The sequence below is a fragment of the Zea mays genome, chromosome 5 (genome assembly GCF_902167145.1).
Source record: "Zea mays cultivar B73 chromosome 5, Zm-B73-REFERENCE-NAM-5.0, whole genome shotgun sequence".
Lineage (NCBI taxonomy): Eukaryota > Viridiplantae > Streptophyta > Magnoliopsida > Poales > Poaceae > Zea > Zea mays.
The window spans coordinates 59,992,114-60,062,496 of NC_050100.1; the positions used below are offsets into that span (position 1 = coordinate 59,992,114).

The following is a 70,383-nucleotide window of genomic DNA, read 5'->3' on the forward strand; positions in this document are numbered from 1 at the left end:
TCACGGATGGTCCGCTGAAAGGGCCAGGATGGTCCGCGCATAGGTGAATTTTCTAAAAAGCTTCTCCTGACCGGAATAATCTATAGTATTCCAGACAGTCAACTTAGAATTGAGATAGCTGTTATGCACCTGATAATTATTCAAATAGGCAAACTAGTTAGTCCATAAGATTTGTGATGGTCGTTAAGGCCATTTCCCTTTTAGCTCTCAAGTCTCTTTTTGGGGTGGAAGTGGAGCTTTAGAAGCTACAAGGTAGACTCCTAGCTAAGTCTTGGCTCGATGACAGGGCTCTAGCTTCTTCGTGCTCGTCGACGCTCCTCCTCCTATTTGTTCTTGTGGGTGCATCATCAGAAGGTGCCTAGGGTCGTCTGGTTGTCCTTTGAAGTGTCTTAAAGAACTCCCTCCAACCCCTCTACCTAGAGGCCAACCCCTCTTTTTTATAGGCCTAGAGAGGGGTCGTCTAGCTGCGACTTCCTTGGGAAGGAGTCGTAAGGTAAGGGTAATTCAAGGGTTCTACCTAGGGTAAAGCCATGTGTACTCATCGGGTCCGAGGTTGTCTGTTTCGTATTTACCATGGAGGATGACGTGGGGCTGCGATGGTCCCAAGCACCATCATTTTGGTTATGCTGACCCCTGGCCTTCGTAGCCCATTGTGTGGTGCCCTTTCAGAGGTCCACGCACTCAGGCCTAGGTCGATAGGCCATGAGTGCGCCGCAGGCCAAGGGGTGCACAGGCCTTTAATGCGCCACAGTCCAGGAGGCTCGTAGATCATGAGTGTTATGCGACCTGAGGGGTCGTTGAAGCGTCCCGAACCTTTGGGACTCAAATGTGATACAATTACTAGTCCGAAGAGGCTAGTAAACACATTCATTTCTTCAAGTAGTACAGAGTCTCGAGATAATAGTTATTACAATACCAAAATGCAAGCTCTAGCTAGCCTGGAAACATAGCACAGTGGAAGATCATCTAGCCTAAGCCACATGCAGACTGGGTGCAGACACAACCCCCTTCTAGTCGAACATAGCAGAAAAGAAGTCTTCAGTAGCTGAAAAACATAGATAAATCTAGGTGAATACTAAAAGGGAAATGGCCTTAAACCATTTCTTATATTTTGGTGCTTGATGACCATCATAACCATTCAGACTAACTAGTTTACCTAGTCTTTGATTCATAGGTTCATGAGATTCAACAGTTCAGTTTCTAAGTCAGAATCAGCTCAGATTCAACCAAATAGGGGTAAAACATGAGATAGATGAACTACCAATAGTTCTACTCTTTAGATAAGTTCAAAATACATCGAGGAACATATTCAACACTTCTAGAAAGGTTGGAAAGCTCAAAATCAACATATCACTATTTTGGAGCTAGTTTGAGCAAAATAAGAAATATGAATGAAAGAATCAAAATGTTCATGATCCATGATTTAGACTAGATGGAAAGCCACTTGAGATATTTTTCAAAGTCATAGGATCTCTCTCAAGTTTAGCCAAAGCAAGTTGGAGAAGATTGTTCAAAGATCAACGAGAAGTCAGAAACTCAAGTTCTGAAATTGCCTAGCACGGACCGTCCGGCCCCTTCTGGCGGACCGTCCGTGACACCGTTTCGACTTCAGCTAGGGACTGAAAATCGTGGATAGTCCGACTAAACTGTGGACTGTCCGGCTATACAGTGTAGACCGTCCGGCTATAATTCATGGATTGTCCGCATGTGAAGACCTGGTTCAGCCCAAAGGTGACAAGTTGAGCAAAAGGAATTATAGAGCTAGCGTGGACCGTCCAGGACCAAGGGCGGGACCATCCGCGTGGTGTGACCGTGGAAGATAGTTGTTGATCTGTTAGGCATATCTGTTGGAGATGTCAGAATAGACCGTTGGAGGGTCACGGACCGTCCGAGCCCTAGCCGCGGACCGTTCGCTAGTGCATTTTCTGGCAGATGCGCCCCAACGGCTACATGGGTGGTTGAGGGCTATAAAAGCCACCCCAACCTGCCCATTCAAAGAATTGATTGATCCATTTTATACACAAGAGTTGGGTATTCACTCCTATCTACTAGAGCAATACTTCTATACATCAAAGCCTCACAAGTGCCACAAAAGAGAGATCAAGCAAGAAAGAGCTACTCGTGTGCGTTTAGTGATAGTGCCTTGTGAGAATCATTGAGAGAAAGTGTGTGCTACCTCTTGTGATCATTTGAGCGTGGAGTTTTGACTCCCATTCATTGTAAAGCTAGCAAGAGCCCCTTATCTTTGTGGTTGGCCTTGCGGAGACTTCGGTCTTTTGTTGACAAAGAAGAAGGAAAACTCACCGGTCTTGGTGACCGTTGGAGAAGGGAAAGGGTTGAAAAAGACCCGTCCTTAGTGGACTCCTCAATGGGGATTAGGTTCTTGGTGAACCGAACCTTGGTAAAACAAATCACCCGTGTCACTTGTGTTTATTGCTTGTGATTTATTTGTCTTCTTCCTCTCTAAAGTTCTCTTGCACTATTCTTTGTTGATATTACTTTGTGTTGCTTCAAGTAAAATTCTCATATTTAGAAGCAACGCCTTGCAAGAAAGAACTTGCGTTATTCCTCTTCTTATCTAAAGCTCTCTTGCATTATTCTCCATAAACATTTCAATTGTGTTGCTTTGTATTAATTCCACATTCTTTGAAAGCAATACTCTTTGCAAGCAAAGGATTTAGTTTTATACTCCGATAATTGTTCATCTTGTTCTAACCGCTAATCGAGGGATCAAGTCCGGGTTTAAAGTTATAATTTTTAGGTTTCGCCTATTCACCCCCCTCTAGGTGACTTTCAAATACACTAGGTATTCCGCAAGCCCATCCCACCCATAAAAATAGAGAGACCTATAAGGTACATGCTTGGTATGGTGTAGTTAACGTCACTCATTTCTTTTTTCCAGAGAAGGGCGATACTTGATGTTTTACCCAAAAGAGAGGAGTAGCACATTTTCACACTCAACCACCACTGAGCTTCCCGCTCCCGTGGCATTGCTTTTATTTCCAAAAACACCCACACACTTACCCTTTTTACGAAGATCAAAAACACTAATTGCCATACCACACCAGACTCATCCATACCAGTGGACACAGACTATTCGAATAGGTTTCAAACTCTGCGCAGAGGTGTACACTTTACCCACTAATCCGGCTCTGCGGTCCCATGGCCAATGAGACCCGAATCCGAAACTCTATCCTCCCTTGCATGTCCTTACCTTAACGATTATACCGGAAGGAACAAGGCCACCACCATGCCCAAACCGAACAAAACATTCCCCTTCCTTATCCTCCTGGTGCTCCCCAGTCGTCATAACCCTGGGGTTCGAACCGTGCAAGTTCAGATTGAGTGACTGCCCATACAGTCTCGAGTGGTTGTACTTATCATGAGTACAGGTAGTGAAGGATGACAAACCAGTCCTTATATGAGGGGACAATCCTTCCTGCTCATACCTAACCCGGCTGAGCCAACACCTTAGGCCCTTCTCTAAACCAGGGAGTCCCTGATCATCCCTCTTGGTTGGTGATAAGGGTGAATACCCTCCATCATACGCCTTTTGAAAACATTTCTCTTTTTAGAAAAACCATTGCCTCAACCCACATTTTGTACCCAAAGGTTATTCTTTAATGCAGGCTATCACTCGACTCACATGCATAGAACTCAACCCATATCCCGGCTTAGGCAGTGGTAGAAAGAGTAGGTAATTTATGCATCAAGGGAAGAATGGACTTGCCTTCGTCGAAGCTCTCTTGGCATGAAAGTTCTATTTCCGGGAGGTCGGGCTCCTGCCCTTCTTCTGAAGCTACAATTTTCGGAGGATCGGACCCCTCTTCGCCTAGCAAAAACATGCAATAAACACTACATCAAACATTGTGGCTTAGTAAAGTGTGTCAAGTTCTAAATATTATTATTTTGTGACATAGAGAATATTTGGACTAGTTTTGGTGCATAAAATATCAACATGAGTATTTATTTATATATGAAAATGGGAAAAAGGGAGAAAAGAAAAAGGAAAAGCAATTCCTGGCTAAGCGAACAGGGGGGAGGGGGATTTTCGGCCCAGCCGAGCGTGCTCGCGCGCGCGGCCGCGCGGGCAGCCGGCCCAACTCGACCTGCCAACGGACGCAACACGGGGATGGCACCATGGGCGCGGGCCCACGTGCCAGTGAGGGGGAGGGGAAACGACGTTAGGGGGGAGAGAGACGGGGGTCCACCCGGGAGGGAGAACCGGTCACCGGAGCTCGACGGCGATTCTCCGCCAGTGATCCGGTTCTAGGTGGTCGGGGAGGTGGCCTAGCACGGGCAGGGCTAGGGGTCATGGTGGTGGGGTCAATTTGGCCGGTGGGGGCTTGGGTCGGCCGGTCCACGGTGAGGTGGCGGGCTCTCGCGGCGGTGTGGTCGCTGGGCGTGCCTAGAAAGGTGAAAGTGGTGCCTTGTGCTCGTGGAGAGGCGGTGAAGCTTGTGAACTATATTAATTTGACTCTAGGCCACCAGAGAGGGGAGGGAGAAGCTCACCAGAGTGACAGGAGGCAGCAGCGTCGAGCTTGATTGGGTCCAGAGAAGGGGAGAGGGAGTGGCCAAGGCCGGTGTGAGGAGAGGTGGAGCTCAGGCGGTTCCTTTTATAAGCGCCCGGGGAGGGAAGCGACCGAAAACCAGTTGGCGCCGGTGAGGAGCACAACGGCGGTGATGATGGCGCACAGCGCCGGGGACGGGACAGCTGAAAGGGAAATATGCCCTTGGGCCATTTCCAAAGTGTTTTGGTGATTAAGTGCCCAACACAAATTGAGTGAGTAATTATGTGCCAAATGATGGATGAAGTGCAAATCAACACTAGGGTATGGTTCTAGACTTAGTACATTAGTTTTTGTGTACTAATATATTTGTCTAAGTGCTGGAATCAAAGAAAAGAGAAGAAGAAAAGAACTTGGCTCGAAGCAGCCAAGACTTAGCTCAGTCTGGCACACCGGATTGTCCGGTTGTGCACCGGACAGTGTCCGGTGCGCCAGGCTGACTTCTAGCGAACTGACCACTCTCGGGAATTTGTCGGCGGCGTACGGCTAAAATTCAACGGACTGTCCAGTGGTGCACCGGACTGTCCGGTGAGCCAACGGTCGCCAGCGCAACGGTCGGCCGCCAAATCTGCGAGCGACGCGTGGCCCGCTCCAACGGTTGGGAAGTGGCACCGGACTGTCCGGTGTGCACCGAACAGTGTCCGGTGCGCCAACGGCTACAATCCTGCAACGGTCGGCTATGCCATTTTAGGAAGGAGATCTGCACCGGACCATGAACAGTGCCTGTCCGGTGGTGCACCGGACTGTCCGGTGCGCCACCCGACAGAAGGCAAGAATTGCCTTCCCAGATTGCTTCCAATGGCTCCTAGCTGCCTTGGGGCTATAAAAGGGACCCCTAGGCGCATGGAGGAGTAGACCAATCATTCTTTGATCATCTTTAAGCACCAAGACTCCATTCTTGCACATTCGATTCTTTGTGATAAGTGACTTGAGCTCTAGTTGAGTAGAGAACTCCCCGCATTGTGTTGTGAGCTCAAGTTGTGGCTTGTGTGCGTGTTTGTGTTCGTGCTTTGAGTCTTGCATGTGTTGCTCTCCCCTCCCTTACTTCCGTACTTCTTTGTGATCATCAATTGTAAGGGCGAGAAGCTCCAAGTTGTGGAGATTCCTCGCGAACGGGAGATAGTAAAAGAAAGAAAAACACTGTGGTATTCAAGTTGATCATTGGATCACTTGAGAGGGGTTGAGTGCAACCCTCGTCCATTGGGACGCCACAACGTGGAGTAGGCAAGTGCCACTTTGCCGAACCACGGGATAAATCATCGTGTCTCTTGTGCTTGTTTTCTTCGTGACCATTGTGTTTCACAAGAGCTTGGTCCTTAGCCACTTGATTCTATTGAGCTAACACTTAATCAAGTTTTGTGGCTACAAGTGTTTGATTTTTACAGGATCACCTATTCACCCCCCTCTAGGTGCTCTCAATTGGTATCAGAGCCATTCTCTTCACACAAGGGACTAATCGCCCGAAGAGATGGATCCTAAGGGAAAGGAGATGGTGGTCAACGACAAGACAAAGGGGTCCATCGTTAACGAGCCAAGAGATGATAAGCCCTCGGACTCTGGTTCGAGTCATAAGAAGAAGGATGAGAAGAAGAAGAGACGCATCAAGAAGATCGTCTACTACGACAGCGACGAGTCTTCTTCTTCCCCAAGAGATGACGAATACAAAGAGAAAAAGAAACCGGTTAATTCGAATTTTTCTTTTGATTATTCTCGTATTCTGTTTAATACCAATGCTCATTTACTTTCAATTCCACTCGGGAAACCTCCGCACTTTGATGGAGAAGACTACCCATTTTGGAGTCACAAAATGCGTAGTCACCTATTCTCTCTCCATCCAAGTATTTGGGAGATTGTTGAAAACAGAATGCTTTTTGATAGTACTGACAACCCCGTTTTCATTAATGAGCAAATCCATAAAAATGCACAAGCTACCACTGTTTTGCTAGCATCCTTGTGCAGGGACGAGTACAATAAGGTGAGCGGCTTGGACAACGCCAAGCAAATCTGGGACACCCTCAAGATCTCTCATGAGGGGAACGACACCACCATAATCACCAAGATGGAGTTGGTGGAAGGCGAACTAGGGAGGTTCGCATTGATCAGGGGAGAGGAGCCAACGCAAACGTACAACCGGCTCAAGACCTTGGTCAACAAAATCAGGAGCTATGGAAGCACGAGATGGACCGATCACGACGTCGTCCGGCTCATGCTTAGGTCCTTCACTGTTCTTGATCCTCATCTTGTGAATTCAATCCGTGAGAATCCTAGGTACACAAAGATGACGCTCGAGGAAATACTCGGAAAGTTTGTAAGCGGGCGTATGATGATCAAGGAGGCAAGATATGTTGATGAGGCATTGAATGGACCAATGCCTATCTACGAGCCTCAAACCGTTGCTCTCAAAGCAACAAGCAGCAGGGAGGTGCTACCTAGCAAGGTGGCGCAAGTTGAGGCGGACGGGCTAAACGAGGATGAGATGGCCCTCATTATCAAGCGCTTCAAGACGGCGCTAAAAGGACGCAAGGAGCATCCCAACAAAAGCAAGACAAAGGGAAAGCGCTCCTGCTTCAAGTGTGGTAAGACTGGTCACTTTATTGCTAACTGTCCCAATAATGATAGTGACCAGGGACAAGAAAAGAGCGGGAAGAGGGAGAAAAAGAAGTCCTACAAGAAGGCGAAGGGCGAGGCGCACCTTGGCAAGGAGTGGGATTCGGATTGCTCTTCGTCCGACTCCGACGACGAAGGACTCGCCGCCTCGGCCTTCAACAAGTCGTCTCTCTTCCCCAACGAGCGCCACACCTGCCTCATGGCAAGGGAGAAAAAGGTAAATGCTCGAGATACCTCTACGTATGCTTCTTCAAGTGATGATGAATCTAGTGATGATGAAGTAGACTAAACAAGTTTATTCAAAGGTTTAGATAGAACTAAAATTGATAAGATCAATGAATTGATTGATGCTTTAAATGAGAAGAATAGATTGTTAGAGAAACAAGAAGATATTTTATATGAAGAGCATGACAAATTCATTAGTGTGCAAAAATCTCTTGCTTTAGAAGTAAAAAGGAATGAGATGCTTTCCTCCGAATTATCTACTTGTCATGAAACTGTGTCTAGCTTAAGAAGTATTAATGATGATTTAAATGCTAAGCTTGAAGTTGTTAATAAATCTAGTTCTTGTGTAGAGCATGTCGTTATCTGTAATAGATGTAAGGATTTTGATGTTGATGCATGTGTTGAGCACCTTACTTCTATTACAAAATTAAATGGTGAAGTGGCTAGTCTTAATGCCCAACTTAAGACTAGCAAAAATGACTTTGATAAACTAAAATTTGCAAGGGATGCCTACACTATTGGTAGACACCCCTCTATTAAGGATGGGCTTGGCTTTCGAAAGGAAGCCAAGAACTTAACAAGTCAAAGGGCTCCCATTTCCGCCAAGGAGAAAGGGAAGGCCCCTATGGCAAATAGTGCTCAAAGAAATCATGCTTTCATCTATAGTGATAGAAAGTTTTCTAGAAATGCTCATAGGAGTTATGCTTATGATTCACATGCTATGATTGCATCAAGTTCTTCTTTTGTGCATGGTAGAAATATGCCTAGGAAAAATGTTGCTCATGTGCCTAGGAAAGTTTGTAATGAACCTTCTACAATTTACCATGCTTGCAATACTTCTTTTGCAATTTGTCGTAAGAATAAGAAAGTGATTGCTAGGAAGTTGGGGGCCAAATGCAAAGGAGACAAGACTTGCATTTGGGTCCCAAAGACTATTATAACTAACCTTGTAGGACCCAACAAGAGTTGGGTACCTAAAACCCAAGCCTAATTTGCCTTGCAGGTTTATGCATCCGGGGGTTCAAGCTGGATTATCGACAGCGGATGCATAAACCACATGACGGGGGAGAAGAAGATGTTCACCTCCTATGTCAAGAACAAGGATTCCCAAGATACAATCATATTTGGAGATGGGAATCAAGGCAAGGTCAAAGGCTTAGGCAATATAGCCATCACTAATGAGCACTCTATCTCTAATGTATTTCTAGTAGAGTCGCTAGGCTATAATCTGCTGTCTGTAAGTCAATTGTGCCACATGGGTTATAATTGTCTATTTACAAATGTAGATGTGTCTGTCTTTAGAAGGAGTGATGGTTCACTAGCTTTTAAGGGTGTACTAGATGGCAAACTCTATTTAGTGGATTTTTCGAAAGAGGAGGCCGATCTAGATGCATGCTTAATTGCTAAGACTAGCATGGGCTGGCTGTGGCATCGCCGTCTAGCACATGTTGGGATGAAGAACCTTCACAAACTTCTAAAGGGAGAACATGTGTTAGGTCTAACAAATGTGTTTTTCGAAAAAGATAGACCTTGTGCAGCTTGTCAAGCAGGCAAACAGGTGGGAAGCGCTCATCACAGCAAGAATGTGATGACCACATCAAGACCTTTGGAGCTACTTCACATGGACCTCTTCGGACCCGTCGCCTACCTCAGCATAGGAGGAAGTAAGTATGGTCTTGTTGTTGATGATGATTTTTCCCGCTTCACTTGGGTATTCTTTTTGCAGGATAAATCAGAAACCCAAGGGACTCTCAAGCGCTTTCTAAGGCGAGCTCAAAACGAGTTTGAACTCAAAGTGAAAAAGATTAGAAGAGACAACGGGTCTGAGTTCAAGAACCTTCAAGTGGAGGAGTTTCTTGAGGAGGAAGGAATCAAGCACGAGTTCTCTGCTCCCTACACACCACAACAAAATGGTGTGGTAGAGAGGAAGAACAGGACGCTCATAGACATGGCGAGGACGATGCTTGGAGAACTCAAGACGCCCGAGCGGTTTTGGTCGAAAGTTGTGAACACAGCTTGCCACGCCATAAACCGAGTCTACCTTCATCGCCTCCTCAAGAAGACGTCGTACGAACTTCTAACCGGTAACAAACCCAATGTGTCTTATTTTCGTGTATTTGGGAGTAAATGCTACATTCTAGTGAAGAAGGTAGGAATTCCAAATTTGCTCCCAAAGCTGTAGAAGGGTTTTTGCTAGGTTATGACTCAAATACAAAGGCGTATAGAGTCTTCAACAAATCATCGGGTTTGGTTGAAGTCTCTAGCGATGTTGTATTTGATGAAACTAATGGCTCTCCAAGAGAGCAAGTTGATCTTGATGATATAGATGAAGATGATGTTCCAACGGACGCAATTCGCACCATGGCGATTGGAGATGTGCGACCACAGGAACACCAAGTGCAAGATCAACCTTCTTCCTCAACAATGGTGCACCCCCAACTCAAGATGATGAACAGGTTCCTCAAGAGGAGGCATGTGATCAAGGGGGAGCACAAGATATCCAAGAAGAGGAGGAAGAAGCACCATGGCCCCTCCAACTCAAGTTCGAGCGACAATTCAAAGGAATCATCCTGTCGACCAGATCTTGGGTGATATAAGCAAGGGAGTAACTACTCGCTCACGTCTAGCTAATTTTTGTGAGCATTACTCTTTTGTCTCTTCTATTGAGCCTTTCAGGGTAGAAGAGGCCTTGCTAGATCCAGACTGGGTGTTGGCCATGCAGGAAGAGCTCAACAACTTCAAGCGAAATAAAGTTTGGACACTGGTGCCACGTCCCAAGCAAAACGTTGTGGGAACCAAGTGGGTGTTCCGCAACAAGCAAGACGAGCACGGGGTGGTGACACGAAGCAAGGCTCGACTTGTGGCAAAAGGTTATGCCCAAGTCGCAGGTTTGGACTTTGAGGAGACTTTTGCTCCTGTGGCTAGGCTAGAGTCGATTCGCATTTTGTTAGCCTATGCCGCTCACCATTCTTTCAGGTTGTTCCAAATGGACGTGAAGAGCGCTTTCCTTAACGGGCCAATCAAGGAGGAGGTGTACGTGGAGCAACCCCCTAGCTTTGAGGATGAACGGTACCCTGACCACGTGTGTAAGCTCTCTAAGGCGCTCTATGGACTTAAGCAAGCCCCAAGAGCATGGTATGAATGCCTTAGAGATTTTCTAATTGCTAATGCTTTCAAGGTTGGGAAAGCCGAACCAACTCTTTTCACTAAAACTTGTGATGGTGACCTATTTGTGTGCCAAATTTATGTTGAAGACATAATATTTGGTTCTACTAACCAAAAGTCTTGTGAAGAGTTTAGCAGGGTGATGACCCAGAAATAGGGGTGTAAACAGATACTTATTCGGATATCAGTTTTTTGGTCTTTTTTCTTTGATTATGAATTAATAGAATATAGAATCTGCTATGCAAATTTATATTCTTGTCTTTAGTATTGAGCTTGTAAAGATCCATGAAAGGTAAACCTCAAATCTATCATATATCTTCTCAAATAATAAATATAAATTTCGGATACAAATCGAATACGGATACAGATATTTTTTTACCTTTTTTGTTGTTTGGCGTAAATAATGTATGAAATAATTTATACAAAATTTTACTCTTATTTATAATAATGTGCTTCATAACATAAGAAGAGATTAGCATCAAATTTCATACATATCTATTTTAAAATATTAAATTTGTCCTAACAGTTCGGATATCCGTTTACACCCCTACCCAGAAATTCGAGATGTCGATGATGGGCGAGTTGAACTACTTCCTTGGGTTCCAAGTGAAGCAACTCAAGGACGACACCTTCATCTCCTAAACGAAGTACACACAAGACTTGCTCAAGCGGTTCGGGATGAAAGACGCCAAGCCCGCAAAGACTCCAATGGGAACTGACGGACATGTCGACCTCAACAAAGGAGGTAAGTCCGTTGATCAAAAGGCATACCAGTCTATGATAGGTTTCTTGCTTTACTTATGTGCTAGTAGACCAAATATTATGCTTAGCGTTTGCATGTGTGCTAGATATCAATCCGACCCAAGGGAATGTCACCTTGTGGCCGTTAAGCGAATTCTTAGATATTTAGTTGCTACGCCTTGCTTCGGGATTTGGTATCCAAAGGGGTCTACCTTTGACTTGATTGGATACTCAGACTCCGACTATGCTGGATGTAAGGTTGATAGGAAGAGTACATCAGGGACATGTCAATTCCTAGGAAGGTCCCTGGTGTCTTGGAGTTCTAAGAAACAAACTTCCATTGCCCTATCCACCGCTGAGGCCGAGTACGTTGCCGTAGGACAGTGTTGCGCGCAACTACTTTGGATGAGGCAAACCCTCCGGGACTTTGGCTCCAATCTGAGCAAAGTTCCACTCCTATGTGACAATGAGAGTGCAATCCGCATGGCGGATAATCCTGTTGAACACAGCCGCACAAAGCACATAGACATCCGGCATCACTTTTTGAGAGACCACCAGCAAAAGGGAGATATCGAAGTGTTTTATGTAAGCACCGAGAACCAGTTAGCCGATATCTTTACCAAGCCTTTAGATGAGAAGACCTTTTGCAGGCTGCGTAGTGAGCTAAATGTCTTAGATTCGCGTAACTTGGATTGATTTAGAGCATACATGTGTTTTATGCCTTTGATCATGTTCCTTTATGCATATTATTGCTTATTTATGGTGCTCAAGTTGTGCAAGGGATCCCCGGACCTCACAAGTCCATGTGTGAATGATGCACATATTTAGGGGGAGAAATGCTACAACTTGACCCTTTGTGACTAACCGTGTGCTTGAGTTTTCTTAATTTAGTCTCAAAGGTGGATTGAAAGGAAAAAGGTGAACTTGGACCATGCAAGACTTCCACTGCACTCCGATGAGAGGGTAATTTACTCCAAGTTCATCTCCATGCTCTTATTGCCTTTTTACTCTTAATTGACGATTTTGGTGAGGCAATGGGGTTTAAGGGCCAAGAATGCTCCCGTTTTGGTGCTTAATGCCAAAGGGGGAGAAATTAAAGGCCAAAGCAAATGGATCAGCTACCACTTGAGAAATTTGAAAATAGTAGAAAATAGTAGAGTTAGCTCTTTTGATTTGTCAAAATTCTCTTATGTGCAAAATTTGGCCTCTTGTGGGGAGAATGTAGGATTATGGGAAAAGGGGGAGTTTTTGGCTCTTGATCAATTTTTCTCATGGAATACCTTTCTTTATGCCTAAACGAGTGTGTTTGACTTAGAGATAAGAAAATGAGTTTGATTTAAAAAACAAACCAAGTGGTGGCAAAGAATGATCCAAATATGCCAAATTTGAATAAAAAACAATTCTTATTCTCAATTGCTTTGATGTTGCACTTCTTTTAGTTGCTTTTTGATGTGTTGGCATAAATCACCAAAAAGGGGGAGATTGAAAGGGAAATGTGCCCTTGGGCCATTTCCAAAGTGTTTTGGTGATTAAGTGCCCAACACAAATTGAGTGAGTAATTATGTGCCAAATGATGGATGAAGTGCAAATCAACACTAAGGTATGGTTCTAGACTTAGTACATTGGTTTTTGTGTACTAATATATTTGTCTAAGTGATGGAATCAGAGAAAAGAGAAGAAGAAAAGAACTTGGCTCGAAGCAGCCAAGACTTAGCTCAGTCTGGCACACCGGACTGTCCGGTGGTGCACCGAACAGTGTCCGGTGCGCCAGGCTGACTTCTGGCGAATTGGCCACTCTCGGGAATTCGTCGGCGTCGTACGACTAAAATTCACCGGACTGTCCGGTGGTGCACCGGACTGTCCGGTGAGCCAACGGTCGCTAGCGCAATGGTCGGCCGCCAAATCCACGAGCGACGCGTGGCCCGCTCCAACGGTCGGGAAGTGGCACCGGACTGTCTGGTGTGCACCGGACAGTGTCCGGTGCGCCAACGGCTACAATCCTGCAACGGTCGGCTATGCCATTTTAGGAAGGAGATCTGCACCGGACCATGAACAGTGTCTGTCCGGTGCGCCACCCGACAGAAGGCAAGAATTGCCTTCCCAGATTGCTTCCAATGGCTCCTAGCTGCCTTGGGGCTATAAAAGGGACCCCTAGGCGCATGGAGGAGTAGACCAAGCATTCTCTGATCATCTCTAAGCACCAAGACTCCATTCTCACGCATTCGATTCTTTGTGATAAGTGACTTGTGCTCTAGTTGAGTAGAGAACTCCCCGCATTGTGTTGTGAGCTCAAGTTTTGGCTTGTGTGCATGTTTGTGTTCGTGCTTTGAGTCTTGCATGTGTTGCTCTCCCCTCCCTTACTTCCATGCTTCTTTGTGATCATCAATTGTAAGGGCGAGAGGCTCCAAGTTGTGGAGATTCCTCACGAACGGGAGATAGTAAAAGAAAGAAAAACACTGTGGTATTCAAGTTGATCATTGGATCACTTGAGAGGGGTTGAGTGCAACCGTCGTCCATTGGGACGCCACAACGTGGAGTAGGCAAGTGCTACTTGGCCGAACCACGGGATATATCATCGTGTCTCTTGTGCTTGTTTTCTTCGTGACCATTGTGTTTCACAAGAGCTTGGTCCTTAGCCACTTGATTCTATTGAGCTAACTTTTAATCAAGTTTTGTGGCTACAAGTGTTTGATTTTTACAGGATCACCTATTCACCCCCCTCTAGGTGCTCTCAACAGCTCGGGGCAGGCTGCCATGGAGGGATGCGAGCACAGTGAACTAGGGGGTGGAGCGGTGCCTAACTTCACTGGTGCAGGAGTAATGGCGACGAGAGGGGGCGGTGGTGATCGGCGGGGATCGCATCAGTGAAGTCACGGGTAGGGACGAAAGGGCTGACGGGTGGGTCCCATTTGCTAGAGGAAGAGCGGGCTCGAGAGAGCGGGGCGGGTGCGGCTGACGGGTGGGGCCGGTCGGTCAGCGGAAGGGAGGGAGGCGCAGTGCGAGCGTTGGGTGCGCGCAGCAGTGGGGCCGCGTGGGCCGAGAGCGGAGGGGGAGGGAGGACGCGGGCGCGAGAGGGAGGGGGAGGAGTTGGGCCAAAATCGGCCTAGCCGAGGAGGGGAGAGGGTTTTCCTTTTTTTCTTTTTATTTTCTCTTTTCCTTTTCTCCTTAATTCCTTTTCTCTTCTATACAAATATTCATTTATGCTTTCTAGGTGCCAAAATGAAATACTCTATGTGAAGTGCTACTAGAAATCATGGTGTATGCATATGATGAATAAAATGCTTCATGAGATGGGGTCTTAGGAGAAATAATGGGGGGGTTAGGAGTTTAGGGTTTCTAACCTTGGGATCAAAAACTGGGATGTCACAGTCATGAGTGGGAAGCAGACTGGCGCTCGCGTTGTGGCTCGGTGCCAGGCGTGGTTAAATGCAGTCAGCTATTTATGGGGGGTCAGTGTGGGGTCGGACGCGGGATCCACTCGATTGGTTCCCTTCCGGCACGCCCTGTCTCCCGTCAGGTTCCACCACACCCGACCCCAGACTTGGTGCCGCGGGGTTCGACCGGGGGCGAGCTCTTTTAGGGTTGACATGTCCATCTCTCCAACTGACTAACGGGGCCTAGTGACCAGGGGTCGTTCCCTCAACGCACTCTCTGACCGACGGGTCCCAGGGACTGGGGATCATTTCCTCGACAAGGCGGAAGGGTTATACAGGTTTGGGCACAATGTCCCTACTATAGTCTTTGGTTACTAGCGCTACCGACTCATGCTTGCTCGTAGTAGAGGTTATAAGCGGGTGAGAGAGGGAGAGACCACAAGTCTCTATGTGTGGTGTCTTACTTCTTTAGGGTTATTTTTCGTTGCCTTATCGACTGTCTTGCTCTCTTTCTAACGAGGTTGACCCCTCCTTTTTCGTTGCCTTATCGATTGTCTTGCTCTCTTTCTAACGAGGCTGACCCCTCCTTTTATAGACCAAGGAGGGAGTGTTTACAGATAGCTTCTCCCAAAAGAGAGTGTAATAGTAAAAGAAGGTTTCCACCCCTATTGAAAACTTGTTGTATGTTGATGTCTTTCCCAGTGTGGGTTTTCTATCGTATCTCTGAGATTGACGGGAGAGGACTTGATTCGTGCCGGTGAGGGAAGTCCGGGGCATCATCATTACTGGTTCCTGTCCGCTTCTCCTACGCCGACCCTCTGCTTTCGTAGCCTATCCGCTGTTTTTCTAGACGCAGGCCTAGGACCCATAGGCCATGAGTGGGACTCAAGCCTAGGCCCCATAGATCATAAGTTGGAGGAAGATTGATACTGTTTGCGTTGCTTTCCGTTGACCGATGTAGTTAATGTGGCATACACAGGGCTGACATCACGACCAATCCGACGTGCATACAATATCCACTTGAATGGTTTTTGTTCAGTTTGTTTGACCTCCTTCACCTTCATCCATCTCGTCCGACCCCTTGGCTCGAAGTAGGGGGGTCATCGTGCGGGCGTGGTGGATCATTGATTGACTTGCAACGAATTAACTCCGTTTTACCCGTCTGTTGACCCGTGACCCTAGAGACTCAGGGATACGAATCCCGACCCATAGTATCTCATCAAAGTGTGCAGCTGTTTGGGGGAAGGAGAGCGGATTTTTTTTTGCAAAGGAATTAGCATCACATGGAAAGATAGGGGTGCTTTAAACCGTTACAATGGCGGGAACCATGTCAATTTGGTTGATGGGTTGGGATGTATGTCGTGTATATATCGTGCAAAATACTAATATGAACGGTACATATTAATGTTTGTGGAGTGTTATCTTTACTACATATTAAGACAGTAAAGGTAGTCTGCCTCCCCTCGTTCTGCCGTTCTGCCGTCCATCGATCTGGACCGTCCGTATCCTATCATGCGTCTGCGTCTCCCACACTCCATCTCCCTCCACCGCACGACCGCACCCAATCCCTAACCTTCCCCCGCACGTTCCTCTCCTCTCTGCCGCGTTACCCGCCCCTGCCCCTACCGCGATAGATGCCTCGTGGCCCCTGACAACGACGACCGCGCCGCCATGACCTCCCATCGCCTCCACCTCCGCCACTGGCCCACAAGGCGCACCCTCCCCCTCGTCGTTGCCTTGCCCAGCTCTATAAACTCGGGCACCGCATCACCAACTACCCTTTGCATCCGCCTGTTTCTAGGAGTCAAACGCGAGCACCTCTGCCGTCATCCATCCTGGTTGAGAGAGATCGGTGAGGAAGGAGGGACCGGGCGCCACCATCGCTATACGCGAGCCGGGGTCGTCCTATCGTAGAAACCAAGACTACTACGTCGTCATCTTTGGTAAGGCCTCTTTGAGCTTTGCCTTTTTCCTGGGAACATTGTAGCATCGAGTTCGGGGATGTGCCGTGGGTTGTATTATCGCTCCGCCATGGAGGCCGAGTGAGTCCTCGGCGTTCGGCCGTTTTGCGGCGGCCGCTTCTCCGCCGGAGGCGTCCCCGTCGGCCTCCGCCGTGGTGTCGCGAGGAAGGAAGAAATCAGAGAAATTGACGAGGGGGTTGGATTGGACTGCGACTGTTGTTGATTCTCTCTTGCACGCGGCGATCCTCCTCCAGAGTCCAGACCTAATCCCAAATCCCTAATCCTACAAAGGGATCCCAAATCTGGCGTCCAGTCCAGTCCAATCTGTAGTAGATATCCCCTCCGGCTTGGCCGTCCGTCCTTGCCCCAATTCCGATTGACCGGAGAGGAGTTGGATCAGGGAGCATTGGAATGGCCGCCACCGCATAGGATGGAGCTGGATTCCTCCGGCCGCTGCTCGGTTGGTCCCATGGATGCTGTGATTCGAGGACGCGGCTAGAGATTCGGTACCGATGGTGGCGCGAATTTTGCACGGCGGCAGATTTGACGCGCGTTCGCCCGTTTTTGCGGGTGGGGTTGGGTCCGCATTGCTGCATTGACGCATATGCGTCACCCTCATTTCAGCTGGTTTGCTACATTGCAGCCACGTACGCTTAGATATGGTACAACGATAGCGCAGTGGTTTGTGTGGAACACATTTGGCTGAAGTTACTCACTGATCAAAACCTGAAAGGTTCGCCTATGGACTTTTATGCTTGTTCAGTTCTTTTTGGCAATGAATGAACCCATCTTGCAGTGCCATAATGTGTAGTAGGTCTAATTGCAGCACCGCTCTGTCAGCTCTGTGTGAGTACCGCTAATTGCTGCAAAGCAAGTCTTTCTTGTTGAGCTCTCAGTAGCTCATGGGCACACTTTTTAGACAAGGTTATCTGGTGAATATGACAGGCAGACAGCTGTAAACACTCCTTATGGAAATGGTGTGCTCCTCACGAAGTCAAAACTTATCGACGGTGTATCCGAAGGATGATGGATGTATTTTATTTTGTTGGAGTTGTGACCATTTGCATGTTCGTACTATTCTAATAGTTTTAAAGTGGTCCATGACATTCTTTTCACTGAATTGTGGTTAACAAGCAATCTGCGCCACCTTCCCTAGCACTTCACTCTATCTCCACACATTCAGTATGTAACTTGTCCAGATTCAAAACATCAGCCCCTGTAACAGATCTGAAAAACAAGCCAAATTGGTGCTATAGATAAGTTAATTTGTGTTACCCTTTGAAAAGTAAGAATCCTCCTAAACAGGTGCAGAATTAAGGGCTTACACTTCCAAGCTTCAGCCTAGAGCCACGACGGCCTCCGCCAATGGGGCTGCTCGGTGTTCGGCCATTTTGCGGCGTCCGCTTCTCCACCGGAACAAGAAAGATGAGAGCGGTTGGTGGCCAAGGCTCCTGAAAAAGGACCTGTGTTCTTGAAGGTTGACTGGATAAATGGTAGGATGAGGATGGCGAAGATGTTGGATGTTATTACTTATTTCACTTTTGGTTGATTATGTTTTTTCTTATGCGTCTGACAAATCTAGATATGCAACCAGACATGCTTTATTCTTGTTCCTGGTTTGTTTTCCTTATGTATTAATTCATTAACTTGTAATGCACATGATGTTTTCCTTATGTATTCATTCCTTAACTTTTAAAGCAAATGATGAAGGCTGGTTGTCGGGTAAGTTCTCTTAAACTTTGGTAAGCTTACGTACTTTTGCTATGGATCTTTTGAATCAATTCAGGGTAATTCATTTAAAAATCGTAGTAACACACGTGTACCTAAATATCATATATAAAAGTCTGCATGGTATTGATGGTTGCAATGTAGTGGTGAAACAACTAGATTAAACTAATAAAATTTATGTATGGATAGAATCATAAATGTATTAAGAAACCTTTTCTCGTAACAATACCGTGATATTATGTGTTTCCGTTGCAACGCACGGACATTCAGCTAATTTAAATTAGAAGGTAGGATAATGAATACAACAGGAGAGCTGCCGGAGATAGACTTAAATGACTGGTTAAAAAACGGGCATAGCTGTTCGGCTGCACTAGGTGACTGGTTTCTTGTACGTGTTGACTGAGTGGGATTGCATACCACTGTGTAGCAGTTATGGTCGCCGCCGCCGCCGCCGCAGTAGCTTGTGTGCTTGGCCTGGCATGGCCGCGCCCGCGCCAGTCTGCTAGCGTTTCAATGTGCTCTCTGCCTCGCCTTGGCCTCCATTACTCCCGTCGGTCGGAACGAATTGAATTGCCACTGCGTCGGCAGGCCGGCCGGCGACAATGGAGGCAGCAGCATGCTGCACCGGGCAGTGCACAGTAGTACGTAGTGGGCTGGGAGCGGTTGCATTTGCTGTGCCCCCAACTACCTTGCACTGCCACGCTATCTGCCTATCTGCCCAAAGCTTTCATGGGATTGGGATGGGACGCATGAAGTGCTCTCCCTCCGAGTTCGAACTCGATGGGCTGTGGTGATTCTGTGATCCGATCCGATCCTTGGGCTCCGTGACCGGAATGCCAGTGCCGTGCCAGGAGGGTACAGACAGGAGCGGCGTCGGGCGGCGGAACGCTGCTACCTGGCGGGCACTAGCGACGGGAGCAGTAAACAATGGCGGCCGCGGCCCGCCCAAAGGAAAAGACGAAAGCGTAGGAAGCGGACAGCGGGACAGGCGGGGCAAGGGCTGGCTGGCACGCGTCTCGCGGCCCTCGGGCTCGCTCGCTCCGGCCGACCTGCCCATGCGCGGCGCGGTCACCGGCACACGCAGAACCCCGGTCCGCCGTCCGCGGATCGCGCCTCCGTGCCTCTCGCACCGAGCGCGTAGACAATGCAACAGGCGTTTTTTCGTTGCACTAGGCTTCTAGGCGATCCACCGCGCCCGGCAGCAGGTGCGTGTGGTGTGGCGGGCGTGACCCATTCCCCGTTCCGATGGGCACGGCACAGGAGCCTGACAGCCAACGCTGGCTTCAGCGCAGTGCGACGGACAGCGACGGTGGCTAGCGATGCCATCGTGAGGAACAGATGCGCCGGCCGAGGTCGCCGAGGAGCAGGAGCCCAGCCAGGTGTGTGGTGTGGAAAGTGCAAGTGTGGACCGAGCTTTGGTTGGGTCTACTACCTCGAGTAGCGAGTTCGGCCACCCACTCCACCACGCTACCGTGACACGGCCACGTAGCCCCCGCGCCGCCCCGCCCGCCGGCCGGGCCAATGAGCGACCGAGCGTTTCAAAATTTGAAGACCCTGTTAGACCAGGCAGTCAAACCAAACCCAAGATCTCCCGTGTCCCGCCCTCCTCGCCAGTCGCCTCCCTGCTCCTGCTGCCGGCAGTGGCGGTGGTGTCGCCTCTCCTCAGTCCTCACTCCTCCTCACCCCAGCGGAAGCGCGGGCCCGACTCCGTCCGACCTCGCCGTCTCGGCCCCGAGGGCGGGGAGAAGCCGGCAGGGTGAGCCCGACGCTACGCCACGCCGCGCCACCATGCCGCTGCCGCTGGCCAAGGCGAGGAGGGGGTCCTCCCCGCAGCCGTCACCGCAGCCCGCGCGGTCCTCCTGCAGGTCGCAGCTGGAGCAGGACGTGAGCCACCGATCCCTCTGCGCTCTCCGATCGTTCCGCCCGCTCGCCCATGCCTCCTCCTCTCACGCCGGCCTCGCCTGCAGGTGAAGAGGCTGCGCAAGGCGCTGCAGGACGAGACGGCGCTGCACGCCGTGCTCGAGGGCGCCCTGGGCCGCGCCGCCGTCACGCTCGCCGACATGGCCTACCTCCCCACCAACGTACGCTCCGCCGCGGTTGCTTTCGGCCTTCGGCTTCCCCGGCGTCGGTCGCTCACATTGGACGGCCTCTCCTCTCTCTCCCCCATCTGCAGGCGCAGGAGCTGCTCTCGACCATCTGCATCCTCGAGACGGCGGTCACGAAGCTGGAGGAGGAGATGGTCTCCCTGCATTTCCAGCTCACCCAGGAGAGGAACGAGAGACGGCTCGTCGAGTACCGCCTCAAGCACCTGCCCCCGCCGCCGTCCGCTTGCTCCTGCCACTCCGGGAAACTCGGACCAGACGTACGCATTTCTCTGCTCATCTACATCCCTGTTCCTGCTTAATCGCGAGATTCATTCAGACTGCAAATCATGGAGTAGGATAGCACATGGGACTTAATCATGGAGTTTCGGATTTAGCTCTTTGATTATCTTCTTGGCCCGTCTCTTCACCGTGTACACACGTTCATGTTGCTACCAGGACCCCACAGGCGAAAAATGCAGTAGCCAAACGGAGGAGGTTTACCCTCGCGCCGTCTTGCATGAACAGGCTGTGAAACTGCAGAGGCAGATCTCTGTCAAGAGCTTCGTCGATCCTAACCAGCTTTCCGAGGACATCGTCCGCTGCATGAGGAACATCTTTATTTCGCTGTCAGATTCCTGCAGGGACTCCTCAAGGAACTCGAACATGGAGAATCAGCAGTCCATTCCATCTCCCACCGGGAACTATTCGATTTCTGCCTTCTGGACTCTGTCGGAACCGTCGTCCATTTCTTCTTGGGTACAGAGCCCTCAAGTGGATTTGAACTACAACAACAATGTATTAGCTTCGGAGACTGTTTTTGACCCTTACAAAGCTCGCGAGAAGCTTAGCTGGGCTGACATAGGCAGCTACGGTGCGGCGGCCGAAGTTTCGTGGATGTCAGTTGGGAAAAAGCAACTTGAGTATGCTGCGGAGTCACTTCGTAAGTTCAGGTAATGTGTCAAGCAATATTTGCAATACCTGCTCTTTGTTAATAACTGAAACCATGCCAATTGGTGTACCAAACCATACTATAATTCACTGGTTTTAGCTCCATGATTCAGTACATTGCCTCTTTAGTACCGCATTACCTTTTGTTTCAATGCCATTAAAGACGAGCGGCTATTTGGGTTAATCCAACAGCACTAACGATCGCCCATTAGAGTGCAGATTGTTCATTGAGCAGCTGGCAGAAATAAACCCTATTCACCTCAGTGATGATGCAAGGTTGGCATTTTGGATCAACTTATACAATGCGTTGATGATGCACGTACGTGGTTTCGAAAACTTTAATTCTTATTAGGGTAGCTGAATAAGTGGGACTATCTCTCTTTTTTTCCCGATGTGTAGGAGAACACATGTTGAGCATTTCTTCATCCATTTACAGGCTTACCTTGCTTATGGTGTTCCACGGAGTGACATGAAACTGTTTTCACTGATGCAAAAGGTTTGCTAAAGGAACTCTTGCACATTAGATTTGTTTCTATGTTTGCTGGTACTCTAAGTAAATAGCATGCCAGCTGTTCAAGATCTTCATTTTTTTTCTTTGATGCTTGTTGCGTAACACGCTTTTCTTTCTGGAGAATCATACCACAGTACTTGTTTTCTGTCTAGGCTGCATACACCATTGGGGGCCACTCATTCAGCGCTGCGTTTATTGAATACGTAATTCTGAAGATGAAACCACCAAGCCATAGGCCACAGATGGTACACCACTTAACTGAAAAACCTTGCTGCACATTTAGCTGGCAGTGCTGCTTATTTCGGTTTCCTTAGGTTAATCAACACAAACAGTTCAATGTTATTTCTGTCTTTGGTTCAAGGCTCTGCTTCTTGCCCTCCAGAAGATTAAGGTACCCGAGGAGCAGAAAAAGTTCTGCATTGCGGCACCTGAGCCACTTCTGACGTTTGCTCTCAGCTGTGGAATGTATTCTTCTCCCGGGGTAAGCTCAAAGCATTGCTTTGGCTCCCTTCGCCAAGATTACTTAGATTAGCACTATTTTTTTTGGCAAACTAGTTGACTACTTGAAAGCTTTCATGATTGTCCCTAGCGCAAACATTTAGGCCCTGTTTCAATCTCGCGAGATAAACTTTAGCAGCTTTTTTTTAGCTACTTTTAGCCATTTGTAATCTAAACAGGAGAGCTAATGGTGATAATTGAAACTAAACTTTAGCACTTCAATTCATATAGCTAAAGTTTAGTAGGAAGCTAAAGTTTATCCCGTGAGATTGAAACGGGGCCTTAATAGCTGACAGATGACTAACTATCGCTGTAGGTGAAGATTTACACGGCTAACAACGTGAGGGAAGAACTTCAAGACGCACAGCGTGATTTCATTAGAGCATCGGTAGGAGTGAGTCGGAAAGGGAAGCTTCTGGCCCCTAAGATACTGCACTGCTTTGCCCGTGGCTTTGTCGACGACAACAGCTTCCCAATCTGGATCTCGCATTTCCTACCCCAGCAGCAAGCTACGTTTGTCGATCACTGCGTGTCTCAACGGCGGCAAAGTCTCCTGGGCACCCGTACTTTCGGCGTCGTTCCATTTGATTCTCGGTTTCGCTACCTCTTCCTGCCAGATGCGGGATCGTTAAATTAACTGCTATCCGAGATTCAGATGCTTCCCTGCCTAGACAACCTGAATGGTAAACTGCACTAGCCTTTAGTGTGTTTATCTCCTGTTATATATGAATTCAGTCACAACAAAAGGTTTATGTGATTGCCCTCTGCTGATATATTACATGCTTTCAGACAGCCTAACTGCCATCTGCCAACAGAAGTGATGAAGTCCAAAGCCCTGATAGACCGCTCAACAGTGTAAGAGCTGTCTCTCGAGTTACCATCATGTCTGGAAAAGTAAGTTTATATCCAGCGACCATGAGAGTATCAAGATTTGAGATAGCAGTCACTGGATTGACCCGTGTCATTGGAAGTCAGATGCATATCTTTGGAATTCCTTAATCGGTTCGTCCGTCTCGACATCTTGTCGAGTTTCATTAAAAGAAAAACTGTACATAACTCCTACTCCCAGATAAAAACTTAAGTTCATCATGGTGCTATTTATGCATTGTATCTGTTCATCATGGTCCTGACGTTCATCGCATTAACGGTTATCAAGACCACTACGCATCACTCTTAACAGCTTTTCTCGGATTTTGTTGCTAGCAAATGTCTCTGGATCCTATATGTTACTGACTGGTTTACTGTACCTTATTACCCTTGTCGCCTCTGAAGTTCTGCTTCTGGAGGCCTGGCAGAAGAACCGGATCCCATATCTAGCCTGCACCGCAGCCATGGCAGTTGCTCCAACAACTTTGGGCTTGGGCATGTTGTTCCTCTGGCCCGTCTCAGGGTCCGTCCTGCCCATCCTTGATGCGATTGCAAATGTCCGAGCACTCTATCAGGCTAATTGAACAACAAACTGATCAGATCAGAAAGTTGAGCTCACTTTGGTGACCCACGAGCAGTGGTAGCATCTGCTATAGTGAAAAGAAGAGGGGGCTGTAGTGCAGGTAGTAGTAGTACCCACCAGTACTGCCGGCTGCGGAAGCCGTCCTTGAACACCACGAGGGGCCTGCGCACACCAGAAAACAACCCAACGTGAATGAACAAGTCAAACGCACCGGCAGTACTCGTCCGCCGGTGTAGGTCCGGTGGCTGGTGTTTTTCTTTATTATTTTACCTCCTGACGTTGAGGGGCCCCTCGCCGGGCGCGCCGCCGCCGCCGCGGATGCAGGTGCCGACGCACTTGGTCGTGCACTGCAACGCCTTGGCCGACCTGGGGTGCTTGATCCGCTCTTGCTTCCCGTCGCCCCCTGCTCACCAGCTCCTCCTCCGTCAGCCACGCTGACGCTACGACTACGACATACGCATGCACAAAAGGGAAAAAGGTTGCGAAGCATGTGCCGAATGTGCGTGTCTGCACGCACCGGAGAGCGTGGGCGGGACGTTGGAGAAGGTGTCCGCCTGGGGCGCCGGGGTCGAGAGGATGGCCGCGAGAGCCAGCGCCACCACGGCCTGTGCCGCCGGCGCCGACATCCCCCGGCCCGGGTGCCTGCGTGGCCTCGGCTCTCAGGCGACGAGCCGACGCCGACGGCGAGATGGTGGCACTGGCAGTGGCAGGCACAGGAACAAGACAAGAGCGCGCGCACCGTGGTCCGTGGCCTCGCGGAATCCAGGTATAATAGACCTCTGGTGTGGCCACCGGCCAGCCACCCGGTCCCGGATCAGCCTCGCTGGCTGCCGAATCACCAGCGCTAACACAAGTGACCAGTGGACTCGCGAGTTGCGACTGGAGGAAGGAAGATACGATGGGCCCACCTGCTCCCGGGCTAGGCCGGATCTTTATCGGGCCTGCGGCACCTAGCCCAGCGCTTGCACCTCACCCAGGACGAGGCCCAGGGAGGATCCTCCCGACTCCGACGCTGCGTAGGACTCCCCGACTCCGACGGCGTCCGCCCGCGTCGCGTGCCACGCCCACGCCACGCCGGCCGCCGCGAGGAAAGAACACCGGGTACTTCCCCTTCCCTTACGCTCCAGTTTCACAAGTCGCGAGCCGTGCGTCGCGTCGACGCGAGTTCCGCGTGAGGGAGCAGGCAGTTGCAGTTGGAGGCGGTGACGAAACCCTAGGACTTGAGCTCCAGCGCACGGCTCGGGTCCTCCTCACCGTTCCCGGCGATGGACCGGCGGCAGGAGCTCTGCAGGAACTTCCAGCGCGGCAGGTGCGGAGTATTCTCCTCCCCCTCTCCGTTGCCGCGGCATGCGATTGCCTCCGGCTGTGCACATTTATTTAAGTTCAGTCGTTATGCTCGCTCTGGGTGCCCGTACCTTCTGTGGTTTTCATTCACGTCCTGGATGGTGCAGCTGCAAGTACGGATCGCACTGCAGGTTTGTGCACGCCTCCTCTCAGCAGCAGCAGCAGGCGAAGCCCAACCCGTTTGGGTTCGGCTTAGGGAGTAGGCAGCAGCAACAGCAGCAGTCTTCGTTTCGTGCGCAGTTCCAGCAGCAGCAGCAGCAGAAGCCCAACCCGTTTGGATTTGGAGTGCAAGGCAGTGCGGCTGCACAGTCCAGAAACGCTCCTGGCCAGGCAAAGGTTTGTGTTGTCTGATGGATACATAATCTGTTTTTTTATGGTTCTTTCTCACTTGTGGAATTCAGCTTGTGTAACGATCATTCCTTTATTTGACTGATGGATTTGTTGAATCAGCCATTTCAAAATAAATGGGTAAGGGACCCCTCAGCCCCAACGAAGCAACAGGAAGCGGCACAGCCACCAGCAGCAGCCCACACGTGAGTCTGCGATTCTGGGATGCTGTACTTTTGAATCCTGCTTGATTATTCCTTGCTATATGTGAGTCACCAACTTTGTGAGTTTTTTTGCCAGCTCCTGTACAGATCCTGAGTCCTGCAGGCAACAGATTGCCGAGGATTTTAAGAATGAAACTCCACTCTGGAAGCTTACGTGCTATGCTCACCTCAGGAGGTAAATAACTAACTCGTCGTGCTTCAACTAGTGGCATCTGCCTCCCTCAATGCATTGTGCTCATCTTTTTGTATTTTGTTTGTGTTAGCGGTCCTTGTGACATCACGGGAGATATTAGCTTTGAAGAGCTGAGAGCTAACGCGTATGAGCAAGGCAGGCAAGGGCATCCTCTGCAGTCAATAGTAAGCTTTGGCGCTTCCAACTTTCTTCCCGTTATCGAGTCTTGATTTGATTGGATTTTTCCAGTTGGAAGTATCAAGTATGTGATCTTCCACATTGAATTATGTGATAAAACATTCCTACAAGGGCCATGGAAAATGATATATAATAAACTGTATGAAAACCACATGTGATATTATTAAATGTTTGTGATCGTACCTTTGTGTCCCTTATTCCTGTTAGGTTTTCTAATGGTAGAGGCATGCAAAATGTACCTGCTTGAGCAACAAGACCTGTATTTATCAGAACTCAATTGGAGCTGCGCCTTTTGTAGCAACACAACAGTACTTACTTTAGTTTCTCTTATATACTGTATAGTTTAGTCATCATAGAAATGATCTTTGATGGATTTTATCAAGAATGACATCTAATTCATTTGTTTCCTTTCTTCAGGTAGAGGGTGAAAAAAATTTGAAAAATGCAAAGCTGACGGACTTTAATAATTTTCTGAACACGCCACGTCTATCGGTATCACAAACTCCAAGCTTTCCAACTGTGGCTTCCTTCCCTGAAGTGAAAAATAACTCAGCATTTGGGGTTTCTCAAAATAATGGACCACCAGTGTTTAGTAGTTTCAGTCAAATTGGAGTAACAACTAATATGGGACCTGGGTCCAGGTAATGTTCACTTGATTATCTTGGAGGTTGGGCAATATTAACCTTACTGTTATTTTTTTGAATAAACTGATGATTCCATCAGAAATTAGTGGTCTTCAAAATAATCTACAGACATTATTATCCATTTTGATCAGTCAGTTTTTGTGTGCACGTGCCATATTAAATTCAATGAGCTATCTCATGCAGAACTACACCAGGAGTCCCAACCAATACTCTTTTTGGTCAATCTACCCAACCAAGCCATCCAACATTTCCTGCACCTACTTTTGGTCGTTCTGATATGAAATTTGGAGTTTCAGGTATGTATTATTGATTAATCCGTGCAGTTACACTGCTACCCTTTATTCAACGAACTTGGTACTCAGTCAATTCAATTGTGCGTAATATAGTTTGCGTGAATGTGTCTATCCATGTCTAGTTGGTTTTTTAATCATTCTGATTCATGGCTCTTCGTTTTTGGCATATGTTTATAAAGAACTAATCATTTGATAGGTTTCTAATATATGCTAAAGATTTAGGGATAATCTTGTATATCACTTAGGACGAGCATACATTTAATTTATATACAACTTTTTTAGGATTGTAGTTGGACTCAACAGGAACTCTTTTGGACACTAATATCGAATCAGAATTAAATTAAATAAACATGCTAGACACTTATAGTTCTGCATATTCTTTTCTTTGTCGTCTTTCTTTTTCTTAATTTAGCCATTTAGGAAATATGTGATTCGGCCTATTGCTTTTGGCTGCCATTTCAACTTATAGGATTTTACAGGTCCATTTGGAAGCCAGATATCACAACAATCATCTGGGACTTTTCAAGGCTCAAACATGTCCAGTTTTGGCAATTTCTCAAAGCCTCATGCCAGCTACCAGCAGTCCCCTTCCTCCTCTAGCCATCACAGAGACATTGATAGGCAGTCACAAGATTTACTTAGTGGAATTGTGGTTCCTACAAGTGCCACAAATGAAGCTCCTGTTGAGTAAGTCCTTCAATAAGATGTGTAGAGTATGCTGACATTGAGTACGTAATATATGGAGCTTAAGTAAATGTCTATGTGTGTGTTGGGGTAGGGGGTGGGGGGATGGGAGGTGGAGGAAAAAAAGACCAACACTATGATGAATGGGTATTATTTTTTGACTTCGCGAATATGCAGTACTTGTGTAGATGCCATGGAGAAAGTACTGCTCTTCCTCACAAAGGACTAGCTAAAACTAACCAATCAGACTTGAATGTTCATGTATATATATGCTTGTTTGTGTCGATTTGATTAGTAACCTTTGCAATATTTTATGCGACATTGTGATTTTTCTTGTTGCTTATATCTATTTTCCCCCTATGTTTATTCAACAGGGACAATAAAAATGAAAATCAGGATGATAGTATCTGGTTGAAGGAAAAATGGTCAATTGGAGAGGTATGGAATACTTTTTTGTGGTCCATGTTGATAGTTTTATTTCTACACTAGTTTGCCTATAGACATTATTATTCCTGTACAGTACATATTTGTTCCTGTTTTATTAATGACCAGCCATTGAGTTGTCAGTCACGGATCACCCACATGTTGTTGCATGTGATGTACGATCGTGTATGATATGCAACTACCTCTAGTTTTTGAATCAGTGTCGTCTGCAATATTTTCTTATTTGGTGTTTTCTGTGTCCAAAATCTTTTGCATGTACCTTCCTGTCTAGCTGTATTTTTTTTTCTTTTCCTTGTTGAGCACCTGTTTGATGTGCATTTTTCATGTTTGATACCTTTCTAAATTTGAACTATTGTGAGACGTATGTACTATTTTAGGACATAAATCCATGCCACTAAGAACGGAAACCCATAATCAATTATACATATATGTTGACTATTGATGGGAACCTGCTTATCTACCTCGCTACATTTTTATTGCATATGCAATCGTATTTAGTGGCAACAGATATCTGGTTTTGATTCACATCAACTGTTTTTCAGATTCCGCTGGGTGAACCGCCACAGAGGCACGTTAGTCACGTGTTTTAGCAACATTCTTGTATTTCTGTGTCGTGGAACCACTGTCAAGTCAGCTTCACTGTCTCCTTCCATATTGTCGGGACACCATCTTACAATTTCTCCTCCAGGTAACAATGGTACATGTTCTCTGGTTTGTCTTGTTCCATATGAAAAAATAGAACCTTAGCACCATGTTTGATTCCATTATCCAACTATGTTGCAGGTTCATAACCATAACACGTCAAATTGGGGGCATAAAATGCACCTGAAATGCTGATTGGGCAGCGTAGAAACTTCTTGTATCCTGCATCACATACTCTGTCTCTATTGTTTTCTTGTTAGCTCCATGTACTTCGTCACATTCAGGGCTCGTAATATCCCGATTTCTTGTTTTAGGGTTTGTTGAGTTTAGCTGTGGGTTTTAAAAAGCCGTTGCAGCTGTTTTTTTTTTTGCGGAAATTGTACCATACATGGAAGCAGTAGTTTTTGAAGAAGCGGAATTTGGTTCTATCTGTGTGTTTTTTTTTGAAAAGGGGGAGGGGGGCTTGGCGATTTGTTTGTTTCTCTTTTTTGTAGAAGAGACGGTTTCTAAAAGTTAAACTGTACGTCCACTAGGTCAATCTTGCAGGGTTTGTGATTCTAGGGTCCTTTGCGCATGCAAGACGATTTTGTTTCTAGAAGTTGGTCGATTAATTGTTGAGAAATCATGAGAACCATAAGCAGCAGCTCACATGTTTAATTTATATGATCACACATCTAGGTAGAGTTACACTGATACATATAGGGTTAGTTCTTAAGAGCATCTACGATAGTTATGTAAACAACTTGCTAAATATAATTTTAGGAAGTTTTCTGAGAAAACTCTTCTCCAACAGTTATGTAAAACAGCGAGAAAACTCTTCTCCAACAGTTATGTAAAACATGTCCTTAAATTTATAAACTCCTTACAAAATTCAATTTCATTCCTACATTTACCAATCTCGTTGGGACTCCCTAAATCAATGTTGGTTCAAAATCCATCACGAAAACCATATTTCGACCATTGTTTTGTGTCATCTCACCGTTTCGTTTACCACAAATCTATCTTTAGTGTCATGTGTTGTCTTCATGCCGTCGCCATGGAGACTTTCTAGTCTTCCATCGACAACTTCGACCTTCCAAAACATTATGGAAGGTTGTTGATGTGCTAGCTCAATTAAAAATAAAAAGTATGCTCAATTTTTTTGTTGACGTAGATAATTTTAAAAATCAGCAACCAATAAATAAAGAACTGTTGGAGCACACACATTTTTCTAGTTCTTAAAGTGATTTAGCAACTTCTTAAATCTATAATTTAGAGTGCTAAATTTCCATAATTATTATTTTTCTACTCCTTAAAAGATATATAAGATTGTACATGTGCTTTGTCATTGATAAAAAATAAACAATGATAAATATGTAGCGAATATTAATCAACATTGATTCCATAGAAGTATAGTATATTATATAAGTCTCATGAGCGTCCCAGGTGATGGTATCGTCAAAATTAGGAAACAAAACGATAAAAGGGAGACGACAACAATAACTGTGCACATACTTGAATAGCATACCCTAATTATTCATGTCCATTAGCAATTACCATGTACTTAGCATTGTCGGATTTTATGAACTTTATGAGGACTGGATAGATATTTTCAAAAGCAACGTCTCATCTCTCTCCTGGAAAGAGAAAAGGTTGGATATACTCTAACGCGATAAAAAAACTAAGATGTACTCTAATGATAATGGACTCAAGAAAAGGCTGCTAACATTAGCTCTTGTCAGAACAATCTTGTCAGAAACAAAAATCAGCAGTACGATTTTTTGCTGCTTCATTCGATAGATCAAGCCAGGAAAGAGCTTTGCTTCATACTGAGAAGTGAAAGGTCGAGCAAAATGTGAGAACAATAGCAGGAAAAATCAACAAGGTTGCTGAGGGAATTATGTTAAAAAAGATGAGGAATGCAACTTACCCTTAAATGAATTCACAATTAAAAGAAAGATAGGTCAGAAATTTATGTAGCAGCCTGATAGATGAATTGGGAAAAATAATGATACCTTTAAATCAATTCACAAAAGTGTGAAGTTAGACATAGTTGACTCATAATTAGAATAAAGGGAGATCACGAATTTGTGTAGCAGACTGATAGATGAATTGGGAAAAAATAATGACACCCTTAAATCAATTCATAAAAGTGTGAGGTAGACAACTGTGTCGCAACACATTTTCTTCTTAATTCAACAATTTACCGTGACTAAGAATGTCATTAGATGGAAGTGCTTTACCACATACACAGAAGTTCAGGATAGAGACACCGAACTGAAACAACACATTGTATAGAAGTATGGACTAATAAGACAAAGGATAACATAAAAAAAATTTCTCCTGGCCCCCGCGTCGCCTCCGCCTGGGCGACACGGGCGGCGCCCCACGCCCTTGCTACCGCCGCCCGCAAATTCTGTCTCCCCTCCCCTTGCCGCCGCCGAAGGGGTCTGCCGGAGGCCGGCTCAGCCCCTAGGATGGCGGTGGCGGGGTGTATCGCGCGGATCTGGTGGGAGATGGCGCGGCACATTGGCGGTGGAGCACGCGGTGGCACGGTACCTATGGGTGGTCGTAGCCGTGCTGGGGCACGCCGTGGCGCGCGCCGCAGTGCTCGTCGGGCGGCGACTGAGGCCCAGGCGGCCATGCGTGGCGGGGTGTCGCTGTCAGGGCGTCGTGGCCTGCCTCCGTGCCTCGCTCGAGGATCTGCTCCGGTCGTCGCCGCCGTGCGCTGTCGGTGGGGCTAGGGCGACGCCGAGCTGTGCTTCTTCAAGGCGGAGGCCGTTGACACGTGCGTCGGCGGGCAGATCTGTGCGGGGGTCGGCGCACCGTGGCTTGGGTGACTCGGCTGGGCCGGTGCGCTGGCTGCGGCGAGGATGTCCACTGGGTGGTGACTGCGGTGGAGCTCTGGCGGTGCGGTCGCAGCGCTGTTGCTGCCTGCTGGGGCTACATTTTGGTCCCGCGGCGGTGGCGGGCTTTCCGACTGTGGGCGAGTGGCTACTGTGTTGAGTGTTTCCGGTGGTTGCGGAAGTGAGGGTCGGTGAGCAACAGAGGTTGGAGCAGCAACCTGTTGCCTGCTCGTGCGGGCGTCGTGGCCCTGTCTGGGGCTGTCGCCGCCGGATCTGGCTCCTCAATGGTGGTGTGTGGCGACGGCAGGTAGGCAGCAACCTGCCGTGCCCTACTGGCGTCTGCGGTGGTGCGCGTGCCATTGGATCTGGCGTGTCGCACTAGCTGCTGCCAGGGATGGCCGACGGGAGGTGCGGCGCGAGGTGCTGCCTCCGCTCGACCAGGTCCATGGGTCCAGCCAGAGGTGGTGGTGGTCGACGCAGCTTTGCGGCTGTTGTGGCAGCTGGCGCGTCGATGTCCCTCTGGATGGGTTTGTGTGTGTTGTGTGGGCGGCGGTGGCGGCAAAGGTGGTTGCTTTGTCACGGGTTCTTGGTCGGTCGTTTTGCTGGGATTTTCTTGGGCGAAAGCTTTGGCGACGGCGACGCCCCTGGGCGCCGCTTCCCCTGTTGAGGGCGTCGGCTCCCCAGCACTGTCTTACGTGGGCGAAAGCCCGGTCCATCTCGGACCGGCGACGATGGCGTCCTCAACGTCACTCCCTTCCTGAAGGCGTCGCTACTGAAGTTTGTATCGGCCATACCGTAGCCTGTGGTGGTTGCTTTCATCTTTCGGATGTCAGTTTGCGTGTGGAGGTGGGGGCTTGCATCATGAAGTTGAAGCTGCTACGTCAGGGGATGTGGCTCGGCAACGATGACGTGGGGCGAACCCCCCTTCTTCGTGGGTTGGTCTACTTCGAAGATGAGGAATTTGGCGGAGGCGGGGCGGTGGATTAAGGTTTTGGAAGTCTCGCTAGTGAAGAATCGGAGCTGTCTAGAGTGGGGTGTCTCGTGGCTTGGCAACGACGGTGCACCACAGTCTTCCTTCTCCTGTGCCAGTGTTTGTAATCGTCGTTGTGTTTCCTTTGGCCTTGTGCTGCCCGTCTTGGGAGTCAGAGCTCGTCACTTGTGTTGAGCTCGGCAAAGATGACTCAGTATGGGCACTGTGTGTGGGTTGTTTGTGCGCCCTGTATTGGTTTTGGGCCCGGTTTCCCTTAAAACTGGGTCAATTCTTTTCTTCTTAATTGAGAGGCAAAGCTCCTGCCATTACGTTCAAAAAAATAAGACAAAGGATATGACTAAGGGGATTGGATCACCTTGAACAGGTTAATCTTTGTGATCTGACAGGAACGACAACACGTTGAACATATTAACCTGGTTTATATGACATAGTTTGAACCATGATTTTTTGATAAGTCTACAGTTCATATAAATGTCGTGATCTGACAGGAACTACAGTTTCATATAAAGGAAAACCATGAATTTTGAGGTTGGGTAGATATATTTTTAGACAAAACTTTGGACACCATACTGCATATCATATTAATGTTTGTGGAGAGAGGTGTGGTTTCATATTTAAGTGACTGATGTTTTAAAAAATAAAAAATCTAACAAGTGCTAAAATAGCTCATGTGGTACACTCAATATAGAAAATGTCGCGCAAGACATATTGCCCATAAATATTGTTTCAACTACAACTAAAACTCTATTTATTTACGGAAAGGGTGCACGAATGATAAAGCTACAGTCAATTAGGAAAAAGGAAACATATATAAAACTTAGAAACACAAATTTGAAATTGCCAAATGAACAGCCACACGAGTAGTTCTCTATTTTGTAAACCAAGTTTGTTTGTGTTTCAGAGAGGTGTGATGTTCATATTTGAGCGCTCAGAGAGGTGTCTCCATCTTATACTCGAGCATCGCAAGATTTGGGTGGGGCTGGCGCGTAGAATGGGAAGTACTCGAGCATCGCAAGATCTGGACGGGGCTAGCGCGTAGAATGGGAAGAATGAGATGGCGGGGTGGTCCTGCACTTGCGATGGGATGCAGGCCGATGGTGGTCTTGTGCACTGGATAGAGACGAGGGGATTGGGTTGTGATTCCTTCCATGGCGATGAGGCGTGGATTGCGTTTGGGGTGCAGAGGATATGGGCGGGGCATCCCTGGTGCATGGGAAGAATAATTGGGCGAGGTGGTCCTACGCGTGCGGATCGTTGGTGATGGGATTCCTGCATGATGGATTACTGCGAGGCGTGGATAGTGGCGAGGGGATGTGTTTCCTTCTGTGGCAGTGACATAATTTTTTCTTTCATGGCCGATTGCGGCTAGGACCATGCAGATGCAGGGGTAGTGGGGGGAGGGCGCACACGGGGAAGAAGGAAGACACTAACATGTGGGTCGTATGCGTCGTGAGGAGGCAGAACCGTGCACCACGGTCTACGTTAGGTTCTTATAGAGTAGTATATATATATATATATATATATATATATATATATATATATATATATATATATATATATATATATTCTTAGGTGTTGGATTTGACCTGCTAAAGTTACAACTGGTCTGTTTTTTCAATTGTTTAACTTACCAAAATTGTGTCTGGAATTTTAATCGTTGTGCCACCGTCACCTTGGTTTCGTCCGTGACTTCGTCCGTCTGGCTCGCCGGCGATCGACATTGGCCTGACAACCTGCTGCTGGTCACTGGCCTCGTGCCTTGAAAGACTAATGTCTTCTATGAAGATTTTTTTAATATGTTTGGCAAATAGATTCGTATCCAAATATTTCAATCGCTTATCGCATATTATTTACTGTGCCCGTGACGTGACTTTAGCATCGACTGAGATAAGCTTTTCAAAGTTAAAATTGTTGAAATACTATTTAAGGTCAACGATGTCTCAAGGTCGTCTCAACGGATTGGCTACTTTATGTATTGAGAAAAATTATTAGACGGGGCTGATAGTAACACTATTATCAATGACTTCGCATCAAGAAATGTTAGATTTTTTTGAGATAATATGTACAAAGATTTGAAATTGTTTTGATACATTATAGATGTTGGGGGTATGCTTCGTAGCCGAAGATCCTAAAGAAAGAGAACACCTTCGGCAGATCCTATCAGAAGCAGCGCTGAAGCTATCACCTATAAAGCTTCGACACGATGACAGATCTCAAGACGAAGGGGTGAACCGACTTAAAGATGAAATGACTTAAAAGACCCGCAATGTTTTGTGTCATTATTATAGTCGATTGTAAGGGGCATAAATGTAATTTTACACAGGCTGCGCCCTGTGCCTATAAATAGATGAACAATACCCCTGTAATGTTCACGCAATCCTGTAGCTGCTGACACATTACGCTGGAATTATTGTTTTCTGCCAAGACGAAGGTATAAATGTACTTGAATACTATAATTTAATATTTAAGTTCACATAATAAAATGTGCGAATAACGCTATCTATTTTTAGTATATCTTTCTATAATGTTTTATGTTTTATATTTTATTCCATATTGTTTTATAAGTCTGATCACCAAGGTGTGACCTTCGTGATATTTTACTCATGACCTTCGTCCGAAGCTCATTAAATCCTTGGGGAGATAATGCTTCAGCGGACGAAGGGCATTAATATTTAACATTTTTGTGTTGCCTTGTTCTTAATTCATAGCATTTATGAACAAGTCCCCAACATTGGCGCCCACCTCCGGTGAACTCACTTCCACTTTTTTGAGCTGATGGCTTCGTTCAACAATCAAACTGGAGCTACCTCGGCTCCGAAGCTAGTACTCCCGATAACAGGCAGTTCATGCTCAGAGCCAGCCAACAAGAAGCAGAAGAAGGAGGCACAGAGAAGGGTACAACATGTCGGGGTGCAAGGACCTTTCATCAAGTCAAGATGGTCTCACATCCCAATTACCTTCTCCCAAGAGGACCTTCAGCTCAAGGATTACCCTCACAATGATGCTATGGTTATTTCTTGTGTCATCAAAGGATTTCTGGTCCACAATGTTCTGGTTGATACAGGCAGTGCAGCGGATATTATATTTGCTAAGGCCTTCAGACAGATGCAAGAGCCAGATGATAAGATTCATGATGCTACACACCCTCTTTGTGGCTTCGGAGGAAGGCAGATTGTAGCGCTTGGCAAGATCACAATGCCAGTGACCTTCGGATTTGTGAACAATACAAGGACTGAGGAAGTTGTGTTCAATATTGTCGACATGGAGTACCCCTACAATGCAATCATTGGTCGTGGGACACTCAATGCTTTTGAAGCAATTCTTCACCCAATATATCTTTGCATGAAGATACCTTCGGATCAAGGGCCTATTGCTATTCATGGAAGTCAGGAAGCTGCCAGAAAGGCCGAAGGAAACTGGACAAATTCAAAAGCAATCCATAACATAGATGGGGCCGAAGCTTTTGAGCAATACAAGTACAGAAGGGAGAAGGCTGCTTCGGCTGATCAGCCAAAGCCCATGCTTTTATGTGAAGATATAACAGAGCAGAAGGTGCTGCTAGGATCTCAATTGTCTGAGGAGCAGGAGAAAACCCTGATAAGGTTCCTGTTCAACAACAAAGATGTCTTCGCATGGTCAGCTAATGATCTCTGTGGTGTCAACAGGGATGTTATTGAACACTCGCTCAATGTTGATCCATCCTTCAGACCCAGAAAGCAGAGGCTTCGGAAAATGTCTGATGACAAAGCCAAAGGTGCTCGGAATGAAGTGAAAAGACTTCTTAGCGCTGGAGTCATCAGAGAAGTAAAATATTCAGAATGGCTAGCTAACACTGTTATGGTGAAGAAGGCCAATGGTAAATGGAGAATGTGCATTGATTTTACTGATCTCAACAAGGCTTGTCCGAAGGATGAATTTCCATTACCATGGATAGATTCTCTAGTAGATGCAACAGCTTCGTCAGAGCTCATGAGTCTATTAGATTGTTATTCAGTCTATCATCAAATCTGGATGAAGAAGGAAGATGAGCCAAAAACCAGCTTCATCACCCCCAGTGGTACATATTGTTACCTTCGGATGCCTGAGGGGCTTAAGAATGCTGGTGGAAGCTTCAGCAGGATGACAGCAAAAGCCCTTCATTCTCAGATAGGCAGAAATGTGCTAACATATGTTGATGATATCATAATAAAAAGCACGAAGCAAGAAAATCACATTGCTGATCTATAGGAAACATTTGCTAACTTTAGGCAAGCTGGGCTGAAGTTGAATCCAGAAAAATGTGTCTTCGGAGTAAAGAAGGGCAAATTCCTTGGTTGTCTAGTTTCAACAAAAGGAATCGAGGCTAATCCAAACAAAATTGAAGCCATTCTTCGGATGGAGCCGCCAAGTACAAAGAAGGGGGGTCAGCGGCTGACAGGAAGATTGGCATCTTTGAATCGATTTATATCTAGATCAGCAGAGAGAAATTTACCATTTTTTGAAGTGCTGAAGTCGGCCGAAGTCTTTCAATGGGGATCGGTTCAGCAGAAAGCCTTCGAAGAGCTGAAGCAGTATCTGATCGATTGTAAAGCCCTAAAATTGGTATAATGTAAGAAATGCATATATTGATATAAAAGTGATTTGGAATTGTGGAGCCTTCGGAGATTTATTAGGTTTTCTTCTTTGTGCATATTCAATTAATAGGAATTAAGGTGATCAAAAGACAAATAAATAAATACGGAAATAGGCATCTAACACTGAGGTCCTTGTTTTGTACTCAAAAGTGTGAAAACAAGTTTAAGTTTGAAAATAGAACTTGAGAATAGAAAGAGAAATAAGAAAAGAGAATATACAAGGAAAAATATATATAAGTACCTATAATTCTTCCTACTAGAACTTTATTTGAAAATTTGTTTTGATGTTTGAAACCTAGAGATTAAAACCAGAATTCGAATTTAGTTTGAATTTTTGATTTGGAAACAAAACAGGAAATAATAAAAAAAAAGAACAAAAGCACTTGGGCTGAAACCTGTCTGGCGGCCCACTCCTTTTCCTCCTTCAGCCAGCCCAATCCGCGCGTGTGTCACTGGCGGGGTGGGACCCATCGGTCGGCCTTGGGCTTGATTCCGCCCGTGCCCGCGTTTCCTGTTGGCGCAGCTTGTCTCACTGTCTGGTGGGTCCCGGCTGACAGTGTTACCTTCTTCCCCAATCGCTAGCAACAGCAGCGCGAATGCCGCGGGCGCTAACAAATCGCGGGATTCTCTCCCACCCCGCGGCGCGGTGAACCCGGAACGAGCTCGTGCCCTAGATTCCGCGTCAAACTGCTGCCGATTTCCTTGGCATGGACTCGTCCCTTCCCCCTCGCGTTCGCATGAACTGAACCCAGGAATCCGCGTGGATGTCGCTGGCCGTTCCAACAACCCGGCCGGAATCCCCTCACAGCAGAGTATAAAGAGGATTGAACCGCCCCGTCGTTAGCCATCACGAGCCGGATTTCACTACCATTGACTCAGTAGGGAGGCGAAAGAAAACCGAGCGCCGCCGCGGGGAATACTGGACCTCTACCTCGACCGGACCACCGAGGACCTGCTCGCGCCGTGGCCTTAGCTTACAGCCGTGGAGTCCTGCCGTTATGCGGAGCCGTTCTCTCCGTCGTCGGGAGTCGGGTGAATGCCAGGGAGCCTCGGCGGAATTCCTTCAATCCAGTGTTCCTCACCGAGCCGCTGCACCATGGTTGAGGGTCTCCTCGACATGAACCCTGGTGAGATTCTGGACCCCTTTGGTTCGCTTGTTGGTCCGCTCTACGTAGCACAAATCGTAGGGGGAAAGTGGAGCTTTGGTGCTCGGCTGGACGGGAGCACCGGTGATGGTCTCCGCCGTTGGGGGCGGCCGCCGCTGGTGCGGGATCTGCTGCGCTCAGCTATCGGTGGTGGAAGACAACCCATGAACCGTAGATCGCGTTATCAGTGGCCAAGATTAGAAGATAGGGCCAACTTGACTAGAGCCTATCTCCGCCATTCGATCATGATCGTGCGCGCAGGACTCCATTCCGTTGTTTTAAATCCTAGCCATCGGCCGGTAATCTTACGGTTCTGGTTGCTTACCGCTTCGGTAATGGGCTGATCTAATCTTGACCGGTGGTCCGCGATCGGACGGCAGATATCCACCCATATCTCTTCACGCGCGTAAACTTGCAAAGAAATCCTTCTGTTTTCACAAAAACAACCCGCCATCCGTGCGGGGGAAAACTGAGTCTCGGGACAAATTGTGGTTTAGCCCCCGAGCTCTCTGGATATTATGCGCTCAGCCCAGTGACTTAAGAAAATAGGAAAAACAATATAGAAAATACTTTTCTAGCACAAAAATAATTCTAGAACTTGTGTAATTCCTAGAAAATCCATTTTAGCTCCGAATTGACCCACTCTAGTTGCAATAATTTTGTTTTAATATTGTCTATCAACTAGTAACACTGTTTAGCCATGAAAATTGAGTTAAAATTGTTGATTAGGATTAATCTATTCTAAGCACTAAATAATTTCGAAAATTCATAACTTAATAACCGTAGCTCCGAATTTAGTGGTTCTTGTTTCTACGAGCTCGTTGTGGTGCGTAGATTATTATTACATAGTTTATTTTTTTGTTTGGTGTGATGTTAATCTTGCCTATATCATGTTTGTTTGTATTGCTACGATTAGCGCGAGGTTACATGTCATGTGAAGATCATCCTGGTACCTGGAATCTCAAGTCCCAGGCAAGTTGTGCCCTTGATCACTTCTTTTTACCCACTCATGTTCTAATTAATCATAATGATCTGCATAGGTTAATTCTGATGGGACCCAATAGGTTACCCTAGTTTGTCTATCTTTATACCTTGTTTACCACTGAACTTTTTGGGTAGTACTTGCTAGTGCTTTATGTGGTTTTGGGTATGAAGATACATTATTCATGATCACACTTTTATTATCTGTTTATTATCACTGTTCATGATAAGATCATTATGTTAATTGGAACATGGAGAACCACCCGGGAAAACAGTGCTACCACAAGGGTTTAATGGGACGCCCTTGGCCGATTAATTAGGAAAGCTAGTGGAAGACTACCTTACCCGAAAGGGGCAAGGGCAGTAGGGGAGTGGTCAGTGTAGGGAGGCCCTCGGGAGGATTTTGCTGCGATGGCGGTCCTGCAAGGGATTCCTGCATTGGAGCTTCCTATAAACTGTAGCGGGTTTTCTGAAGCTAGTGGAACTTTGTAAAGGCCTCGTAGTGTTACCCTGCCTCGCCTCCTCGGTAGAGGTGTATGGGAAGTCGCGATCCCTTGGCAGATGGGTAACATGACTTGTGGGTAAAGATGCGCAACCTCTGCAGAGTGTAAAACTGGTATACTAGCCGTGCTCACGGTCATGAGCAGCTCGGACACTCACATGATTAAATTATGGAACTTAAACTCAATTTGTCATATGCATTGCATCGCAGGTGAGGTTGTTACTTTTGTTCTACTATTTAATTGGGTTGGTATTTACTTATACTTAGTAATTGCTAATAAAATTTTGATCAACTTTAAAAGCAATGCTCAGCTCTAACCATCCTCTTTGGTAAGCCTTACACTTCACGTGAGCTCCCACCTTTGGCGAGTTCATGCACATTATTCCCCACAACTTGTTGAGCGATGAACGTATGTGAGCTCACTCTTGCTGTCTCACACCCCCCCCACAGGTCAAGAGCAGGTACCCCAGGATGATGCGCGTGGAGGATGCTGTGATGAGTTCGTGAGTGGTCTAGGTCGTCGTCTCCCAGTCAACTTTGGGTTGCTGGATCGTTTCCTCATATGATGTAATTATTTAATTATTTTGTATAGAACTCCTATTATATAGTAAAGATGTGACATTCGATCCTGTGCCACTATGCATCATATGTGTGAGACTTGGTCCCAGCACACCTGGTGTTTATGTTCGCGCTCGGGCTTTGGACCCCTAAAACCCGGGTGTGACAGAAGTGGTATCAGAGGAATGTTGACTGTAGGACGAAACCTAGATAGAACTGGACAACCCTTATCTACTTACCTCGGCCACTCTGATTCTTTCTAAACTTTTCTTAATCTTTTCTCATCTATTTCCGCTTTTCTTTGATTATTCTTACCTTTTCATTCTAAAGACAAATGTGGATTTCACACTTTGAAATCCTGCACCTTAAGTGACTTTTAGGAATAGGAGACCAAATCTTAGGAACAAAAACAAAACTATTATTTTTTTTATATGCTTGAATGTTTGTTCTTCTGATATTTGTCTGATTTGGATATTTGATTGAGTGTGATGAGTTGTGGAGTAATGTCCACAATTTCATCTGCATATACACATAGGTATAAAAAAATATATTTATAAAATAACTAGACAACCTAGATTATTCCCATTGGAACATATCTAGCTTAAAAGATTTATCTTATCCTAAAAGATCCCATCCTAACTAATTCATCTTATCTTAAAAGACTCTCTTATCCTAATAGCTTCATCTTATCATGAAAGATTCATTTTATCCTAACCACTATATTTATCTGATCCTAAAATAACCACTAAGACCTAATCCAAAATAATGAGATCTTAACTAGTTCAATCTAGTCGTACCAACCTAATCTAGATTCTATCTAATCTATTATGTTCTAATCTAGTGTAAGTTACTTAATGCTGGTACAACGGGTTAAGCCATACTCCAGATCCACTTAAACTTAAACTCGTGACCTAGATCAACTCGGCCATACCCAACAACTTGACCTACATAACAGATCTATCTTAGCCTCTTGTCCCAAACCCGAATGGAGACACCAAAGAGCAACACTGGAAAAGGACAAGATCAACCTCATCAAGGAAGGAGAGAAGTCAAACTCGATCTTCAGATGCATTACCACCCAACAAGGAGTTATTTCTCACCATAAACCTTCTTACACCACGATATTCTTGCCCTAACCAACCCATCTTTCGTCCTACATAATAAAATGACTATACATATGGATACCCATGCTTTCCTAATCACTCAAAAAAAAAAACTCTTGATTTTTGAAATAATTAGAAACTGAAAGCTAAATTGCAAACCACTCTTCCTATATCCTTTTCTAACAAATCTCGGGGACGAGATTTCTGTTAAGGGGGGTAGGATTTGTAAAGCCCTAAAATTGGTATAATGTAAGAAATGCATATATTGATATAAAAGTGATTTGGAATTGTGGAGCCTTCGGAGATTTATTAGGTTTTCTTCTTTGTGCATATTCAATTAATAGGAATTAAGGTGATCAAAAGACAAATAAATAAATACGGAAATAGGCATCTAACACTGAGGTTCTTGTTTTGTACTCAAAAGTGTGAAAACAAGTTTAAGTTTGAAAATAGAACTTGAGAATAGAAAGAGAAATAAGAAAAGAGAATATACAAGGAAAAATATATATAAGTACCTATAATTCTTCCTACTAGAACTTTATTTGAAAATTTGTTTTGATGTTTGAAACCTAGAGATTAAAACCAGAATTCGAATTTAGTTTGAATTTTTGATTTGGAAACAAAACAGAAAATAATAAAAAAAAGAACAAAAGCACTTGGGCTGAAACCTCTCTGGCGGCCCACTCCTTTTCCTCCTTCAGCCAGCCCAATCCGCGCGTGTGTCACTGGCGGGGTGGGACCCATCGGTCGGCCTTGGGCTTGATTCCGCCCGTGCCCGCGTTTCCTGTTGGCGCAGCTTGTCTCACTGTCTGGTGGGTCCCGGCTGACAGTGTTACCTTCTTCCCCAATCGCTAGCAACAGCAGCGCGAATGCCGCGGGCGCTAACAAATCGCGGGATTCTCTCCCACCCCGCGGAGCGGTGAACCCGGAACGAGCTCGTGCCCTAGATTCCGCGTCAAACTGCTGCCGATTTCCTTGGCATGGACTCGTCCCTTCCCCCTCGCGTTCGCATGAACTGAACCCAGGAATCCGCGTGGATGTCGCTGGCCGTTCCAACAACCCGGCCGGAATCCCCTCACAGCAGAGTATAAAGAGGATTGAACCGCCCCGTCGTTAGCCATCACGAGCCGGATTTCACTACCATTGACTCAGTAGGGAGGCGAAAGAAAACCGAGCGCCGCCGCGGGGAATACTGGACCTCTACCTCGACCGGACCACCGAGGACCTGCTCGCGCCGTGGCCTTAGCTTACAGCCGTGGAGTCCTGCCGTTATGTGGAGCCGTTCTCTCCGTCGTCGGGAGTCGGGTGAATGCCAGGGAGCCTCGACGGAATTCCTTCAATCCAGTGTTCCTCACCGAGCCGCTGCACCATGGTTGAGGGTCTCCTCGACATGAACCCTGGTGAGATTCTGGACCCCTTTGGTTCGCTTGTTGGTCCGCTCTACATAGCACAAATCGTAGGGGGAAAGTGGAGCTTTGGTGCTCGGCTGGACGGGAGCACCGGTGATGGTCTCCGCCGTTGGGGGCGGCCGCCGCTGGTGCGGGATCTGCTGCGCTCAGCTATCGGTGGTGGAAGACAACCCATGAACCGTAGATCGCGTTATCAGTGGCCAAGATTAGAAGATAGGGCCAACTTGACTAGAGCCTATCTCCGCCATTCGATCATGATCGTGCGCGCAGGACTCCATTCCGTTGTTTTAAATCCTAGCCATCGGCCGGTAATCTTACGGTTCTGGTTGCTTACCGCTTCGGTAATGGGCTGATCTAATCTTGACCGGTGGTCCGCGATCGGACGGCAGATATCCACCCATATCTCTTCACGCGCGTAAACTTGCAAAGAAATCCTTCTGTTTTCACAAAAACAACCCGCCATCCGTGCGGGGGAAAACTGAGTCTCGGGACAAATTGTGGTTTAGCCCCCGAGCTCTCTGGATATTATGCGCTCAGCCCAGTGACTTAAGAAAATAGGAAAAACAATATAGAAAATACTTTTTTAGCACAAAAATAATTCTAGAACTTGTGTAATTCCTAGAAAATCCATTTTAGCTCCGAATTGACCCACTCTAGTTGCAATAATTTTGTTTTAATATTGTCTATCAACTAGTAACACTGTTTAGCCATGAAAATTGAGTTAAAATTGTTGATTAGGATTAATCTATTCTAAGCACTAAATAATTTCGAAAATTCATAACTTAATAACCGTAGCTCCGAATTTAGTGGTTCTTGTTTCTATGAGCTCGTTGTGGTGCGTAGATTATTATTACATAGTTTATTTTTTTGTTTGGTGTGATGTTAATCTTGCCTATATCATGTTTGTTTGTATTGCTACGATTAGCGCGAGGTTACATGTCATGTGAAGATCATCCTGGTACCTGGAATCTCAAGTCCCAGGCAAGTTGTGCCCTTGATCACTTCTTTTTACCCACTCATGTTCTAATTAATCATAATGATCTGCATAGGTTAATTCTGATGGGACCCAATAGGTTACCCTAGTTTGTCTATCTTTATACCTTGTTTACCACTGAACTTTTTGGGTAGTACTTGCTAGTGCTTTATGTGGTTTTGGGTATGAAGATACATTATTCATGATCACACTTTTATTATCTGTTTATTATCACTGTTCATGATAAGATCATTATGTTAATTGGAACATGGAGAACCACCCGGGAAAACAGTGCTACCACAAGGGTTTAATGGGACGCCCTTGGCCGATTAATTAGGAAAGCTAGTGGAAGACTACCTTACCCGAAAGGGGCAAGGGCAGTAGGGGAGTGGTCAGTGTAGGGAGGCCCTCGGGAGGATTTTGCTGCGATGGCGGTCCTGCAAGGGATTCCTGCATTGGAGCTTCCTATAAACTGTAGCGGGTTTTCTGAAGCTAGTGGAACTTTGTAAAGGCCTCGTAGTGTTACCCTGCCTCGCCTCCTCGGTAGAGGTGTATGGGAAGTCGCGATCCCTTGGCAGATGGGTAACATGACTTGTGGGTAAAGATGCGCAACCTCTGCAGAGTGTAAAACTGGTATACTAGCCGTGCTCACGGTCATGAGCAGCTCGGACACTCACATGATTAAATTATGGAACTTAAACTCAATTTGTCATATGCATTGCATCGCAGGTGAGGTTGTTACTTTTGTTCTACTATTTAATTGGGTTGGTATTTACTTATACTTAGTAATTGCTAATAAAATTTTGATCAACTTTAAAAGCAATGCTCAGCTCTAACCATCCTCTTTGGTAAGCCTTACACTTCACGTGAGCTCCCACCTTTGGCGAGTTCATGCACATTATTCCCCACAACTTGTTGAGCGATGAACGTATGTGAGCTCACTCTTGCTGTCTCACACCCCCCCCACAGGTCAAGAGCAGGTACCCCAGGATGATGCGCGTGGAGGATGCTGTGATGAGTTCGTGAGTGGTCTAGGTCGTCGTCTCCCAGTCAACTTTGGGTTGCTGGATCGTTTCCTCATATGATGTAATTATTTAATTATTTTGTATAGAACTCCTATTATATAGTAAAGATGTGACATTCGATCCTGTGCCACTATGCATCATATGTGTGAGACTTGGTCCCAGCACACCTGGTGTTTATGTTCGCGCCCGGGCTTTGGACCCCTAAAACCCGGGTGTGACATCGATCTAACGACGCTAACTCCACCAGCGCCAGAGGCTCCTCTGCTGCTGTATGTGGCAGCTTCGCACTCTTTAGTGAGTGCGGTGCTTGTCCAGGAGAAGCTTGAAGGACAAATTAAAAAGCAAGCCCCAGTGTACTTTGTCTCCGAAGTTGTCAGTTTGTCAAAGAAAAACTATACAGAATTGGAGAAGGTGCTATATGCTGTCTTAATGGCCTCCAGGAAGCTTCGACACTACTTTCAAGCATACCATATAATTGTTCCTTCATCACAGCCTTTGAAGGATATTATGAGGAACAGAGAAGCTATTGGAAGGATTGGAAAGTGGGCTGCGGAACTCAACAAATTCAACATTGATTATGTGCATATCTTCGATTCAGTCCCAGGCGTTAGCAGACTTCATCGCTGACTGGACGCCAGGGGCTCAGGAGGAAGAAGCAAGTAAAGATGCCGAAGCTTGGACAGTGTTCTGTGACGGTTCCTGGGGAACCTTCGGGGCAGGTGCGACTGCTGTGTTAGTGGCACCTTCCAAAGTTAGAACATGCTATGCAGTGAAACTTGATTTCAGTTGCACAAATAATGTTGCTGAATACGAAGCTTTGCTTTTGGGGCTTCGGAAGTTGAAGGCAATGGGGATAAGAAGGGCGGTTCTCAAAACCGATTCCCAAGTTATTTCTGGTCATGTTGACAAGAGTTGTAAAGCAAGAGATCCGAAGCTTGAGAAATATTTGGATACAGTTTGAAGGCTTGAAGCTTCCTTCGAAGGATTTTTTTCAAGAATATCCCACGAGGAGAAAATGAGCACGCTGATCTGCTAGCCAAGTCAGCGGCACAGGGGCTGCCTTTACCTTCGAATGTATTCTTTGAAACAATAAAAGCACTTTCGGTGGAACTTCTTGAAAGAGCAGTGCTCAATATATCTCCTGTTTATAGCGAAGATTGGAGAACCAAGATCATGTCTTTTCTCCAGGGCAATTTCCTTTCAGATGACAAAGCTTATAATAAGAGAATAGAGGCAAGAGCTCGACCATATGTGATAATAGAAGGGGAGTTATATAAACATGGAGTCTGTTCTCCATTGCTCAAATGTTTATCTAGAGCTGAAGGTATAGAATTGATGAAGGAAATACACGCAGGCCTGTGTGGTTCTCACATCGGATCTAGGCCTTTGCTAGGAAAAGTTTTTCGTCAAGGATTTTATTGGCCGAAGGCAGCTTCAGATGCAGCAGAATTAGTCCAAAAATGCGAAGGCTGTAAAAAATGTGCAAGAGATCAAAAACAGCCTTTGTCTTTGACTCAATTAATATAGCCCACTTGGCCGTTGCAAAGGTGGGGCCTTGATTTACTAGGCCCACTTCCACCAGCACAAGGAAATCTAAAATATGTTGTGGTGGCAGTAGAATATTTTTCTAAGTGGATTGAGGCGAAACCTTTAGCCACAATAACTTCGGTCACTGTCCAAAATTTTTTTTGGCAAAATATTGTACGTCGCTTCGGAGCCGAAGGCTATTACTGTGGACAACGGAACACAGTTTGATGCCGAAGCTTTCAAAGAGTTTTATGAACAAATTGGCACGAAGATCCATTTTGCATCGGTTAGGCATCCAGAGTCAAATGGACTTGTCGAAAGAGCTAGCATTATAATGACAGGAATAATGAAGTTAATCTTCAACCAGCCCAGAGGGAAGTGGCCAGACAAATTAATCAAAGTGGTGTGGAGCCACAACACAACAATGCCAAGGTCAACAGGCTTTACACCATTCAAATTGCTGTTTGGTGACGAAGCAATAACCCCAGAAGAAGCTAAAGCGGGATCAATAAGAGCAGTGGCTTCGGTAGAGGACGAAGCTGATTATTCTGTGGCAAAAGATGCTATAGAAGGGATCAGGCTTCAGGCTGTGGAGAATATCAATAAATATCAAGCCCAAACAATAAAATGGCGTGACAGAAAAGTTCGGTTAAAAAATATCAAGCCAGGACACTTGGTACTTCGGAGAGTTGCCAACCCAGATACAGTAGGCAAGCTACAGTTAAAATGGGAAGGACCTTTTCTGGTAGTATCTTCGTCAAGACCCGGTTCTTACAGATTGAAGGATATGGACGACAACGACATTCCTAGATCTTGGAATGCGGATGAGCTTCAGCGATATTATGTGTAGTTTGATGTAATCTTTTTTATTTTTCCTATTTTTTCCTATGGCACCCACTTTTCCTTTCCAAAGGGAGAGAAAGGTTTTTAATGGGGCCATAGCATGTAATTTCTCTTTTTCTTATTTTAGCTCTACAAGAGCAATATCCCCCAAAGATGTAAATGTAAAAGCTGAGCATGCACCATCGAGTGCAAAGAGAAAAGAAAAAACAGGGAGAAGCTCGAAAGACGTCCCTAAGGGGATGCAGAGCACGACGAAGCTACAAAAAGCAGTTCCTAAGGAAGCGCAGCGTAAGTTTTCTGCTCAAAAGTCGTTCCTAAGGGAATGCAGAGCTTACAACGAAAAGTCAACGCTGATTCCGCCGAAGTATAAGGCGAAGCGCGAAAAGTCAACGTGATACCGCCGAAATAGAAGGCGAAGAAGTTCAAAAGACGTTCATAAGGGAATGCAGAACTTACAGCGAAAAGTCAGCGCTGATACACCGAAAAATAAGCGGTGATGCCGAAAAATAAACGGCAAAGAGACTTTGGTTGTTCCTAAGGGAACGAAGGCTTTGGTTATGGCTTCGTATGTGTGAGTTTGGACATTCATTTGCAAGGTACATTACATCATACATTTGCATTCATAAACATTCATTTAGACATACATAGGATCATCATCATCATAGCATAAACAGTTACTTCAGTTCTAAAGAGAAGGTTTCGAAAAAAATAAAAAAAGAAGCAGTTTTATGCTTCACTGTGTACGAAAAGAAGGGAAGGTGTTTTTCGCCTTCGGCTCAAAAATCCTGATTTCGTTCACATCAAAGCACTTTACACATTGACGGAACGGTAAGAACATATTACAAGGTATGGACAAGGTCCACGAAGTAAAATTTAATTACATCATTCTTTACACAAATTATTACAAGAGTTTTTGAGTTTTTTCTACAGACTATTCAAGCTTCGTATGTGTCTATGGAGCTTCGTCTTTTTACTCCTCAGCTTCGGCCTTGGCTTCGTCATCCTGTACATATTAAAGTACTGTAAGCAAAATTCAATTTCGAAGGAAGAGGTAAGTACAATGTATGATTTTGTTACCGGCTTAAGGTGACTTCGAGCTTCATCACCAGCTTTGCTTCGTCCACCTTTTGTCCATACCAATTTTATAAATCTATTGGCTATGCTCCGGGCAAGGTTGGGAATGTTATCTAAATCTGCTGGTGATAAGTTGAAATTGGGTCTATTGATGATCTTTCCATGTTCGCAGCCAGACTTCAGAAAAGCAACAGCTGTGCCCCGAGAAGCTACCAGGGCACAGAAGTCACCATGTCTAGCTATTACTTCGTCAAGGTCATCAATTTCACCTTCGATATGCTCGAAGGCACCTGGCAGGTCTTCAGCCGAAAGAGTAAATTTCTCGCTACTGGCTCCAACAAAATAAAACACCTGCTTCAGCCGTTGAACGCATCGATTGCTGAACTCCAGACATTTATTTTGAAGGCTTGTCAATGATTTTTTCAAGTCTGAACTTTTTTGGACTTCAGCCTCAAGTTTTGCGTTAACCTTCTGCTTTTCTTGATCAAAGCTTTCTGATTATGAGAGAAGTTTCATATTTAATTCTATTATTTTAGCTTCAGCTTCCGCCAGTAAGCCTTCGGTTGACCGAAGCTCGAAGTCTTTCTTCTCAATAACAACGGATTGCTCTTTTATCTTGCTCTCCAAATTTCCAATTATAACTTCGTGCTTTTTATCTTCCAAGTCCTACTGCATTTTCAAAGCTTTGCTCAGCATCATACTCTGTACACAAACAACCTTCGTTAGAAAACATCTTCGTTACTAAAAATAATAAAAGTCAGAGAAAAGTTGTTTACCTTGAAATTGGAATAAAACAAACTACCGACGATGTGCTGTCGTCGGGAGCGGCTGATATCTGTTTCGAGCTTCGGGAAACCGATACTCTTTGATAGAGTACCGATAACCTTTGCACCAGTTTGATCCTGCATGCAACCTAACCTTTCATCATCTATGCCAACGAAGAGAAGTGCTCCAGGCCGGTATCCGCAAGATATTGCATATTCTTTCAGCTCTTCTTTTTCAGCTTTTGTCAGTTCTTGACCAACTAAGTTTTGAAACATAAAAGCTTCATCTTCCGAAGGGTCTTCGGTTATTTCTTTCTTTCTCTTGGGCTCTGAGGCCGTAATCTCTTTGGTGGCTGCGGCAGCCTCTTCTGCGGTAGCTTCTTCCGTGGCCATGTTTAATAGTATTTTATCTATATCAGCAACCATGCTTTCTAAATTAATGTCTTCGGCTCCGGTAGCTTCGGCATTTGTAGCTTCAGTAGCTGTTGTACTCTCAACAGCTGGGGCCTTTGGAGCTGAAGCTTGTGGTGGTGTCCCTTCGATGGCTTCTGTCACTGTAATGATTCTTTGCTTCTTTGGCCTACCCGCCTTCTTCGTTTTCGCGGGCTCCTTGTCCTTCTGAAAAAGCTTCGTCAGATATGGCCCTAATGGACTCAGCTTGACAGGCAAGGATTCAGTCATTACCTTCAAAATTTCCTCCACATCGGTCGTAGAGGGTGATGCAGCAATTTTTTCTTCTTCGTCAATTGCTTTTTGCTTCGGAGTCGAAGCTTTTCTCTTCTTTGAAACACCTATTTTTTGGCTCAGGTTCCAGCTTTTTCTTTTTTGGTTGTTCTTCATCGTCTTTATTCAGAGCATCAGCCACTCTTTCCTTTTTTGTCCTTCGGCACCCTTGTCTAGCCGCTCATAATCAGGATATTCAAAGCCTAGTGCATCCATTACTCGGTTTAACCTTCACTTCGGACGGGTGCCGAAGGCTGCGGTCATCAACTGATCTTCTTTTTTAGAGTAATTGCCAAGTATTTCATTGCACATTACTTCGATTGTGTCCAGCCATTCTTGGCAGGGCACTTTGAAATGTTTCTTGAATTTGTAATGGTAAGGCAACCGAACAAGCTCCCCTTCCTTTTTTCCTTCAAGCTTCGGCATGGCCCACTCTTTCATAGTTGGAAACACTTTGAAAGCCAAAAATTCTTGCACTAGGTCCCTAGTGCTGATGTGCTCCGCAATAACTCTAAATTCAGCCAGAGCAATTTGGGTTGGACCCTCTGGTGTCATGTTGCACGGGGGTCTAGTCTCTCCAAAGATCAACTCTAACGGACTCTGAACTAGCTTTTCCTTATCTTCGTCAACTTTGACGTAAAACCATCCAGACTTCCAACCAGCTGGCCACTTGCTACGGTAACTGATCACTGGAAACTTTGTAGTCTTGCGGTAGGCAAAATTGTAGCAGCCAAAGTTGTCATGTAGCCCATCTCCTCTAGCCTTGGTCTAGTAATGAAGCTCATGCACTTGGCAGAAACCTTCGGCAAATGGTTCCACCCCTTGGCTTCGGAGAGCCCAAATATAAACACTAAGCCTAACGATAGCATTAGGAGTTAACTGATGAAGGTAGATCCCAAACTTCTTTAGCACATCAGCGATCATCTTGTTCAAAGGGAATCTTAAACCAGCTTTAAAGAAACTTTTGAAGATTACTACTTCATCTTTTCCTGGTTTCGGAGTAGTTTCTTCTCCGCCAAAACGAATCAACTCTTTCTCCGCTTCGCTTAAATAGCCTAGGTTCAACATCTTAGGTAAGTCACCTTTAGAGACGGTGGATTTTCCGAAATCCAGATGGCTGGGTTTACTTGGCACTGCGCTGCTATAATCATCTTCAGACTCAGTCTCCTCAACATTAGCCTGCTCTGCCTCAGCAGCAGGTGCATCCTCCGATGTTACTAGCCCAGACCGCTTCATCGCTTCGGAAATCGAAACAGTCTCAGTAGCTTCAGTTTCATCCCCCTCACGATCAACCCTAGCAGTGGAACGAACTCTTGCCATTTGATTATGAATTTCTTGAAATTTTTGTTGTTGACTTTTTTGATTTTTCCGAAGCTCTTCCTCTTGTGACGAAGCAGATTCAAAAGCGGCGCTTTGTTTGAGCACGATGATCAAGCTTCGACTATGGTTAAATTTTTGACAGCACAACAGTGCAATAACAATGAATGCTGTGGTAACTTCACACCTACCCGTCTGTTTATATAGTGCCGCAGCTGGGCAGGTGAATCGTCAAGATCTCCCGCACCGAACAAACAGTTACCCGCACTCGCTGAACGGTGGGCCACAGGGTCCGAGAGGGTGAATCGCCAGGGCGCGCGTAAATGCTGCAAGATGGAGCCACCTCGAGCGCGGATTATTTTAATTGTTTCTCGCCAACGAGCTCAGGGAAGGTGTTTTTCGGATCTTCGGCATACCGAAGCCTAGAAGACTTTTTCACGGATCAAGCTCGTTACGAAAAACGATCTAGCACCGCGAAGGGGCTACTGTTGGGGGTATGCTTCGTAGCCGAAGATCCTAAAGAAAGAGAACACCTTCGGCAGATCCTATCAGAAGCAGCGCCGAAGCTATCACCTATAAAGCTTCGGCACGATGACAAATCTCAAGATGAAGGGGTAAACCGACTTAAAGATGAAATGACTTAAAAGACCCGCAATGTTTTGTGTCATTATTATAGTCGATTGTAAGGGGCATAAATGTAATTTTACACAGGCTGCGCCCTGTGCCTATAAATAGATGAACAGTACCCCTGTAATGTTCACGTAATCCTGTAGTTGCTGACACATTACGCTGGAATTATTGTTTTCTGCCAAGACGAAGGTATAAATGTACTTGAATACTATAATTTAATATTTAAGTTCACATAATAAAATGTGCGAATAGCGCTATCTATTTTTAGTATATCTTTCTATAATGATTTATGTTTTATATTTTATTCCATATTGTTTTATAAGTCTGATCACGAAGGTGTGACCTTCGTGATATTTTACTCATGACCTTTGTCCGAAGCTCATTAAATCCTTGGGGAGATAATGCTTCAGCAGACGAAGGGCATTAATATTTAACATTTTTGTGTTGCCTTTTCTTAATTCATAGCATTTAAGAACAAGTCCCCAACAATAGACTTTTATCGTTTAAAAATTTGCTTATGTATTTAGAATAAAGTATATATATATAGTTTTAATGGGCCCTAATTTTTTGTTTCGCCCGGGTTCATGAAACCTCAGGACTGGCCCTACTCGTTGGAGACCTGCTCACGAGCGAGAGGACAAACGACAAAAGGTTATGTAGTATCTATAGTGGAATAGTGGAGAGACACCAAAACAGCACAAGAGACAACTAAAAGACTCGATGATAAATGGAGTGTTTATAAAGGTAGTCTATTAATACTACTCATATGACTGTGCATTGCTATGGTTTATATATATATATATGACATAGGATAATTTTTGTTTTAATAAAACACAAAATATATGTTTCTATTGATTAGGTGGATATGAATGTGGAGTGAACAACCAAGGTTCAAACACTCACTTATACATAATTTAAACTTATTTTTTACATAAACTCTCCTATTATAGTAATAGAGAAGAGATATAGGAGTACAGGTTGATTCTAAAGAAATATAGGGTTTTTTTGAAAAATATTGACACGAGACAACCGTTGAAACTGGTGCTTTAATATAGTAAAGAAATATAGAAGTAAATGTGTTTGTACAACATTGGATTGATAGAGCAGACGACGAATTCATACAATGGAAAGTGAGACGTTTGTTGCTACTTGGATTACGAGAGAGACGATTCCACGATTTTTTTTGCAAATACCCATTTAAATACATCAAGAGCCTTTATATTAAACACCACTATAAATGCCATAAGGCTTGTGGCGAGCAAAGCGTTTCAGATTTGGTAATTTAATTGACACATGGGACATCTATTATCTATGATGCTATGTAAAGCTCCTGCCTTAGAAGCATCAGTGTGGTCAGTAAGGGCATGTACAACCCATTTAATATGAGGTCTTTTGAGGGGTCTCTAACGGTCTAAGTGAAAAAATACAAGAGACGGACTCTTCATGATTTTTCATACACGTTGTCTCTTATCTACATTGATGATCCGGAGTCTAAGGGTTGTACTATGCAATATCTTAATCGTCTTTTATATTTGAAAAACCGAACATGTGTCTCAGGGTTGCACTTGCACATGTCCTAACTGAAAACTTTGGTGGCGGCTAGCAGATGATCAGCATTAACTACTTATGTCTGAAGTAGTAACTGCAAGTCCCCCCGCCAAGTGTACTCTTTTCGAGTGTACTCTTTTCGTTGGCGCCGAGAAAAAAAAACAGAAGTTGTTATACAGCACAGCGGCATTGCTAGATGGTAGACGATTGGATAGACCAATAGCATTGGCAGTTGGCACCATACATGCAGGTCTCAATATACATGCTAGTAGATAATAAAAAAAACAAGCAAGATAATAAGACGAGAACCATCTGTTCTCGCGACCGCGATCGATGGATAGTCACACAAGTACATGCATGTCTCAATGTCTCATGCAAGACGGTTGGGCTGCTGGACACTTAACAAGACGTGTTCTCGAACAATTGTTACAACAAGCTCTTGAACTTAATCAGCGAAGTATTTCCACCAAAATCATAAGATGCCAAAAACGTGTATCAATGCAGGAAACTACTCTCTGTTTTAGGTATGGACTTTCAGAAAATCGATGTCTATCCAAATAATTATATGCTTTTCTGGAAGGATCATGAGAATGATAGTAAGTGTCTAAAGTGTGACAAGTCGAGATATGTAGATGTTAAAAATGATGATGGTGAAATAGTCACATCAACAATAGCCCATAGGCAACTTCGTTACATGCCTCTTGTGCCTCGTGTTAAGCGTCTTTTTCTTTCTAGGAACACAACTAGGCACATGAGATGGCACAAAGAATGTGAATGGGGGACACTCATGTGCAGTGGCGGACCCAGAAATTAACCAAGACCCGGGCCGAAACGACCGTAAACTCTAATAGTAGCATATAAATAAATTGTACGAAACAACATTGTCATAGATATTAAAGATGACATACAAATTATGATGTAGCTCCTCCAAAATGTATCATGTCAACATTAACATCAGTGCTTCTTGCTCCAGAACCTTGAAGAAAATCATATTAAGAACGCGACTTGAAAGGTAATGTTGAATAAATTTAATAATATTAGTAATTGGTACATACCACTAGTACGAGGTAGATTCACCCTGCGGGTTCTCATGCCTTGAAAATAATCCAATATCTTTGCATCCTCAATGCTTGTAAATATATCCCTCTCAATATAACACACCATACGATGGTTAAGCCATTCGTCTCCTGTCTTATTCCGCAACTAAGTTTTAATGATATTCATAGATGAGAAAGCTCTCTCCACAGATGCTGTTGCCACTGGTAAAATCAAAGCTAATTCAATGAGACAATATACAAATGGAAAGACAACATGCCTGTCACTCTGAACCATTCTCACAGCAAGATCACCTAGGTCATTGCAACTTAGAATATCTGGATCAACTCTCATATCAATAATGAATATCTCAAGTTGGTCTTTCAATACTATGCAATCATATGTAGAGAAATCCGCATCATACAATTTAGCAAGCTCAATTATCTTATCTCCATCAAAATTGGCAAAAGAATTTCTTGGATCAAGGCAGGCAATGCATCTCAATAATTGGGTAGATCTTTCACCAAAACGGTTGTTGAACTCCACAATAAGTTGATCAAGCACCACATTAAATATTTCATGTTTCAAGTGATGATGGTAAGTTATCAACTGACCTCCACGACCTCTTGAGCGACCTCTAGCAGTGGTTGTATCCAACATGTTTGGCACAATGATATTATATTGAATGCAAAATGATTTTGTATCCTCAAATAGATATTCCCATCCATGTTGTCTAATTTCATCAATTTGTTGCAATGTGGCACCAATCAGTCCTATGGCCCGAACAATATTTTGATCTTTCTTTTGCAAGCATTGGGATAAATCATTAGTCTTACCCAATAATTTGATAACAAAATGCATAATAAGCACAAACTCAAAAGTCTCCATTTGTTTTAGCAAACCAGATGCAGTAGTTCTTTGAGAACTAGGACCATCTTGACATATATTCTCTAATACCTCTAAGACTGCTTTCCACATATAATGAAGACGACACAATGTTTTGTGGTGTGATCCCCACCGAGTGTCCCCAGGCCTTGCAAGATTAGTTGCTTGGTTTTTCCCTCTTCCAGAAAAAATTTCACCCAATTCTAAACTATGCACAAGGTTGTCATGATGTTCTTGGGCCAACTGATCATGTCTCTTACAAGATGCATTGACAGTGTTAACAATTAATGTGGTATAGGTAAAAAAATCCGTGATAGAAGGGCAACATTTGGCAACAGCAACAACCACTAATTGCAATTGATGGGCAAAACAATGTATACAAAATGCATAGGGATTTTCATCCAATACCCGTCGTTGTAGCCCATGGAATTCACCTCTCATATTTGATTCCCCATCATAGCCTTGCCCTTGTATTTTATGTATGGATAAACCATGACTGAGAAGCATAGAGTCCAAAGCTTCCTTTAGAGCTATTGAAGAAGTGTCCGGAACATGCTGAATTCCCAAAAATCTTTTGATGACATAGCCTTTGTTGTTCACATACCTATATCACAACACATAGAAGCCAATTAAATCACAAAACATGTACACTTGTTGCTTAAATAAAAATGCTAACCTCACAATAATAGCCATTTGCTCTTTTATAGAGGCATCCCGAGACTCTCAATAAGAATGGAGAAATTTTTCTCCCCAATATCATATAAAATAGCTTTGGAGGTCTCTTTTGCACAAGCCTCACACAATTGCTTTTGTATTTTTGGTGAAGTCAATAAATGGTTAGCAAGATAATCACCAAGAAGGTTTTGAACAGCTTTACTCCTCTTTCTAAACCAATCAACAAATTCAAGAAAGTTTCCCTTATTGCAAGAGGTAGAAGACTCATCATGACCACGAAAGGCAAGAGCTTGCAACAAAAGAAATCTCACGATACTCAACATTATAGTGATTAGATTCAAATATTCTTCTTCATGCTTTTTAGAACCACTTGCCATTGCGTGTCCAACACTTTGCCTTTGATTTCTAAAATCCTCACAATGTTTCCTAGCTTTATTATGCAAGCTATTCACCTTCCCAACATGCTCAACAAAAGATTTTGTTGCATTCTTCCAATTACAAAAACCCTTGCTTGTGAATGCATCAATACCAAAATTTTCATGTCTTTGCTGTTTGAATAGATAATAGTAAAAACAGAAGGCAACATCTTTGGTAACACTATACTCTAACCAATTATGGTTCTTGAACCATGAATCATGAAAACTTATTTGTCGGTCTCCCATCTTTTTTTAGGATATATATGGCCAATTGGTTGACATAGACCCTGTAACAAATACTCTCTTCTAACTGCATCTCTGATGTTAACATCGTATTCATCAATTGGTTTTCTAAGCCCAGGATCAGCAACTATATCGAATACCTACTCAGAAGGTGGAATTTCTTGCTCTTGCTCTTGTTCATGTGAAGTTGGATTTACTACTGCCTCAACAATAGCCTCCTCGGTTGCAATTTCTTGGGCTTGATTGTTACTGGTTCCGGTTTCCACTGTTGGTTGAGAATTGAGGTTTGATCTTGGCTGCACATTAGGCACGACGGGTGTGAGAGCTGGAGAAAAAAATGATTGCAATGTTCTGTGCCTCTTCTTCATTTTGATTGTTAACTCGCCGGCTGTTCTGCACACAAACAACGGGAAACACGGTTAGCACAAGGCACGAGTAGCCCGGGTCTGTAGTGAAGAAAACGAAGCCGAGAGGCGCTACATACCTATAGACTGGGCGGCGCGTCGATGCAGAGAGGCGCCAGGGGCCAGGGCGGCGCGTCGGTGCGGTGGAGTCGCGCCCAGACCCAGTTGCCAGGCGCGCGCGGCGGACTGGGCTGGGGGCTGGGGCGCTGGCCGCTGCCCGCTGCCCGCTGGGCGAGCGTTTGGTGCGGCGGACGGCCGGACGGGGCGCGGACGCGCTCGGGCGCTCGGCGGCTCGGCGCTCTGCTCGGTGTGGCTAGGCGGCGGACTGGGGCGCGGCTCGGCGATGGACGACAGACTAGGGTTCGTGCTCGGATGTGGGCTGTGGCCCAGGATCTTCTAAAAAAATAGGCCTGCGCCCCGGGTCGTGGCCGAGGCGGCCATGGGCCTGGGTCCGCCCCTGCTCATGTGATGACGAGCCCACCTGACAGTGATGCGTGGAAGGCTCTAGATGACTTTGGTCTATATTTTGCTAGTGAAGCGAGAAATATTTGAATTGCGTTGGTGACAGATGGTTTCACACCTTTCAATACGAACGCGATATCATATTCCTGTTGGCACGTGTTTGCAATTCCATACTGTGGCGGAACCGCCCAAATTATTCCAGCTTAAGTGCCCAAGTCGCACCCTTAAGGGCAGCAACACACTTAAACAGGAATAACCCGTCAGTCCCTCGGATCTAGTCCGATAAAGCCACTTAACCAGGATCGAATACCACTAGCTCACTCGAAGGTGAGGCACAGAGAAATACAATAAAGCATAATACTACAAATTTAATAAGTATCATTAGTGATTACATTATCGGAGTTTCAGAAATAATAACCATAAATTTTAATGCAGTGGAAATAACTAACGGAGAAAACCGAGTAACATGGCGAAGCCTGGCCACGCTACTTCTCTTGGTCCTCTCCTGCGGAAGAAATAACCCACTCGACCGTCTATCCCGGTGGCAGGGATGTAGGCCAAGTCACACCATCAACCAATTCAACCTAAGGAGTACCTGCAAAAATTATGCCACAAGCAAGGCTGAGTATACTAATACTCAGCTAGACTTACCCGGTGTGAGGAGTCTACTCCTCTACCTCTAGACATGCAGCTGTTTGGCTGAGGGGTTTGGTTGCCAAAAGCACTAGCTGAGTCTAAAATCATGTTTTAGCTTTTCAAGTTTTAGTATGATCCTTTTTAAACTAGATGAGTACCTAGCTACTCATACATGATATCAAACATTTTTAAGCAATCAACCTTTTTGTCAGTCAACTCATTTCCACTTATTACTCAATGTAGCAGCATGGATCAAGCAGTCTCATTAGCTGCGAGAAGCAGACGATTCGAATCGAGTTTTTAAACCTTGCAAGGTAAACCTAAACACACGACATGCAGGGGCACTCCGTCCCCACACACATCAACCGTCCCCATCGATTCCCCGTCAGCAGATCAGGGCTCACCGCCTTGGCGTACAATGCCTCACTGACCCCGACTGCCGTCGTGCAGTGACCGCACTTGTACCCACCATAACCGGAATGGGAGACCACGTCTCAGGTCGCGTGAGGGGCAAAGTCTACTGCCAGGTTCAATCAGGTACTAGGCTTACCGATTTACCATATTTCTCGGCATGTATTTAGTACGTTCAAACGCTTGACACACGGTACCACACCTTAATCCTTATTCCAATTTCCACCTCGTAGACAACCAATCCCCATGGATTGTTGTCCACAGGCCAACATCATTATGCTATGAAAGTGGATACAACCAATTCCTGATCTCGCGCGAGTGCTAGAAAAATCACTCGACTTCTACCGAGATCCTAATTAATAAAGCAGCTACTTCGACCTAGCATACTAGTATCCATCTCAATAGGATTCCTGAGATCATGCAACTAGGTTTTCAAACAACTCCTACACTTAAGTGCACATTCAATCCTACAATCATTAGGTGTAGTAAAATAGCATAATAAACAGGTTATGCATAAACCGGGGCTTGCCTTTAATTTAACACTTAGATATTGTTTGCAGGGGGAGGTACTCGTTTGGCGAGCATCCACTGGGTAAGTCCACCATTCTTCAGGTCGTCCACCAACTGCATCTTGTGGTTGGCACCACATCACTGGCTCGATCATCATCTCTCGGTCCTATATGAGATGCAAGATGCATATGTATGAATATAATGAAAGTAACACAAGATATACAAAGACACAACGGTGAACTAAACATTAAATGAGAAGACACCGCAACGACTATACGCAAGCGCTAGCTATTCGCACGTTATCGGCGTTCATCATTAACACCATTAACAAGACGACCATATTTTATTTATTTACGCAACACAAATACGATATCACAGGTACACGCATTTATTTAATTGCTACGACTTTGCATTAGTTCTATTGATCACACAAAAGCATCACACACAAGTTTAACAGAGGACCGATGCATCAAAGTCGATGGACTCATCTATCACAATCAACTACATCAAGAAAGCACCTTAATCATGGAACACATGTTAGCCTATGTTTAGCCATTATGAGTCTATGTCCGCTAAGTGCTAACTAAGCATTTTTAGCCAAAAGAGTGAACTCAATCATCAAATGGGCACTTGCAGATTTTTGGACAGCAATACAGCAGTCACTTGTTTTAATCATAACTTTTCAAAGATTACTCCAAAAATAGCAAGCTAGGACTTTCTAGAAAGCTTAAAAAGTGCTCTACAACTTTGGTATTGTCATCACAACCTGATTAAACACTTAGCAAGGTCGAATTGTGCAAACACAGCAGCTCTGTCCAGATTTGGACAGATTCAGACTTGCAGCTTCAAAAATTCACAACAAAAGATTCAGACATCCAAACAAAGTGGTCCTAGACTTTCTGGAAAGCTAATTAAATGTTCTACAAATTATTTATAAACATCCCTGGCTGGTTTAGCATGTATCAAGGGTAAAATATACTATGAAGGCTGTGCTGTCCAAAACTGGACAGATTCAGTTTTCACACTTCAAACACATGTAACTTAATCTTCAGACCACCAAAAATAGTGATCCAAGACTTTTTGGAAAGCTTGGGAAAAGTACTACATAACTTTTATAATCACCAAGAAGTGATTCCAGGTTTATTCAAATCAAACATTACAGTTTTTGAAATCTGTTCTGACAGAGGACAGAACACAGCAACCAGTTTGAAAAATTCATAACCCTTAAACTATCAGTCCTATGGTTATGAAATTTTAACACAAGCAAGATTAGAAAAGCCTCTACAACTTTATTATAATCGACAAAGACTGATTGTGACATTAACTTAAGCAAACAATGCAGCTTCTGAAATCTGTACAGAATTTGGACAGATTCAGTTACTGAATTTGTAAAAAGCACAACTCCTAAACGGTCAGACCTATGGCTGTCAAATTTTAACACCAGCAAGATAATAAAGTTATCTATCACCTTTCTATAGCACATATCTACAGAAAACACAATTTAGTTCATCAAACATACAGCACACCGAAAACAGTACGTGCAGTCCAAAACAGTAACTAACAATTTTCAGCTTCTATATAATTCAAGAATCGCCGCGTTCGAGAGACTTGAATTACTCTAACGCTTTACTATTTGTTTGAGTTAAGACAATCAAATTAGAACCAATAATTTGACTCGCAAATTTTATTCAAGTCATTTAGTGCACTAAAACTACCACAACCAATCAACGACGCATTCTCCCCGATAATCACCCAACCATTTGCGTTTTAAATTAGACATTATAGGAGCACTAATACTTTTCATCCGCGACCATAAACATACACATTTAGACTATAATAAGCAAATCATCGTGACTACGAGCTTAACTAAAGTCATCTAACAAGTTGGTTAACCAGTATAACACTTAGCAAAGTATTTTAGATTTCGCAACTCAAAAACATAGGTGGGAGTAGGTTAATTAGTTTTTCTTAACCATTTTCTCAACTTAAACTGGACAACGCACCAGTCACTTAAAATACCATATTTTAGGAGACCTCACATGTCGAGCATCAATTTATAACATAAGTGACTCAACCTCTATCACGCTTGACAACTACCACAACACCCGATTTATCTATTTGGAACATCGCCTGTCTAGCGTACTACTAGTACCCCGCATTTTGAATCGACTTAAAAACATAGAGGAAGCGATGACTACTTCGGCATGTCACCACCTCACTACACAAGCCAAAATTATTATTATTTAACCACACGCCTAGATAAGCATGATTTCAATTTCAACTTGCCCATATTTTAAATCTCGGCATAAGCTTGGCTATTGGCTAACAAAGTGACCATTTTCTAATTACCAACATACACCACCTTTCACCGTTTGTGGACACTCGCACGACACACGGCTATTGTAATACATCACAAGTACAAACATCTTCCTTCGTTGCGAGTATAACCATATTACGGCATATACTCGCACACCTCAATCAATTATCTTACGCCACCACCACTATAATACACCACGGAACACACACACATATGTGCCCCCATATTACACACAAGACATCAACAACATAGTGACTACGACAGGACTAATCATACCCTGATTTGCATCGACTATCACCATCACCGATCATATGCCTAAAACCAATACACTTCTCACATAAACATCTATCGATGTATTCCCTAAACATGATCCGCATTTATTTATTTAAACTTAGTCTTCGCGTCAAACAACACATCGCATATATTTCTATCGAAATCTAAAAACATCCGAGTTCTTTTCTAGTTCTTTTTCTTCTATATACGTGTTCATTCATACAATTATAATTTCACGCACATATTCACACACGCACATCATCGACCAAATATGTAAATAAAACAAATCACGAATCATGCAAGGCGAACAACCTGGCCAAAGTCCGATCGGAGTTGCACATGCATGCCATCAGACTGGGCTTTTTGCTGACGAGCGACGGGCGAGGCGTGACGACGACACGGCTGCGAGAACGACACATTTTATTACACGATTTGCTGTTGCGGCCATTCAATCGAACACGAAAAGTGCGGGACAGCTAGTAGCTCACCGAGGTTGTTGCTCGCTGCCCAGATTGACGACTAGCGGAGCTCGATGCCGACGTGCTGGGAAACGATGGCAGCTAGGGCCGTGTAGATCGACGGGGCTCGCTGCTGCGGGCCGGCATCGCTGCGCAGATCGGCTGACGCCGCACGGAGAGGGCCGAGCACAGGGGTGGATGGCGGCAAGATGGGGAGCTCACGACCATGGGGGGAAAATGGAGCTGCGCAGGGACTGCTGCTGGGAGGAAGATGAACAGGGCACTGGAAAGAAAGAAAAAAAAATATGGGCGTTGGGAGCTGCTGCCGCGCAAGAGAGTAGGAGCAGGGGGCGCCGTGCCATTGCTGGCCAAGGGGAGGAAGGGCGCTGGGAGGGAGTGGGCAGAGGGAGGCGCCATGGATGGAGGAAGCTGGAAATCAGGGCACCATGGGCTCTGCACGTCCTGCTGCAAGGGCGCCGGACAGAGGGAGCTGCAGGGGGTGGTGGTCGCTGTGTAGAGCGGGGCCAGCCATGGGCGACGACGAGCTCCCTGCCCGAGCTAGGGGCCGGTCCGGCTAGGGAAGAGCAGGGGCGAGAGAAGTTCACCCGCGCCCTGGACAGCAGAGGGAGCGGCCTGCGGACTTGAGGAAGAAATAGGGGAGGAGGAAGAGGGAACCGGCTGGGAGAAATGGTGTCGTGGAGGAACGCAGGCAGGGCGTCGGGGCCTGGGCGTCCATGGCTGCAAGCCTTGCTCCCTGCTTGCTGCCGTGGGACCCAGGGAGGAAGAAGGCAGGGGGATGCGTGCGTTGGCTGGAAGGAGGAGAGGGAGAAATGTTGTGGCGGCTAGGGGGTAGATGCAATTTTCTAAATTGGCAAGGGGAGGCACTTCTATTTATAGCCATGAGAGGGCTAGGGTTTTTTGTGGGCCAAATGGGCTGGGCTGAATGTGGCCCAAACACGTACTCGGGCCGCGCTAATATTTCCCGGAATAAAAATACTCGTGCGGAATTCGTCTGTACGCGGAACAGAGTGAAACAGAATTCGGACGAACGGACGACTACGCGATTAACTCGATCGAGAGGTTGACTTGACTTTGCTCGAAAATAATTCCCTACACGTGATTTGAAAATAAATCGTCTTAAGATTTGATCGGCTTTGGATTTTTAGCCGGAGAAGGCGAATCGTGATATTTTTAAAATTGCTGTCGATACGGGGTTCTAAATTTGGTTTGGACATAGAGATATTCGGCCGAGTCGAGTAAGGAATAATTAGAGGACGACGTACTGGGTATTCCGTGTGAGAGTACGGACTCGGTTTAAAATAGTCGAACATGGATCGAAGTTTCGAGAAATTAGATTCGGGCTCAGATCAGATAACAGTTGTCGAGAGTTTGATTTTAAAGAGCATCAGATGAGATTTATAATTCGAGAATGATCTTCGAGTCTGCATTAGTTCCGAGAATTAAAAGTTTTAACACGCTCAAAAATCAGTTGTTTCTCGCGATCGATTAACTCTGAATTCGGTGAACTTCCAAGAGAAAGCCTAATAAACAGAGATAGGCACGATCGAGAAATAGAAATTTTTACTGAGCATCCGAGATTAGGATTAATCTCCCGACATGACGTGAAATAGACACCTGGGGTGTCACACATACAACCATACATTGTTCTTGGATCTCCAGCAGTGGCCAGCCACGGATGAATTGATGATGTCCGGTGGCGATCTACATCTACCTTGACCCAATTCACATGCATGCAGGTTGTTTGATCGTGTGGACTAAATTTTAGTCTCATCGTATCAGATGTTTAAATACTAGTCAAAAGTCTTAAGGGGTGTTGGTTTCTAGGGACCAATTTTTAGCCCCTCTATTTTATTTAATTCTAGTTCCCAAATTGCCAAATATGAAAATTAAAACTAGAGTTTTACTTTCCGAATTTAGCAATTTAAGAAATAAAATGAAATAAAATAGTGTCGGCGTTTCGAGTCCGGGGGGTCCCTCGGGCCGACGAGTGAGTGTCGCCGTGTGCCCCAGCCCAGATGGGTCGAGCGCGAGGGCGAGCGCGAAGGGGGGAGAAGCGAGGCGGCCGGAGACCGGCGTGAGAGAGGTGGGAATCCCGCGGCCTTCGTGTTCGTCCCGCGCCCAGGTCGGGTGCGCTTGCAGTAGGGGGTTACAAGCATCCACGCGGGAGAGGGAAGCGAGCGGCCCCAAGAGAGCGCCTGTCTCGTCCTCGTCCCCGCGCGACCAACCCTCTCTAAGAGGGCCCTGGTCCTTCCTTTTATAGGCGTAAGGAGAGGATCCAGGTGTACAATAGGGGGTGTAGCAGAGTGCTACGTGTCTAGCGGGGGAGAGCTAGCGCCCTAAGTACATGCCGATGTGGTAGCCGGAGAGATTTTGGCACCCAGCTGGTGTGATGTCGTGGCCGTCGGAGGAGCGATGGAGCCTGGCGGAGGGACAGCTGTCGGAGCGGTTGAGTCCTTGCTGACGTCCTCTTGCTTCCGTAAGGGGGCTGAGAGCCGCCGTCGTCACAGAGCATGCGGGGCGCCATCATTGCCTATCTGGCGGAGCTAGCCAGATGGGACACCGGTCTTGTTCCCTGCGGCCCGAGTCAGCTCGGGGTAGGGTGATGATGGCGCTTCCTGTTGACGTGGCTGGCCTGCGCCCTAGGTTGGGCGATGTGGAGGCTCCTCCGAAGCCGAGGTCGAGTCTGTCTTCCATGGCCGAGGCCGAGTCCGAGCCCCTGGGTCGGGCGAGGCGGAGGTCGTCGGCAGAGGCCAGGGCAGAGTCCGAGCCCTGGGGTCGGGCGAAGCGGAGTTCGTCGTCTTCTGGGGCTGAGCCCGAGTCCGAGCCCTGGGTCAGGCGGAGCGGAGTTCGCCATCTTCCGGGACTCAGCCCGAGTCCGAGCCCTGGGTCGGGCGGAGCGGAGTTCGCCGTCTTCCGGGCCTTAGCCCGAGTCCGAGCCCTGGGTCGGGCGGAGCAGAGTTCGCCGTCTTCCGGGACTTAGCCCGAGTCCGAGCCATGGGTCGGGCGGAGCAGAGCTTCCTATGGTGCCTTTGGTAGGGCCTGACTGCCTATCAGTCTCACTCTGTCAAGTGGTACTGCAGTCGGAGTGGCGCAGGCGGCGCTGTCCTTCTGTCAGGCCGGTCAGTGGAGCGGCGAAGTGACAGTGGTCACTTCAGCTCTGCCGGGGGGCGCGCGTCAGGATAAAGGTGCCAGGCTACCTTTGCATTAAATGCTCCTGCGATTTGGTCGATCGGTGCGGCGATTTAGTCAGGGTTGCTTCTTAGCGAAGGCAGGGCCTCGGGCGAGCCAGAAATATGTTCGCCGTCAGAGGGGGGCCTCGGGCGAGACGGAAATCCTCCGGGGTCGGCTGCCCTTGTCCGAGGCTAGGCTCGGGCGAGGCGTGATCGAGTCGCTCGAATGGACTGATCCCTGACTTAATCGCACCCATCAGGCCTTAGCAGCTTTATGCTGATGGGGGTTACCAGCTGAGAATTAGGAGTCTTGAGGGTACCCCTAATTATGGTCCCCGACAGTAGCCCCCGAGCCTCAAAGGGAGTGTTAGCACTCGCTTGGAGGCTTTTGTCGCACTTTTTTGCAAGGGGACCAGCCTTTCTCGGTTGCATTTTGTTTCGGTGGGTGCGCGCGAGCGCACCCGTCGGGTGTAGCCCCCGAGGCCTCGGAGGAGTGGTTTCACTCCTTCGAGGTCTTAATGCCTCGCGTAATGCTTCGGCTGGTCTGGTTGTTCCCTCATGCGAGCTGGCCATAGCTCGGGTGTACGGTCGGGTCCCAAGTTCTCGGGCTGGTATGTTGACGCTGTCAACGGTTCGGCCGGAGCCGGGTTTGCGAGAGCAGCCCCCGAGCCTCTGGACAGGGCGAGAGGGCGATCAGGGACAGACTCGGCTTTTTTACATACGCCCCTGCGTCGCCTTTCCGCAAGGAGGAGGGGGGAGAGCGCCATGTTGCCCTCGATGGGCGCCGAACATGGTGTCTCCGGTGAGCTGCAAGCGGGTAATCCGAGTGGACGTCCGTGCCTCGTTCGTTAGGGGTTGGCTAGGGGCCCAGAGGCACGCCCAAAAGTACCTGCGGGTGATCTGCCGGACCCGGTCCCCTGGCGACGTGGTCCAAGGGCTCGATGCCTCCCTCTGATGGGATTCCGTTACAAGATCGCTCCCGCTGGTCTCGGAAATGTCCTAGGGTACCTCGGGAGCGCAACCCGAGCCTTGGTTATGTATCGAACGTACCCCTGGTCATCCCTCGCTCGGCGTTTGAGGCGGCTGTGAACCCTTCGGGGGCCAGCCTTCGAACCCCTGATCAGTAATGGGCGCGGAGCCCGAGTAGCCTGAGGCGGCCGTGGAACCCTTCGGGGGGCCGGCCTTCGAACCTCTGATCAGTAGTGGGTGTAGGGCCCACGCGATCTGAGGCGGCTGTCTAACCCTTCGGGGGGCCAGCCTTCGAACCTCTGATCAGTAGGGAGGCTCGGAGCCTGGTTCCTTCACGGGGAAGGATCCTTTTCGGGGTATCCCCCTTTCCCGGTCCCTGTTGCAAGAGAGAGAGAGAGAAAGAGGAAAAAAGGAAAAGGATACGAAATCGAACGACGCGACATACCTTTTTTGGCGCGGTTATTACGGCGAAGGCGAAGCGTCGCCCGCTTCTCCTGCCAGAAGCGCCGCCTGTCCTGCCGCGGAGTTAATGCGACGGGGCGAGTGGTTGGCGGGGCGGCCGTTGCGCGTGCGCGAGCCGTTCGAGGAACGGCTGTTTCGCTTCGCGTTTTTGAATCCTGCGTCCGGTCCGGGTGGAACGTTGGAACCAGTCTCGCCTTGGTCTTTATATACCTGGGAGAGGGTCTGGTGACGGTTCTTTGCTCCGCTTCCTGCCTCCCTCTTAGGTTTTCGCAACCCGAGAGACTTAGCCAGAGGAGAGAAAACCACCCTTCCTGCCCCTTGCGCCGCCATCCCTTCCGCTCGGTGATGGCTGACCGGGTGACCATCATCTCGCCGCGTGATCCATGGCCCTTTTCCACGGTGACGGCGAGTGATCTGGAGGATCTGGTCGGCGAGGGTTTGCTTCGCCCTCTCACCGATGAGCAACGACTGGAATGGATTCCTCCCGTGGGGGGAGCCGCTCCGTCCCCACCGCCGGGGTACATCGTGAGCTTCGTCTCCTTCCACGAGCGGGGATTCGGTGCGCCGGCGGGTCGCTTTATGCGGGCGATCCTGTACCACTATGGGGTGGAGTTGCACAACCTCACCCCCAACTCCATCTCGCAGGCCGCCATCTTCGTAGCGGTGTGCAAGGGGTACTTGGGGATCGCCCCCCATTGGGATTTGTGGACCCATCTCTTTTTCGCGGAGCTTTTTGCCTCGCCGACGGGGGAGAGGAAAGTCCACGCAGCGGTGCGGGCCGGCGGCTGCACCCTCCTGCTGAGGCAGTCGCGGGCGTCGCTGTATATTCCTGCCATCCTCGTGTCTTCGAACAAGGGGTGGCAGCGCCGGTGGTTCTACCTCCGGAATGACGGCGAGTTGCTCCCGCCGTTCTCCCAGCGAGTAGTCACCACTGCCACCGACGCTTGGCGCCACGGGACCCCACACGAAAGACAGAAGAACCTCGAACCCCTTCTCCAGGCCTTGGAGGCGTTGCGGAAGGGGGGACTCACCGCTGCGGGAGTGATTGCCGCCATCCACCGTCGGAGGGTGCTTCCCTTGGCGGAGCGACGGCTGTCGCTTTGGGAGATGACCCCGGAGGCTGACTGGGAGGGCTCGCGGATGTCCCCTGATCCTCTTCCCTTCGACGCCCTCCAATGGCGGGTGTCCGTCGCGTTGGGGAAGCCGGACCCCCACGCCTTCTCCCAGCTTTTGATGCGCCCCGACCGAGGGTGCGTGACTCTGGTGAGTGTCCGCTTCTTCCTTCTTCATACATCGGGTTGCTCCTAGTTCTTACGATCGGGGTTTTCCCCCCTTCTTCAGGAGGTGGGGTGGCACAAGCCTTCCCTGCCACGGGTCCCGCAGGACGCGGTGGACCGAGCAGCGCGGCGGGTCGCCGCGGAGGAGAAGAAGAAGGACGCGGAGAAGGCCCGGGCCTGCGAGCGGAGGCGGGATCGAGACGCCTTGGAAAAGCTCTGTCGCCGGCAGGAGAGGGAGGGGCTCCCGAGGGAGCCGTCGCCGGAAACGCCCGACGACAACAACGATGATGAAGATGATGACGAGGAGGACGACATGGCCGCCCGCCTTGGCCTTAGCCCCGGCTTGGGGTTTGGCCAGGAGCCGTCAAGCCAGCCCCCGAGCGGGCTGACACCGTCAGTCCCCGGAGTCGGGGCGTCGGGGTCCCGGCCCGAGGGGCGGGAGCAACTCGAGAGGGCACCTGACCCCTCGGCTGGAGGAGCTGAGGTGACCCCGGGGGGACAGGCCAGGGCGTCTGCTCCCCGAGAGCCACCGCTTGCGCCGGCAGCGCAGGGAGGCGACCCTCAGGTCACCGTGACAGTGCCTGGGCAATCTGCCCCCCGGGCATCCAAAGCAAGGGTGGTGCCGAAGTTGCCGGCGAAGCGGACCTCCGCGGCGGTTCCGGGGGCCGGGATCCAAAAGACTTCCCCCCAGGCACGGTGGATCATGGCCCGGAGCGGGTAAGTATCTCAGAATGTCTTCGTCCTGGCTTTCCATTCATATGTCCCGGCCGTGATTTTTCTTTTTTCCTCAGCAAGCGAAGCCATGGCCTGACCGACCTGGCACCTCAGAAGGCCCTTAAGACGACGCCGGCCTGTGCGGCCGGCGCCGCTCCGGGCCTTGCCGTTCAGCCGACCCTCTCGCAAGGCGTTCCACCTCAGGGGGCTTGGGCGGCATCGGTCGCCGTGGAGCAGGTTCCCGAGGCTGGCTCTTCTGCCGAGGCGGCCATTGTGATAGGGGAGGCGGCTGACGCTGACGTGGTCCCGAGCCCACCGGACGTGCCGGCCATGCCGGTGCCTGCCGCTACCGAAGTCGCCGCCGTCCTAGTCGAAGAGCGACCGGTTGCTGCCGACGTCGAGACGGCTGATGCGTTGGCGCTTGGTGCCTCGGAAGAGGGGGGCGTGGAGGCGCGATCCGTCCCGCCGGGCGGCAGCCTCGTCGCTGTGCGGCAGAGCTCCGAGGGCCGGCGCCAGTTGCTCCGGTTCCGGACCCGTGAGGCCTCGGACCCCGTCTTCGTTCTCGACGATGAACGGGAGGACCAGTCCTGGGATGAGCTCCACGAGTGTGCTGAAGCAACGGTGGGGTCGCTCTGGTCGTCGCTGGAGGTTTTCTGCAGGGACGTCCCCAAAATCCTCCAGGTAACGGTTTCAGGCATACCTTTTCTCTTCTGCGACCGAGGCGTTCTTCGTGACGCCCCGCTTCCTTCCCTCAGGATCTGACGGATCGGAGCGCCGCCAAGTCGTCGTTCATCCGCCGCGAGGTCGATGTCTGGGGCTCGCTGCGATCCCTGAGGACCTCGCTCGCCGGGGCTACTGCACGCCTTTCTCAGCAGGGTGCCGAGGTAGCGGACCTCAAGTTGCTCTGCACTGACCTGAGAGCCGAGGCGGCAGCGGCGCGCGCGGAGGCGGCCGCGGCGCGCGCAGAAGCGCAACTGCAGCGGTCGGAGTTCGACCGGGTCGTCGAGGAGCGGGACCAATCTCGGGGCCGGGCCGCCGAGGCCGAAAGCCGGGCCGAAACCCTTGCAGCCGACTTAGCCGTAGCCCAGGTCGCGGCCTCGGAGCAGCGTGCCCGAGCCGGAGGTACGCCTTGGCCATCCTTGGTTCTCGTTCCTGTTTGTTCCCTCTGCTTGTGTCTGAGATCTTTCTTCTGGCTGTTCGCAGAGCTCGAGTCCGCCCTTGATAAGTCCGCCAAGGCGCTTGCCGAGGCGCTTGCCGGGGCGGCCGAGCAGAGGGAGGCCGACCACGCGGCCATGTCCGAAGCCGTCTCGGATGTTTATCGGATCCTTGGCTTCGGCGACGTCCCCTCAGGAAGCTCCCCTCAAAGTCGCCTTCAAGCCTTGGGTGATCACGTGCGCGGCAGACTCCGCGAGGCGCTACACCACGACGTCAGGCGGGCCTTCACCGTGCTCGCTTCCCACTATGTTGTGGACCTGGAGCGGGTTAGTGAGGGGTATTGTCTTCCTGACGAAGACGAAGCTGCCCTGGCAGAAGTCCAGCGGCTCGACGCGGTCGCCGCGGGTCCGAGTGCAGTGCTGGCGACCACCTTTGAGGCGGAGATCCTCCCCCCTGCGCCGTCGCCGGAAGCCGAGATGGACTTTACCGAAGGCGGGGACGGAGCTG

The 70,383-nt window shown here is 47.0% G+C and overlaps 3 protein-coding genes and 1 pseudogene across 5 annotated transcripts; 2 read left to right on the forward strand and 2 right to left on the reverse strand.

Moving 5' to 3' along the window:
* The first annotated feature begins 19,846 nt into the window (after positions 1–19,846).
* Positions 19,847–23,600, forward strand: LOC100382664 (uncharacterized). 2 transcript variants are annotated; one of them, NM_001361672.1, is made up of 10 exons: positions 19,958–20,253; positions 20,337–20,450; positions 20,543–20,731; positions 20,910–21,403; positions 21,621–21,720; positions 21,838–21,897; positions 22,065–22,157; positions 22,274–22,393; positions 22,727–23,093; positions 23,200–23,600. In NM_001361672.1, the coding sequence occupies exons 1-9, from the start codon at positions 20,158–20,160 to the stop codon at positions 23,045–23,047; spliced, it is 1,587 nt and encodes a 528-aa protein (NP_001348601.1). In that variant the 5' UTR covers positions 19,958–20,157; the 3' UTR covers positions 23,048–23,093; positions 23,200–23,600. The 2 variants fall into 2 exon arrangements, with proteins under 2 accessions (XP_020409080.1, NP_001348601.1); XM_020553491.3 differs by lacking the exons at positions 22,065–22,157; positions 22,274–22,393 and having other exon boundaries at positions 19,847–20,253; positions 23,200–23,511.
* On the reverse strand, positions 23,106–24,714 carry LOC100275809 (uncharacterized). Of its 2 annotated transcripts, NM_001149804.2 has the most exons (4): positions 24,378–24,714; positions 24,131–24,263; positions 23,978–24,022; positions 23,106–23,853 (listed from the first exon to the last, which is right to left on the reverse strand). In NM_001149804.2, the coding sequence occupies exons 1-4, from the start codon at positions 24,484–24,486 to the stop codon at positions 23,796–23,798; spliced, it is 345 nt and encodes a 114-aa protein (NP_001143276.2). In that variant the 5' UTR covers positions 24,487–24,714; the 3' UTR covers positions 23,106–23,795. The 2 variants fall into 2 exon arrangements, with proteins under 2 accessions (NP_001143276.2, NP_001390626.1); NM_001403697.1 differs by having other exon boundaries at positions 23,106–24,022.
* A 67-nt stretch (positions 24,715–24,781) lies between these two features.
* LOC100281505 (uncharacterized) lies at positions 24,782–29,260 on the forward strand. Its single transcript, NM_001154423.2, has 11 exons — positions 24,782–25,169; positions 25,312–25,540; positions 25,655–25,737; positions 25,832–25,930; positions 26,019–26,112; positions 26,543–26,766; positions 26,953–27,065; positions 27,542–27,749; positions 28,121–28,184; positions 28,733–28,878; positions 28,974–29,260. The coding sequence occupies exons 1-10, from the start codon at positions 25,126–25,128 to the stop codon at positions 28,778–28,780; spliced, it is 1,206 nt and encodes a 401-aa protein (NP_001147895.1). The 5' UTR covers positions 24,782–25,125; the 3' UTR covers positions 28,781–28,878; positions 28,974–29,260.
* Positions 29,261–31,551: 2,291 nt separating this feature from the next.
* On the reverse strand, positions 31,552–32,104 carry LOC109939489 (uncharacterized protein DKFZp434B061-like; annotated as a pseudogene).
* Positions 32,105–70,383: the final 38,279 nt, after the last annotated feature.

What these genes read in the sequence shown, in the direction of transcription:
- LOC100382664 (XM_020553491.3), top strand. Translation starts at nt 19,891, where the DNA reads ATGAGCGACCGAGCGTTTCAAAATTTGAAGACCCTGTTAGACCAGGCA. An exon ending in GGTCGCAGCTGGAGCAGGAC is followed by an intron (nt 20,254 to 20,336) that starts GTGAGCCACCGA and finishes CCTCGCCTGCAG; the next exon opens with GTGAAGAGGCTGCGCAAGGC. An exon ending in GAGTCACTTCGTAAGTTCAG is followed by an intron (nt 21,404 to 21,620) that starts GTAATGTGTCAA and finishes ATTAGAGTGCAG; the next exon opens with ATTGTTCATTGAGCAGCTGG.
- LOC100281505 (NM_001154423.2), top strand. Translation starts at nt 25,126, where the DNA reads ATGGACCGGCGGCAGGAGCTCTGCAGGAACTTCCAGCGCGGCAG. An exon ending in AGGAACTTCCAGCGCGGCAG is followed by an intron (nt 25,170 to 25,311) that starts GTGCGGAGTATT and finishes TGGATGGTGCAG; the next exon opens with CTGCAAGTACGGATCGCACT. An exon ending in TATGAAATTTGGAGTTTCAG is followed by an intron (nt 27,066 to 27,541) that starts GTATGTATTATT and finishes AGGATTTTACAG; the next exon opens with GTCCATTTGGAAGCCAGATA.
- LOC100275809 (NM_001403697.1), bottom strand. Translation starts at nt 24,486, where the DNA reads ATGTCGGCGCCGGCGGCACAGGCCGTGGTGGCGCTGGCTCTCGCGGCC. An exon ending in CGTCCCGCCCACGCTCTCCG is followed by an intron (nt 24,264 to 24,377) that starts GTGCGTGCAGAC and finishes GCTGGTGAGCAG; the next exon opens with GGGGCGACGGGAAGCAAGAG. An exon ending in GGGCCCCTCAACGTCAGGAG is followed by an intron (nt 24,023 to 24,130) that starts GTAAAATAATAA and finishes TGGTGTGCGCAG; the next exon opens with GCCCCTCGTGGTGTTCAAGG.